This window comes from Chaetura pelagica, unplaced genomic scaffold, assembly GCF_000747805.2.
Source record: "Chaetura pelagica isolate M959 unplaced genomic scaffold, ChaPel_1.0 scaffold420, whole genome shotgun sequence".
In the NCBI taxonomy this organism is placed as follows: domain Eukaryota; kingdom Metazoa; phylum Chordata; class Aves; order Apodiformes; family Apodidae; genus Chaetura; species Chaetura pelagica.
The window spans coordinates 2,125,273-2,179,598 of NW_009951919.1; the positions used below are offsets into that span (position 1 = coordinate 2,125,273).

The 54,326-nt window shown below is 44.0% G+C and overlaps 3 protein-coding genes across 4 annotated transcripts; 2 read left to right on the forward strand and 1 right to left on the reverse strand.

Moving 5' to 3' along the window:
* The first annotated feature begins 29,164 nt into the window (after window positions 1-29,164).
* Window positions 29,165-32,047, forward strand: LOC104387016 (leukocyte cell-derived chemotaxin-2-like). Its single transcript, XM_009995703.1, has 4 exons — window positions 29,165-29,216; window positions 30,992-31,088; window positions 31,229-31,374; window positions 31,881-32,047. Exons 1-4 carry the CDS (start codon window positions 29,165-29,167, stop codon window positions 32,045-32,047), a joined length of 462 nt encoding a protein of 153 aa, XP_009994005.1.
* Window positions 32,048-38,540: 6,493 nt separating this feature from the next.
* Window positions 38,541-42,917, forward strand: LOC104386710 (myeloid protein 1-like). The gene is made up of 7 exons (XM_009995353.1): window positions 38,541-38,586; window positions 39,117-39,249; window positions 39,796-39,947; window positions 40,478-40,648; window positions 41,370-41,484; window positions 42,037-42,188; window positions 42,727-42,917. The coding sequence occupies exons 1-7, from the start codon at window positions 38,541-38,543 to the stop codon at window positions 42,915-42,917; spliced, it is 960 nt and encodes a 319-aa protein (XP_009993655.1).
* A 2,084-nt stretch (window positions 42,918-45,001) lies between these two features.
* FBXL21 (F-box and leucine-rich repeat protein 21) lies at window positions 45,002-53,076 on the reverse strand. Of its 2 annotated transcripts, XM_009995364.1 has the most exons (5): window positions 53,015-53,076; window positions 49,106-49,478; window positions 48,076-48,198; window positions 47,253-47,424; window positions 45,002-45,944 (listed from the first exon to the last, which is right to left on the reverse strand). In XM_009995364.1, the coding sequence occupies exons 1-5, from the start codon at window positions 53,074-53,076 to the stop codon at window positions 45,301-45,303; spliced, it is 1,374 nt and encodes a 457-aa protein (XP_009993666.1). In that variant the 3' UTR covers window positions 45,002-45,300. The 2 variants fall into 2 exon arrangements, with proteins under 2 accessions (XP_009993666.1, XP_009993674.1); XM_009995372.1 differs by lacking the exon at window positions 53,015-53,076 and having other exon boundaries at window positions 49,106-49,480.
* Between the last annotated feature and the right edge of the window lie 1,250 nt (window positions 53,077-54,326).

Consider the following 54,326-nt stretch of genomic DNA (forward strand, 5'->3'; position numbering starts at 1 on the left):
CCCCCTGCCCCAGGGACCCTCCAGCACCGTCTGTTCCTGTTAAACCAGCCCAGCTGCACCAAGGCTGCCCCGGCCCTGCCCCCTTGGCTGGGTTGCCTGTGATCCGTGCAGCCCAGGGGGGAATTTGGCAGGGAGACACATGACACCCCATTGCTCTGAAGGACCATGGACACCAGGGTGGTGACCCACCTTGGTTGGTGGGACGGGGTCTCAGGAGCCAACCCAGTCCTGGAGCCAGCCCGGGCATCCCAGCAGCTCACATGGGAAACCCCCATTCCAGCCAAGGGCAGAGATGGATGCTCAGTGTTTGTTAAGGTAACAGCAACAGAGAAGTCAAACCCTCACTTGAGGCTGTCCCTGTGCTAATCACCACGGGATTCCTGGGAAAGAGGCTGTGCAGAAGTCCTAAAGAGGCCAAAACATGGGCAAGTGACAGCTGAGGCTCCTCGTGCAAGGCCACGCACAAAGGGGCAGGAAAGACTCAAACTAGTCCCCAACCTGACTCTCCACAACATCCCAATGTTTGTCAGGAATTTGCTTAGATTGGACTGACACCAAAGGTGAAGAAGGGTTCTTTCCTCCCTAAGTCCTCCTGGGAAGCAGGAGGGGTCCTTTGTGGCAACTTACCTTTGATGACAGACCTCTGCAGGACCCTCAAGGGCATTTGCAGCCTGGGCAGTGGCCGGGGAGGGGCCAGGAGCTGCTCAACAAGGGCTGGGAACTGAATTGTATCCAGTGAGGAGACACTGAGCCAAACAGAAGAAGTCTTCAGTAATAATAAACACTTTGTGTTTACAAATATCTTTTCCCCACGGTGAATAAATCTGATTACTGTAAACAGCATTGATGCTTCTCAGATCAAATACACAAAACGATTCCTTGGTTGGGTTTCCTCTCCTTGGGGAGTGTCTCTCATTGCTGCCTCAAAGGAGGGAAAACATGAAGTCTTACCTGCAAAGGCTCGTGACTCCAGCCTAAAAGATAAGAAACAGAGGTTTCAGGTCTTTCTGGGAAAAAGGAACCCTCTTGTGTATTGCAGAGCCCAAGTCTTTCCCAAGCACACCCCTGTAAAATGGAGGCATTTTATGAGTGTCTCCACTGCTCTGTGTAAAGGAGGGGAGTGATCTTCCCCAGAAAGGGGTGACTTGGTTCCTCAGCTCTGGGTAAAGATTTAGGGCTGTGAAGCCTGATCTGATGGATGTGCATTTTCCAGGCCAGAGTTGGACCCTGCAGCCCCAGAAGGGAAGGAGCCTCAAAATTCACTCCTCCTCTACCAGCTACAGTAATTTGTTGCCAGGGAAAGGCTTAAAGCTCTCAAAAAGTAAAACAAAAAACAGAGGGAGATTACAACAAAGGCATTGCCAACTGCTGAGCTCTCTGAAAAGAGCAGCTGGTTGCAGTTTCTCTGTTAAGAGCAGCAGTGAAGTTCCCATATGGGGCAGGACCAAGCACTGGATTGTAGGCTCCTGCCTTGTCTCCCCCTTGTTATGCCACTGTTTTGGGAATGACAAGGTCCCTCTCTCTCACACAGCTGCTTTATAGTCCTGTGAGCTTCTCCTCTGGACACCTCCAAAGAGCGCATTTTATGAGTGTCTCCACTGCTCTGTGTAAAGGAGGGGAGTGATCTTCCCCAGAAAGGGGTGACTTGGTTCCTCAGCTCTGGGTGAAGCCTGATCTGATGGATGTGCATTTTCCAGGCCAGAGTTGGACCCTGCAGCCCCAGAAGGGAAGGAGCCTCAAAATTCACTCCTCCTCTACCAGCTACAGTAATTTGTTGCCAGGGAAAGGCTTAAAGCTCTCAAAAAGTAAAACAAAAAACAGAGGGAGATTACAACAAAGGCATTGCCAACTGCTGAGCTCTCTGAAAAGAGCAGCTGGTTGCAGTTTCTCTGTTAAGAGCAGCAGTGAAGTTCCCATATGGGGCAGGACCAAGCACTGGATTGTAGGCTCCTGCCTTGTCTCCCCCTTGTTATACCACTGTTTTGGGAATGACAAGGTCCCTCTCTCTCACACAGCTGCTTTATAGTCCTGTGAGCTTCTCCTCTGGACACCTCCAAAGAGCAGGAACCCCAGATCCTCAGAAGAGCATCTTTCCCCAGGAGCACAGGGCTGCCTGTCCTAGGATGAGCTCACAGGATCACCATGTTCTTGGTGTGATCTTTCAAAACGAGGGTTAATGTCCTCAAGACACCAAAGCCTGCACCCTAGTCAGAAGTTTGTTGAACCCAAGATGCTGGAAATGAACTTGGCAAAGATTTTTTCCAGTGAAGTGTGTTCCTGGAGATTTAAGCAAACAGTGGACAAGGAGGGACAGGAGGTTTGAGGGGTCAGGGCTGGGAGCAGGGAGGGATGGGGCAGCCCCACTGCATTCCTGTGCCCAGTGCTGGCAGCATCCTGGGTCCCCCAAGTGACACACTTCTTTTCCTGCCCCAAGAAGTCTGGATTGATTGTGCTGAGATGCACAGAGCAAGGCAAAGGCAGGACAGGAAAACACTGGGTGTGCAGGCAGGTGGGCAGAGCTGGTATGTTTGTCATTTGGGCAGCAAAGAGCTCACGTGGAAAACCACATCCCACAAACCCCGTGGGCAAATTCACTCTTTTATCTACCACTGCTGGTTTCCTTCCTCCCCATCCCTCCCTCCTGCTCCTGCTGCCTCCTCGTTCTCCTCCAGTACATCCTTATTCATTATTCCTCTCTCCAGCAGGACTCTCTGTACTGACTAAGCCTTCAATTAGCTTCTGGGAACCCATCTGAGAGCTGTTCAACTGTTGTAAAGAAATATTCCCATACACCAGGCTATCAGACTGTGACCAACCCACTTGTAAATGGCCATTGCTTTGGTTTGCACTTGTTTTAACCTCTGCTTTCCAACGGATGTTTAGCTTGAAATAAAATCCATGGGCAGTGGACTCTCTGCACACTCACACAAATACTCTAAAATCAATCACGTAGAAAATGGCACTTACACAAATAGACCCTTCCATACACATTTCAGAGGAAGCAATGAGCAGAAATAACAGCTGCTCCTCCAAAAGGGAGCAATGGCAAGAAGGACCCCAAGCCAAAACAAAGAAATCTTCAGTAACAATAAACATCTATTATTTAAAAAGCTTTTCCTGTATAAACAAATCTGAAGGCTGAAATTACTGAATCATGAAGACCATAAATATTTTTGACTTTGTTCTGGGAGCTGCTCAGAAGGGCCAGAGAGAGAGCTTTCTAGAGAAAAAAACACCTTTCCATCTCTCTAGTAATAATTTCAGGAGTAGAATTAAAAGTTTTTTTGTATTTGCCTGCCATATCAAATTTCTACTGTCCTCATAATAGTATAAGCAAGAGTTCTCATAATAAAAAGCAGTGACATTTGGTAAAACCCACATTCCTGTGACAGGCTGAATCTCCATTTCATTTTGAGCTCTATTTAATGGTGTTTTCACATCTGATAATTTCCCCAGACTATCCTCTGCTCTCATTTTCACAGACTCTGAGCAAAAGCAGTGGATACAGCTCTGAGCATCCTTGCTGTACTTGTTTTAAACTCAGCAGAATTTATCCAGAAGAACTAAACAGATGATCCTTCATTCCTTCTACTCTGTGGGAAGTGCCCAGCAGAAAGCTCCCTGCTGTGGCCAGAGGCACAGCCCTGCATGGGACGTGGCAGAACCCAAGTGGCTCTGGCACAAAAGGAGCTGAAACACACACAGAGTGATTCAGAGAGATGGAATCAGAATATCACAGAGAAATATTCCCTGGACACAGAAGTGCTAACAACCAGTGGTTTGTGCCTGGCTTGGGTAGGGAGCATGGAGGAGAAATGGGTTAATTGATGGGAAATCACCATAACCATGAGCCCATTCATATCTTGGTATAAAATATACCCCATCTCATCCCACACATCCACTTTATCTGTTTTCACTCTCAATACTAACATCGAGGGAAGTTATTTCCCTTCTGTGTCCTTTTAGGTCTTTTTGGAACAACTCCTTCCCCCCAAATGCTCCCACACTTGCCTCTTGGGTCACCTTTCCATGTCCCATGTGGTAACGACGTGGCAGATGTTCCTTCACACCACGCTCTTGCTTTCTCACATCACTCTTGTAAAAGGATGCCAAGAAAGATCACATAATCCTCTTCATTTCCCTTTGCAGACAGCTCCATCTGATGTGTCCAGAGCCTGCTGAAAAAGGAAGAGAACTAATCCCACTTGCCTCCACCACACAAGGCGGGGTATTAATGAGATTTATGTTCCAGCTCTGCTCAGAACTGTGTCCAAAAGGCCCTCAGTATATGTACAGTGTTATTATAATGTACAGTAACACCGAGGTCAGCAGTTGGAATAGTGGGGCAGGCAGCACCAGCTCTTTGGATCCTCAGAACTGCCTGTTGGGCTCATTAGAGATGGGACATGCAGTGGAAATTCAGAAATGAAATAAAACACAATATAAAATAAAATAAATAAATAAACAAATAAATAGGGAGAGAACAGAAAGAAGAAAAAAGGAAATATGCTTTGGGTATGTAAGGAACCAGAGCTTCATTAGAGCCTGAGGAATTGGAAGCCTCCTGCTCTCTGCTGCCCTGGCACAGCCAACTCCTCCCTGTCTGAGGCATGAAACTCCTCCAGTGTCCCAGTTCACAGCATCCCCCCAGGGCCTTCAGCATGAGCTACAGACAATTTGGGTCCCCAGCAGGTCACAGACCATGTGTTTGCCTGGGAGGAGCCACGATGCTCCACAGGGAAGGCAGCACGAGCCCAATTCTGGCACAGCCCCCAAAAGCTCCTTGAAGGAAATCAGGTCCAGTTACTGTTTATTTGCTCTCTCCTTTCTGATTAAGGGTGAAGGAGCTGAACATCTTGTTGGGTCTGGCCAAACAAATCTAGTCTGAGAGATGTTGAGCTGCCTCCCCACAAGCATGGGGGCAGGGCAGCCCTGGGTCAGCTCCTGAGCTCTGAAAGTCACCCCCTTGTCCTCAGGGGCCTCGGGCAGCTCAAGCCAAAAAGGCAATTACACACAATATTCTCCTTCCTCTTCATATATCATTGTGATGGAAGAAATATGTGCTTTATCTTCTCTGGTATAAACAAAACACTTCTCTTACCTCATCATGTAAGCTTGTAATTATCTTCCCACATTAGATACTTGGAGATAAATCTTTTTAAGAACTCCTCTCTGCTGCCCTTTCTCTCTCTTATGCCAACAGGCATACACACAAAATAAACCCCCTGAAGCTCATGAGTAGTGCTGTGGGGCCAAGCTGATATCCCCTCATCTGTTTTCTATTTTTCCCTCCTTCTCCCTGCCCCATATTGCAGATACATGATACAATAAAATTATAGAGCAGGAAGTCACCAGAAGTAGCAATTCAGGGAATAATTCAGTGTCACTTAGTCATATCATCCATATATGAAGAAAGAAGGAGAGAAAACAGCTCCCACGAGGCATTCCTAGCTCTCACATGCTCTCATTTTATTCCTTATCCTGCAGTTTATCTTCTTGTTTTCATCAAGCCAGCAATAATGTAGAAAAACCCTAAGAACTCTTAGTCTGACATATCTTTCTGGGGAGTATTAATTTCCATGCATAGCTGCATAAGCCATGGAAAAGTCTGTGCCATCACTGGAGAGCAAACCACTTGATGAGAAGAGTCTACAGACCTTAAAATGGATAAAAGCAAGTTTTTTCTGGCCTGTTTCAACTGATTTCAAGGCCTGATAGACACCCAATGGCAGTGCAGTATCTGCTGAGCTTGGCTGGGGGCCACTTTGTAGTGCAGGAAGGGAGCAAACGTTTGAGCATCCTGAGCCAAATTACAACAGACTGTTACTCTGGGCTGCTAAGCTTTGAAATCTGAATTAATTTTGTTTTTTAGGATATATTGGAACTTCCTAAAAAAAAAAATAATTAAAAAAATGCTTATTAACTTCAGTTAAATAGAACAGACAGAAGAAACCATTGCCTGCCAAAAAGATACACAGACTGCATTATGTCAATAGACCAGTTTGTAACTGGAGATGTGTAGCCAGAAGGCTGCTTCTGTTGGCCTACATAGACTTTGGATGGAATTCAGCTCCCTGAAAGCATGACAAAACTGACTTCAAGAGCAACCTCAAAACATTCCTCTGTAGCTCAGCACAGGAATCTCTTCAGTGAGGAGGAGACATCTTCTCCATCTCTCTGTCATAACAATATGTTAAGCCCACCATGACAAGGGGGTCATTGCCCACTGATCAGGGGGCCTCTGCACAAGCATCTCTCAATGTATTTCACATGGCGTTAACAAAGCAAAGAGAAACTGGAGCATGAAAGTGCAAATGTGTTCCCTCCTGTACATTTCCCACACACTATCCGTGTTTCTGAAATAAATCTGAAGGTTTATACAAACCCTGTGGGGTCTGGCAGTTAGAAGCATATTAAAAGTGTTTAGAAAAAGTATTTAGAATCACAAAGTGCTGGGAAGTCAAGAAACTGTTTGGACAGCAGCAGAGTAGTTGTCAACACTCAAGAAGAAGAAGATTGGTAGCTCTTTCATGTGGCATTTGCACATCAGTGACATCCCAGTTCTGCAGTTACACAAGTCCTGGGTGGTTTTTTTTCTGGTTACTCCATTCTTCAGACAATGGCCTCCTCAAGCACCAAGGTTAAGCAGGTTCTTAACAAAGTGCAGGATGGAAGACAAAAGGAACAGTAATAAACTTTAGGAAGTCCCAAGAAAGGAAAGTCTCCCATTTAACGAGAAGACAACAAACATTAACGACAGTAGAGAAACTGCACCCAGACATCTCTCATGCCAGGCCACCACCAAGGAGACACAGCCCTCTCTCACCTTGGAACAACTACTTGGACCCAGCTACCACCCTCCTTCTGACCCCATCACTTTTCTCTCAGCTCTGGGAAGAGATCCAACCCACTGTATGGTCTTGTCATCCCTGAGCTGACATGGGAAAGGGTCTGTGCAGCTGGGAGGGAAGAAGCTGAGCAACCTCCCCTCTTGCTTCCAGTATCAGACATCTGCCAGGTGGGGAGAGCTTGCTTGAGCCAGCCCTGGGATGTGGAGATGGACTAGATGACCCAAGTTGTCAGTGCAGATTAGATCCACTTACACACTCCCAGACCAATTTCTGCTGGATGACCTCAGACATTAAGGGGAAGAAGAAGAACCATCTCCCATACTTGCTTCAAAGAGGATGCTCCTCCTTCTCCCAGGCACCAGCAATTCTGCCTCTATCAGCCCAGCACAGGGGTCACAGGCAGTTCCTTTTTCTTCCATCACAGTGAGACCCACTTTGCACGTTCAGTTTCCTGCTGGATTCATGGACTGAAGCAGTTCCCTCTCAGCAAGACCATTTCTGGAGGCAACAGGTGAAAGACCTTCACAGGCTTCCTTGGCTTCCCTTCAGCTTTGAGGCACTGCCCCACTGAAGGTGCTTACATACTTCTTCAGCTCCCTCCTGCCTGGATTTTACCTTTTTCTTTTAATTCGTCATGGTTAGAAAACTCAGATGGGGACATCCCACATTCACCACTGTCTGCTCAGGGGGGGCTGTGTGCCAAGCAGAGCTTCACACCAACCCTGGAGCACTTCTATCTGCACACACATGGATGTACAAACACAATCCCCCACGGACACCTACATCTCCATGAGGTGTTGCAAGTTCACCATTGCTGTGAGGAATCATAAGGGACATATGGCTTAACTTAGTTGCAGTGGTTTTGTAGCTACAGCTGAGTAGATAACATGACAAGGCTGGTAATCGTTTCTGAGAGGGAATGATTTAGTAATATAATCTGCAGCACTTGTAAAAGCTCCTTGATAAAGGGCCAGGCAGAGCTGGAACAGTTTGGATCCATTTCCTTCACCGCTGCTGAGAACCAATGTTGCAATATGTGTTAGGAGGGTTGAATGGAAAAGAATTGCCTTCATTATGAAAGTTCAAGGAACAGACACATGTTCCTGGATAAACTCCTGTGCAGCTAGCCAGGCCCACGTAGCTCATTTTCCATAAAATAGAAAGAGCAGCATTTTCTGCAGGTTTCCAGCAAGCACTTGAAGCAGGCATGTGCTGCTCTCTGCAGCAAGGCTTGCACACCTTTCTGGGGTTCACATCCATGCTGGTTTCTTGCTTTTTACAAGAGCTGCAGGTGTGGGAATGGGTCTCCTAGAGGATGGCTGAACATGCACCAGGACCCCAGCACACCCAAAGCAGGGAGAAACTGGGGACATGGATTTCCATAGGGGACAGGACTCTGTAAAGCAAGACACCTTGGGCCAAATCCAGTTTCTCTTGTTGAGGAAAACTGACCTCTTGTTTCTGTGGTGCTTCTCACTCAGGCAAACAGAAACACAGCTTTGGGCTGTTTTGGGAAGAATCAAAGAAGTGATTTCTTCAGTGTGAGACAATAGGGCTTTATGTTAACATTAGCCCCAAGTGCTTGGAGAGCTGGAATTGAAAGGAAACAAAAACTCACTACAAATAAAGGGCTGCTACTTTTAAAAAGCAGAGTGGCCAGCTACTGAGAAAGTGAATCAGTGATGCTCTGGCCTGGGATAATTCCAGCAGGATTAGTCTGGCAGTTGTAGCACAATAAGACAGACTAATTTCTTCATTATTAGTTTTTAATTCTTCTCAGTCTGCTTTTCAAAAGGGTTTGGCACCGTCTGCTCTCATCACTCTCCAGCTCCAAATCTGGCAAGAGGACACGTTGGCTTTCCCCTTTTCCCATAGCAGAAGGATGGGCTCATTTACTCCAGGAGTCCACTGTGTCTGCAAAGCTCCTCTGGAGCCGGGAGAGCAGGAAGGCAGCTCTGCCTCCTTCCAGCTGCTGCAGGAGGGATGGTTCATCCATGAGCAGGAACAAATATTTATCAGACAGACGTTCCAGTCTCATGGTCCTAATCCTCACAGCAATGTGAAACTCCCAGGATGAGATCATGGTTGTTTCATTCTGAGCTGCACTTTTTCTTCTAGAAGCCAGATCAGGTAGATCAGAGACAGAGCACCTTTCTTCTCACCCAGAGCAAACCAAGAGCAAAGCACAGGGTTTTAGGGACCCCATGTGCACACACTGACTTTTCCCAGAGCACAACTGGGCTGCCAGGGTGCAGCATCACCTTTCCAGCACCACCAACAGGAACCTGTTGCTCTGAGTCTTCAGAACGTCTCAAAAATCCAATTGTCAAGCTCCCTGAGAGCTCCTTTAAGCAAAAGCTGTTCTCAAAAGTGAAAACAGGGTAATATATTTTGTTACAGGTCATGAGAAGATCCTCTGAGCTGACTACTGCTGGGGATTGTTTTTAGGTGGCTGAGGTATCTTTGGTTTGCTCGTTAGCCTTTCACTGGCCTTTGGTGATCTACACTTTAAACTGAAGGACCAGAGAACTCCCCAGCTCTATTTCTCCAGGAACTGCTTAGATCAGGAATTGTCCAAATTAGGAACTGTGTCTGAATCCTCCTGAGGTCTGAGCTAACAGACTAACTCATGGCTCCTGGACAGATCCTTATTATTTTAGCCTAGTGGGTACTAAAAAAAGACCATCTCAAAAACATGAGACATCCAATGGCATATTTTAGGACTGCATATTAAACACCCAGACCAGATTTATTCCTTCAGTTTCCTCCTTCTATAAAGAGAGATGTGCCATGGATGTGATAATATTCCAAATATTGTATGATATTCTGCAAAACAACTTAAAATATGTTGCCTATAAGTACACAATGTATAGCACACCATGGCTAGGGATGAGATCATCTCAAGCAGGACTGGACCAAGGGAAAAAGCAGAAACAATGTATTGTGTTTCATGTTTTCAGCTGGAAGATTTTCCAAACCTCTGACAAGATGAAATTTGGGTCACCCCCAGAGAACCTGACAGCCAAGTAATCAAGGAGGTTGGAAAGTCAGGTTATGGTTCTTACTCTGAACCTTTGGCTCTGCAATTTTAGGTAAGACTGAGTCATTTCTAACCTGGAGCAGTCCACTTACCTACTGCCAAGCTCTTCCCCAGAGGAGCTTGGGTCTCCCAGAGCCACAGTGAGCCCCAACCACCAGATTTGGCTTTGGAAATTCTTTCTCTTTGCACAGATTTTACCAGAAGCCTTGTTTTTTGTGTCATACCAAAATGAAACCGGCAATTAAAGCCTCTGGGTTTCCCTCTTTCTCCCCAAGATGTGCAGCAGTGGGAGAACTCCCATGTTGGTCTCAGGTCAGTGATGCTATTGAGCAGATGCTCCAGGTTGCTGGGCCAAAGGCAGGGGCAGAGCCTGAGCCTCTGTGTCCTCCTAAAATCTGGAGGACAGTTTGTAGCAGGTGGTGGTTTGGGGTGTAGTTCCAAATCTGCTCACCACTTCCCCAGGATGAGCTTTGCTGAGCCTAAAATGCTTGAGGGGAAGGTGGCCAGGCCAGAGAGTCCCTGAGCCCCCCACCAGCCTGCAGGAACCCTGTGGGGCTGAACACATTGACTTTCAGCACATTCTGGTCACCTCAAATAAACCAAAGAAGGAGGAAAAGCAAAAGAAAACAGTTGATGCTGCAGAGCTGGGTTATTTACCCTCTTGCCTGAGCAAGTCCTTTATTTATTTCACATGTGGCAAGAATCAGCCCTTGAATCTTCAGTTTTGTTTTCTCCTTCTACCTCATCCCCTTTGAATCCACCAGCCAGGGAGATTAGTGCTGTCACAGGAACCAGCCCTCTCTGCCTAATCCCTTCCAGATGTCCAGAGCCACAAACATATCAGTCACTGACAAGAGCCTAATGACAAGTTGCTCCCTGTTCATTACTGATGGCTACTGTTTCCTGGCAGAAAAGCTTCTTCTTCCCTCCCCAGAAAGGTCAGAAAGCTGTTTTTGCAGGGAGGGTTTCTTTTTCCTTCCCCAGGAGCAGGGCTGCTCCTTTCTGATGGTTCACAAGGAGCTCCCCATCCTGATTGTCACTGGAAGCTGCTCCCAGCTCCCCCAGTACTGCCACTGGAAAACAAGGCACAAGACACCCCATCATGAAGGCATTTTAGGATCTGCAGACAAGAAACAAGTGCCAGACCTGGATGCAGCCAGTGGGATTTGACAAAACCCAGGCTATGAGGATCTCCAAAAGCTTGGTGGCTAAAAGCATCCTCAGAAAAAAATCAATACCATCCATTGTGGAGATTTCTGATGCTTGTATTTTCCCCTCCTTTCATCTCAGGTAATGGATAGATGTAAAGAAGTGCAGCTGGCCAGGAAAGGCTGTTTCTTCCATGGAAAGTGCTGGTCTCCTCACTGGGGTGGGCAGGCAGGATGGACTGATGCAACATCCTTTGCCACACTCCCAACCACAGCACCACAGGAAAATGATATTCAGCAGCTTGACCCACCTTGGCACAGAGGCTTCAGTGAGCTGCCAAAACTTGAAGTGTCTGAGAGCTTCTCTTTTTACTCAACTGCTTATGAACATGACCCTACTTGAGGAGATTTCTTCCTTTATCCTTTGAATTATAAAAATCTTTTCCAAACTTGATCCTCATGAAGACTGGGAATTGTGTCAGCTTTAAGAAACTCAGAATAGTGATGGGTTCTTTGCAATGAGCAGGAAAACCCACTCAGAGTCTGTCATTTGGATTTATGAATGTAAAGTCTGCTCTTTTGACATAATCTTCTTGATTTAAGCTTGTGGTTTCCACACACAGTTTCCATGAAGATTAATGGAAGTCATCTGGGCAAATATCTCCCAGGTTGACAGGATTAAACATTCAAGTCTTGGACATTTATTCCTCATTTTTGGGTTTAATGCTGACCTGTGCACAATCTAGCCCACAGGTCTGGAGCCTCCCATCCCTACCCAGCTGGATCTTCAGTGACTGGGTACAAGATCTGGACAACCAAATGCCTCTGGAAACTGTTCCTGAGCCCAGCCTCAGAACAAGTACCAAAGACTTGCTGGATAAACCAGAAAGTCAGACCTTGCTCACCTCACCTCTTGATGCTGCAGAGCTGCTGGGAGCAGAGATGTTCTCCAGGGTGTGAAACCAGTTTCAGCATCTACGTGGCTTCCACAGCAGTGTGCCATAAAGGAGTGAAGCAGAAAATAGGGCAACCCAGCTCAAAAACCCAGTCAAGGAGGATTGGCTACAAGGCACCATTGAGGTGTGTGTAAGAGAACACACAGGTATCTCCTCCAAGACTTGGGCACATCATTGTATGTCAAACCCAAACATTTTGCAGAAGATTCCTCACATCACACCCGTTTGAAAAGCAGCTGGAGGCTGAATCCTTCCCAGATTCAGGTCTTCCATGTGAGCCCACCACAGCCAGCCCAGGGGAGCATGGTTTGAGAACCAGGCCTCCCCAGATAAAACCACTACGAGATACAGCTCTGTTGAACAATGAGCCCACACGTGCTGATTCAGCTCATTCCCTCTCACACAGTTCCCAGGATGATTTCTTCTCTCTTTCTTCACTACAATCACATCCCTGACCCCAGGGAAGGACCAGTAGCTCTCTCCAAAACAAGACCTGTCTCTCCTTCCCAGACATTCACTGGGCACTCAGAGATAGGCTGTTTCATGTTTTCCTCAAGAAAACTTGAAGAAACCCATTTCTTCCTCCTCTCCCCACATGGGAGGTGAGTTTAGTTCTCCATCCCACAGCCCCATCCTCCCCAATGCCCTGGGGAGGGAGACCTCTCCCAGAAATTGTTCCTTAGAGCAAATAGGGATAAAGAAAATCTCACCCAAACCCCACAAATCTGCAGTACTGGGATCCCCCTGTGCTGATAACAGCACTTCTCCTTCCCCTTGAGCCCTGAGCATCCCCAAGCCTGGACCCACCCAGACCTACCATTCAGTCAGTTCCTCCTGTACACCTCAGGCTGCCTCCTCCTCCTCTTCCTCCCACAGCTTGTCCCACTGATGGAGAGCAAATCTCTGAGCTGGACTACAACTCCATTTTCTCCTGAGGTGCAGACAAGAATAAAGGAGAACATCAATGGAACCTTATTCCTCCCCACAAGGACAGAACCATGCCATTTTTTCCAGTAAGTGATACAGCTGGTCCAGGCACTGGCTCCACTTTGGGGATTGAGGTGGGATAGGAGGACAGAAAACCCAAGTGAAAGCTGAGATGGGTGAAACCAGGGAGCAGAACTCTCTGCAACTGTTTTGCTTTGACACTTGTCACAGTGGTTATTCATTTTCCAGTAACTTTATCCTGCTCTTAATCATAACAGTCAGTGCAAGGAAAATGACTCTGTGAGCACTTGAGGATTTCCATGAAGTGTTTCTATCAGGGCCCCCCTGTGTGGGGAGTCCTGTGGTGGCTGCATCCCTACCCAGCTGGATCTTCAGTGACTGGGTACAAGATCTGGACAACCAAATGCCTCTGGAAACTGTTCCTGAGCCCAGCCTCAGAACAAGTACCAAAGACTTGCTGGATAAACCAGAAAGTCAGACCTTGCTCACCTCACCTCTTGATGCTGCAGAGCTGCTGGGAGCAGAGATGTTCTCCAGGGTGTGAAACCAGTTTCAGCATCTACGTGGCTTCCACAGCAGTGTGCCATAAAGGAGTGAAGCAGAAAATAGGGCAACCCAGCTCAAAAACCCAGTCAAGGAGGATTGGCTACAAGGCACCATTGAGGTGTGTGTAAGAGAACACACAGGTATCTCCTCCAAGACTTGGGCACATCATTGTATGTCAAACCCAAACATTTTGCAGAAGATTCCTCACATCACACCCATTTGAAAAGCAGCTGGAGGCTGAATCCTTCCCAGATTCAGGTCTTCCATGTGAGCCCACCACAGCCAGCCCAGGGGAGCATGGTTTGAGAACCAGGCCTCCCCAGATAAAACCACTACGAGATACAGCTCTGTTGAACAATGAGCTGATTCACACGTGCTGATTCAGCTCATTCCCTCTCACACAGTTCCCAGGATGATTTCTTCTCTCTTTCTTCACTACAATCACATCCCTGACCCCAGGGAAGGACCAGTAGCTCTCTCCAAAACAAGACCTGTCTCTCCTTCCCAGACATTCACTGGGCACTCAGAGATAGGCTGTTTCATGTTTTCCTCAAGAAAACTTGAAGAAACCCATTTCTTCCTCCTCTCCCCACATGGGAGGTGAGTTTAGTTCTCCATCCCACAGCCCCATCCTCCCCAATGCCCTGGGGAGGGAGACCTCTCCCAGAAATTGTTCCTTAGAGCAAATAGGGATAAAGAAAATCTCACCCAAACCCCACAAATCTGCAGTACTGGGATCCCCCTGTGCTGATAACAGCACTTCTCCTTCCCCTTGAGCCCTGAGCATCCCCAAGCCTGGACCCACCCAGACCTACCATTCAGTCAGTTCCTCCTGTACACCTCAGGCTGCCTCCTCCTCCTCTTCCTCCCACAGCTTGTCCCACTGATGGAGAGCAAATCTCTGAGCTGGACTACAACTCCATTTTCTCCTGAGGTGCAGACAAGAATAAAGGAGAACATCAATGGAACCTTATTCCTCTCCACAAGGACAGAACCATGCCATTTTTTCCAGTAAGTGATACAGCTGGTCCAGGCACTGGCTCCACTTTGGGGATTGAGGTGGGATAGGAGGACAGAAAACCCAAGTGAAAGCTGAGATGGGTGAAACCAGGGAGCAGAACTCTCTGCAACTGTTTTGCTTTGACACTTGTCACAGTGGTTATTCATTTTCCAGTAACTTTATCCTGCTCTTAATCATAACAGTCAGTGCAAGGAAAATGACTCTGTGAGCACTTGAGGATTTCCATGAAGTGTTTCTATCAGGGCCCCCCTGTGTGGGGAGTCCTGTGGTGGCTGTGATTGCTCCATGGCCTGGGGACAGCCTGCAAATGGGGACCACTTGTCACCAGGAGCAGCTGCTCTGGGAGAAGTCCAGACCATGGCATCATCCCTCAGCATGAGCCCAGGACTGAAAACAAGGCTAATGAACCCCCCCAAAGTAGATGTTTTTAATTCCTTAGTTGTAGCAGCAAGAGCCTGATATGCCCATATTTTCTAATTAATAACTCCATAATTGCCAATCATAATTTTTAAATATTAATTAAAATAGCAGGGATATTTTTTTCTTTTAAATATTGGAAGGCTCTAAATAGAGTAAAGGAGGAAAGGTGTGTGGCAACACTGGCTTTACTAGGATGTCTGATGCCATCTAAGTAACTGAATTTAAATTAGAAATTAGAAAAGGAAGCAGAATCCATACCTACCCAGGGCTATTAATTTCTTGTTGCTCTGGCTTCCCCACCACCCTTCAGCTCTCCTGCCTCTCGTGCAGCACACACTGAACTATTGTCTCCTAAAAACCTGACTTCAGCAAATGAGAAACATATTGTGGAGCCTGACTTAACTGCAGGCCATGATTCATCTCCATCCCTGTGCCTCCAGCAGGCTCCTCCAGGGCTGCTTCTCATTCCCAGCCAGAGGTGTGGGGGGCACCCGAGGCTGCAGCTCTGGATATTCCATGTGGGAGGATGAAATCATCCACATCAGCATGAACAGCAAGAGGAGAGAGAGGGGAAATTATCACCACTGCTTATTGCCCTGCAATGTCTGGAATTAACCTATTACATCAAAATGTCACCTGCAGGCAGAGGCTGAGCCTGTGCTCCCCACTCTGAGCAGGTTCACCAGCCTGTAAATCACAGTGTTTCACCACCCCTACCAAACCAGCAGCACCATGACATGGAGATGCCTCCCCAGTGCCCACCACTCCACACGCACTGATGGCAGCTGAGCACCTGGCCCAAGGGCTGCCTTAGACCCCTGGGCATCTTCACTGAGGATTTTCCCTTTTGTGCAGTTAGAATTTGACTTTCCCATTTTGCCTGCCTGCTGGGAGAAGTCTGGTACTGACATTGGTCCCTGGTGCTATTGCCTCATGTTCTGCTTAGGCTGTAAAAAGCAGAAAAGGAGGAAGAAAAAGCCCTTCCCATTTAAGAAGGGGGGTGGAAGAAAAGTAGAATGAGAAGTAAACTCAAAACTGTAGAAATTGTGAAATTTAGTTGTAACACACTTGCATTAAGAAAATCTCCTGCTAAGTCACAGGTCAGACTTCTCTCTATACAGAAAAAAACCCCAAACATTCCCCATCTTCCAAGGGCTACCACATTTTTCAGAATAAAAAGCAAATGAAGAACCTAATAGGAGGAACCTGAGCTAACACTGTGAATCCTGTAAGCTCTTAAATAATAGAGATCCTCATTGGTATTACATGAAGATAAATGATTCCACACAGGCCAAAGATAGTCTGTACTCCTGCTAAGTGCCTTAGTCTTGGGTAACTGTGGGAATGAAGAAATATTTTATATCAATTTCTCCATCTTCATAAAGAAAAATAACATGCAGTTGATTTGGAAGGAGATCAATAGAGTTGTTTTCTTCTTATTTCATTATATGAGTACACCATGCAGGAAACTGAGCAACAAATGCTTTGTCAGATGTAAGAAATATAACTGCTGATATTAAAATAATAAGCAGGATTTTTGATCAGTGTTAATGAATTTTTCTTCCATATATATACACGGATATATGTTTACAACATGTGACCATAAATCAGGGGCAAACCTCAAGCAGATGTCCTGTAGGAGCTGGAATGATCATGCCTTGGTTGTGCCACCATGGGAACCAACCCAGGGTGGGCTCAGCAGAACATGCCTCAGGGATATAGTCATGGGGCTACTTGAAAAGGATATTTATATGTGGGGCTAACCTAGGTTTTCTTCAACAAGAGAGGTGACTAATCTTCTGAGCCTGCTTTTAGATGAGTCAGACTGGATTCAGACAGTTTCATTAGAAGCATATTTTCCAGCAATTGGTCATTTGTAATTGGCTGCACATCCACAGGACAGGTTTTCTCAGCCCTTTCCCCAGCCTGTGCACTGAGTCCAACCTCAGCTGTGCTTGAAATTCTGCTGGACCCAGGAGATAAAAAGCTAGAACAGACTCAGCTAAAAATGACAGGCCAGAAAGAGGTTCACGCCTTTGTTTCTGGTGGGGAGCTGCACACAGGGTGGAAAGCAGTCCTGTTTATCTCCACTGGTCCTAGTTATCCCCACTTGTCCCAAGTGAAAGGATTTGTGTATCTGCATCCCAAAAAGCAGCCTGAGGGAAGATCAAAATAATTCTTCTTCTGAATAAACTCCTCAAGTTATGCTTGGTTGGCTGCCCATATTTCCAGGAACAACACAGTGGCTGCTGCAGAGATGTATTGTTTTACCATCAGTATTTCTCTACAATAGAGGTTATGGGGACTAATATCATAATATCATAATTCTCTCCATATATATAGCAATTTTAAAGAAACTCTGAATGAATGAAACAAAATCCTCAGCAGTATCAAATAAAATATAGAAACAAATGCACCTTCAAGCAGCACCAGAGAGAATGTGGCACAGAACTATTTCCAAAACACCAATATATCTTATAATCCACATTTCTTAGATTTTTCCTGTCTACAGTTAATCTGCCATCATAGCTCCCACGTTTGAAAAAATGATCCAAATACCAGAGCTGGATGTTTGTGAGGAACTGGGCACAGAGAGGTCACATACAAAGGTGTATGTATAGAAAAAAGTCCCAGGTATGATGGGCAAACAAAAGGGTCACATCCCTCAACTTCTCTGCATGCTGGTTTGGCCCTTGGCAGCATTTCCATCAGCTTTTTCCCCATATTTGGGGATCTGCCCTGAGAACATGGGAACTCGGGGCTACCAAGGGCACATTGCTGTGAGATGGAGGTGACGAGGCACACCCTGCCACAGCAGTGCCTGTGGTGCAAGGAGCAGCCATCTCAGGGCTGCAAACAAGATGTGGGAGACATTGCAATGCCCTGCAAATATTTTTCCACATCTCAGAACAGTCAGCGATGAAAAATTATACATTCCACATGTGCATATTGTTTTTTTTAAAAAAGAGAAGAAAAACTCCACCAGTTTCTCTGCCGTGCTTGCCAAGGGGCAGCTCTAGCTCATCCTCTTGGCCATCTCTGTTGAATTTTCCTCTCTACAATTTGTTAAACAGCCTGGTTTCCATGGTGACCAGAGCTCCCTACTGATCCGCCCCAAACATAATGTACATTTTTGGTGGGGAGATGCAGCCACAGTGGTTCCTGCATGAGTGCCCAGAGGAGCAGGCTGCCACCCAGCCCTGCCCCAGCACTGCCAGGCTCTGCTGAGAGCACAGAGGGGCTGGCAGGGACTAACCCAGGTGAGGGGCAATGGGAGATGGTGCTTCAGCTTTGCTTCTCCTTGCTCTGGGCAAGAGGCACCATGTAGCCACCTCATCTGGTTTTAAACATTCAACAAGAGCCACAGGAACATCCACAGGAGCCCCTAGATCTTCTGGCCTTGCTACTTATTCACACACCAGCATCTATAGCTAAGGAGTCACCATGGTTTGGTGTGGCCAAATCTCAGCATCCAAATCATTCTCCCTGTTTCATTTTTGGCACACATGTACACACACTGGTGGGTTCACAGGAGGGAATTGCTACATTCAATACAACCTTTTTTTTTAAAAAAAAACACCCATGCAACAATTAATTTCCACCAAGAGTTAATATATTTTCCTACTTTTGGTGTCTAATAAGCTCATTCCAATCAAAAGGTTGCCTAATTCCCTGCTTCTGAAGTCTAATGAGAAAATTGCATGGAAACCTCCATAAAGCACAGAACTCATTAATAAATGTATAGTCCCTTTGTCCAAGACTTCCCAACTTTAAATCAAACTCACAACAAGCAGATGTTTTTCCCATTACTGCATTTCAGGCTTTTACTGGAAGTGATCTCATCATACATACTTAATGTAGGTGTCCAACTGTGAGTGTTATTTGTATCACAAATCAGACCTTGCAGCTTTAGGACACTGTGTGGCAAACACAACTGTTGCTTAAAGGGGATAAAATTGATGCTAAACTTGCCATGGGGAGATGAGGGAGCCCCAGTTGGATGCAACGTCCTCATTTCGTCGAGTGTCAGAAGTGAGGAAATTATATCATTCAAACATTTGAACTTATTGTTAGGAAACACTGAGCCACTGTTTCTGGGAAAGGTATTGAATTTAGCCAATCTAGTAAATCAAAGACTTTGCTGGTTTTCTTTGAAGTAGGGAATTAACTGCAAATGCAAAAGTCTGAATGTGGGATGGAGACGGAGCTGAAGCAAGATGTACAGTTCTCAAAGGGAAGGAAAATGAAGGCTCCTTTGCAGGGAGGGGTGGAATAACATTTCAGTAGGAAAACATTGCTTCATCAGTTTTTGAAGAAAATATATACCATTAGGTTAGGGTTTGAAGTTATTTCTAGGAAACATGGCAAGGCAGAGCAAGGCTTCCTTCCCTGGAGGGACAGAGAGCACAGGATGCAGCCCTGTCAGCACGCTCACGTGCCACAGCTTTGGCTTGCTTTGGTCCTTAGGGAAACACCTGCTAGGGACTCCAACCTGCCCCTGCTAATGACTCATCTATTAATTACCAGCAAGAGCTGGCTGAAGGCTTTTCAAGGCTGTTTTTTTCCCAGGGCAAACTCACACCTCCAGCAGAAGAGCCCCAGCAACCCCCCTCCTCTTCCCCCTGTGTCTGAATAAGATGGAGTTTCCTCAAGGCTGTAAGAGATCTCACAGGAAGGTCTCTCAGGGTTCTTCATGTTCTTTTTGGTTCATTCTCCCACTTGAAACACCATCAGAGCCCAAATCATGAGGAGCATCCCAGGGATTTTTGTTGAAAAAGAGTTGCTGAGACCTCCACCCACCACAGGTCCACTCTGAACCAAGGGGCTGTGGGAGGTAAGGAAGGAGGAAGACAAGTATTTCAGTTGAGAAATGGGTTAAATAATCTCATCTTGCTCTCCCCATCAAGTCATCCCAACAAGCTTTGACACCATCTTCCTACAGGGATCAGGTTCCCCCATACTGCTCTGCCACAGCTTGCTGGGACCTCCTCAACAGGAAAAGGGAAGGTTCAGAGCCTTCCTACAGAGAAATACCTACTAAACATGAAAATACTGCCTATTGGGTCAACTTTGACTCATAGCACAAGTAATGGGGAAGCAGGAATAGTGACCAGCATCTGGCTGGTTTCCTCTTTCAGAGATGTGGGAAGTTCACCCAATTTCTCAGCCTATTCATTGGGAAAGAAAGAAGGAAACAGAAATGACTCATTTTCTCTTTCTACCAGGACAGCAACGTCAAGGAGCTGCTGAATTGGTGTTTCTTGCAGCCAGACTGTCTGAGCTCAACACATCTGAGCAGGTTCAGTGGAAGTTGTCCAAGTCCTGGTATAACAGCAAGGATCATGTTGGCACACAAAACCACAAAGTGTCTCATTTAAGTGAGAGAACAGAGAAATTCAGATAAATAAGTCTTTTCAATCCCATTTAGCAAGCCCTTTAGTGGTGTCTAGAGACAGCTCAAAATAGATAAATAAACCAAATAACCATGAGCAGAAGAGCACATGGTCCCAGGCCAGACCCAGACCTGAGCTGATGTTCTTGGCTTGGCCCTAAGATGTCAGTGGGAGCAGCAGGTCTGCACACAGGAGCTGGATTGCTCAGTGCAGATCCTGCAGGAATTAGATCACTTTTTGGCCCTCATTAGATTAATGCACAGGCTGTTGGAGGAGCCAAGGTGACGAGGGTGCTCTGCCTGGGTGCTGGCAATATTATCCAGGTCTTGGCTCTCTCCTCCTTCACAAGAAGAATAAATTTGGCTCCAGCCATACTCACTGATATCCCACCAATAATATTTGTAAGATCTGTAGCTCATTATGAAGAGAAGAGAACACAGACTTGCATTAAGAGGCTGAATCCAATTAAGCTGCAGTCAGTTGCAATGTTCCAGGTCTTAAAGAGACCACGAAAGCTCAGTCCCATTTAAGATGTACAGTTTACATGTTGGATGTTTGCAAAGAGCAGATTTTGCAAACCCTCAGCTCGTTTTTGCAGCAGCCCTCATTACCTCCATGCCAATTGCTGTCAATCAGAACTGGCACCATAAAATAAATAAACCCCCATACAAAGGGGTTGGGAACCTTCTGAAGACTTGGCACTCAAGCCTCCCAGCTCACCAGTGGGTGAACTCAGCACAACAGTTATGAGAATAACAAGGCCTTGAGCAGCTCAGCCTTCAGCATCAAGCTCTGGTCTGTCAGCTAGTGACATTATCTGCTGGCACTGGGCACCAGGGTTCAAGGGCAGCAATGTGCCTGGACAAGCACACAGCAAGGCTGCCCTGCACCCACCAGCACTGTTCTTCCACAAAGAGGGCAAAATACCCACAGTTGTTGCTTTTTTTGCAAGACCAGTGTTTGAGTCTCTTCAGGTTTGTTCTTTGTTTTGTTTTTTAAAGCATCAAACCAGACTTTTCTGGGCAAAGCAGCTGCTTGATCCCTGGCAATTCTCTGGTTCTGCTTGGCTGAGCCTTGGTGGCAGAGAAATGATTCACAACTGGTTGATATAAGGATCATAACCAAGTGATTTCTGAGCCCTGTCCTACAAAGGAGGGCTTCATAATTGTGGTACCAAGTTCCTCCTTCCCAACTGTGCATATTGTGTGGCCAGTTTTTAAAGCCTGGTATTCCAGGGGAAAAAGCTCATGTCAGTTCATACAGACACTGGAAGGAGCAGCCATTGAGTGCTGGGAGAAGTTCTGTACTTGGTTTAAGGGTGAGCTGATTTTGGCCAGGATTTACATTTTGAAAGCAGGAGTATAAAGATTCCAATTATCTGCCAGGTAACCTCTCCTGGGGCCTCTGACACTGGAGACTTGTAACACAGGGGAAAAAAATGTCCTGGCCTTGCTAAAAACACCAAGAGCAACAAGCCCCGTTGCAAAACTGTAACACATTTTGATAACAAAGAAGTTTCACAAAAGCACGTCAAATTAACCATTAAAGGACACTTGTAAACCTGTTGCTACCAACAAATATTTCACACAGTTGGACACAAGGAGTGTTTTCCTGAATGAGCAGTGATACTGGGACAAGTTTGCTCCAAAATTCAGTAGAGATGGTTTTTGATATGGGCATTAAATAACCTGAATTTTCAGATAGCAAAAGAAGAAGAATGACGAGTAAGGGATGAAGGCATCTTTTCCCAGAAAACCAGCTGTGCAGACCCGAAAAGCCATTGCTCCATCTGCTGGGCACCCGAGAAGGTCCTTCAGATGAGACACATCACATTGTGTCCTGTACACACAGCACATTGTGTCCTGTACAAGAGAAATGAACTATTCCCAAAGACGTGTCTCCAGTTGGACAGCACAGATGAAACCACAGCGTGGCTGAAAGCAACTCTGGTCCCAGCTGGAGACGACCAGTGGTGCAAACTGTGCTCTGGGTACCAGGAATGATAAATCCAGCATCAGCCACAGCTGGGCATGGATGGCACCTGACAAGTTTGCTTCCAGCAGTAATTAGCTTGGGCAGAGGAAGGCAAAGGGGCTTCATCCTAACAAACATTTAAGCAAATGGTTAATTTTCCATAGACTTGGGGAGGGATTACTTGACCTAGAGTCAGCAACTTTTTCCACCAACACTAAAAATACCCTTGAATGAGCTGTGGAAACACGATAGCTTAACCACTTAGCAGTTCTTCAGGCTAGACAGTGGGTTATAATTATATGGTTTCTGTCCAGAGAGCTGCCAAGGGGCCATTCTCACACAGAATTTATTTTAGAGCAGGCAGGGCTCTGCCAGCCCCAAGGTAAGGGGACAGGCAGCATCTGCCTTTGCCTATCAGCAAGCCCAGCCCCAATTCCTGCACCAGTTTCTGACCACAGCTTTGTTCAATCCAGCAGCAGTTCCTCTTAAAGTGTAAAAGAAAATCTGCTGGACACAGAAGACTCAAACTCAACACAACAGCTGTATCATTTTTATAGTAATCTCCATGTGCTTTCATATTTAAATACTCAGAGTATCACAGTTCTCAGTGCTGCTCATGGCAAAGTACTGAGATGGTGTTTGGGGCTGATCCCAAAGGCTGGGATACCCTGGCAGGGAAATTTGGGATCCTAGGCACCATGAGACTTGGTTGGGGATTTGAATTGTGCTGAAATAAATGTCTCTTCCTTCTCACAAGTCTGGGGCCTCTGACACTGGAGACTTGTAACACAGGGGAAAAAAAAATGTCCTGGCCTTGCAAAAAACACAAAGAGCAACAAGCCCCATTGCAAAATTGTAACACATTTTGATACAAAGAAGTTTCACAAAAGCACATCAAATTAACCATTAAAGGACACTTGTAAACCTGTCCTGGCCTTGCTAAAAACACCAAGAGCAACAAGCCCCGTTGCAAAACTGTAACACATTTTGATAACAAAGAAGTTTCACAAAAGCACGTCAAATTAACCATTAAAGGACACTTGTAAACCTGTTGCTACCAACAAATATTTCACACAGTTGGACACAAGGAGTGTTTTCCTGAATGAGCAGTGATACTGGGACAAGTTTGCTCCAAAATTCAGTAGAGATGGTTTTTGATATGGGCATTAAATAACCTGAATTTTCAGATAGCAAAAGAAGAAGAATGACGAGTAAGGGATGAAGGCATCTTTTCCCAGAAAACCAGCTGTGCAGACCCGAAAAGCCATTGCTCCATCTGCTGGGCACCCGAGAAGGTCCTTCAGATGAGACACATCACATTGTGTCCTGTACACACAGCACATTGTGTCCTGTACAAGAGAAATGAACTATTCCCAAAGACGTGTCTCCAGTTGGACAGCACAGATGAAACCACAGCGTGGCTGAAAGCAACTCTGGTCCCAGCTGGAGACGACCAGTGGTGCAAACTGTGCTCTGGGTACCAGGAATGATAAATCCAGCATCAGCCACAGCTGGGCATGGATGGCACCTGACAAGTTTGCTTCCAGCAGTAATTAGCTTGGGCAGAGGAAGGCAAAGGGGCTTCACCCTAACAAACATTTAAGCAAATGGTTAATTTTCCATAGACTTGGGGAGGGATTACTTGACCTAGAGTCAGCAACTTTTTCCACCAACACTAAAAATACCCTTGAATGAGCTGTGGAAACACGATAGCTTAACCACTTAGCAGTTCTTCAGGCTAGACAGTGGGTTATAATTATATGGTTTCTGTCCAGAGAGCTGCCAAGGGGCCATTCTCACACAGAATTTATTTTAGAGCAGGCAGGGCTCTGCCAGCCCCAAGGTAAGGGGACAGGCAGCATCTGCCTTTGCCTATCAGCAAGCCCAGCCCCAATTCCTGCACCAGTTTCTGACCACAGCTTTGTTCAATCCAGCAGCAGTTCCTCTTAAAGTGTAAAAGAAAATCTGCTGGACACAGAAGACTCAAACTCAACACAACAGCTGTATCATTTTTATAGTAATCTCCATGTGCTTTCATATTTAAATACTCAGAGTATCACAGTTCTCAGTGCTGCTCATGGCAAAGTACTGAGATGGTGTTTGGGGCTGATCCCAAAGGCTGGGATACCCTGGCAGGGAAATTTGGGATCCTAGGCACCATGAGACTTGGTTGGGGATTTGAATTGTGCTGAAATAAATGTCTCTTCCTTCTCACAAGTGAAAGCAAAGGTGCTGGAGCACAGCCCTGGGTGACAGGAGGTGTGAGAGGATGTAGATGTGCAGTGAAGGAGAAGGAAAACTCTCTTACTAGCAGCCACTGGGTCAGCATTTAGTGTCAGATAAGGAGCCCATCCCCAGGAGGGCAGGGGATTAATTCTGCCCTGTGCACCCCTCCCTCAGCACCAGAACTTGGGAGGGACTGCACACAAAGCAGAACAAAAGAATAAAAGGATCCCAGGGCACCTGAGCAGCCTCCAGCTGCACACACCAGTTCATCCCAGTGGGCAGATGCAGCCGCATAAATCCCAGCACTAGAACTGGGCTTCCTTTAATCATAAAATCATTTTGGTTAGAAAAGACCCCAAAGATGACCAAGTCCCACCATTGCCCCAGCCCTGCCAGGGCCACCACTTCTACGTGGCTTTGAAATCCCCCCAGGGACGGTGACTCCACCCCTGCCTGCTCCCACCCTGGCAGCCCAAGGAGCAGTACAGGTGACAATATGTGTGCACAGAACGTCTGGCTGTACTGGCTATCTCTTCACACAGAGAGGAAGATGCAGGAGGCTGAGGAGAGGCTGCTCAGCAGGACTGTGTTCTCCTGCCTTCCATCAGAGGGCAGTGGCAGCCCGGCCACCGCCGCCACCCCCTGCACAGTCCTGCTCATCTCATGGACCCTTTTTCTGCTCCAAAAGATGAATGCTGCTCTTCCCTGGTTCCCAGGTGTCCACAGCCAAGATCTGGCTGGGACCAGGTATCCATAGGCTTCTCCTGGATGAGCTCAGATCTGCCAACATGAGCTCTTGCTCAACAGGGTTTTTTTGAAAGAAAATAAAAACCAAAACCAACCCAAAATGCTCCCCAAAGCAGCAACAGGACAAGAAAGGAGACAAGGCCACTGACTGAGAATTAACAGAGGGTGACCATTGCCCAAGAACATGAGGAACATCTCAGGGCTGGTGCACTACAGAAGGGACACAGGGCTGTGCAGCTTCTCCTGTCTCACCCCCCACACTGAGGGGCCTGGGACCCTGATGAATTTTCTTCCTGCAAGAGTCACCAGGCAGCTGTGCTCAGGAAACTGGGGTTTAAAGCCAAAAGGGACTAGCTGAAATACTGGCTGCAAAGTCTCCCAGGCTGCTCTTGGCCAGGGCTCAGTGGGATCTCATGGGGCCTGGAGACAGCTCTGCACCCCTGGGGCAGCACCCAAGGGACAATCCTGTCCCCATGGCTGCACACAGCCCCTTCAGCTGCTCACAGGCACCAATAAAAAACCACTGTCTGTTTCTACAGATTGAAGCAAGGCTTTCTGAGGAACCACAAACCCCTTCTTTGCCACAGTTCCTGAACCATTTTCCACGAAACTCTGCAATAAAGTCTTTCTCTAAATGACTCTCATTAGTTAAATTGGGTTTCATTGCCACCCTTTCCCTCAGTGCCTTTACACCAGCTGGATGCTGCATTTCAGGAATCCATTACACACCAACAACAAGGTTTCCTCTTAAAAAATAAAAAAAATAAAAATCACACCATTTCTGGGGGTGATAAACTAGTTTCTACCTCTTTAAAGGTCCAAAAGATTATTAGAGAAGGGGAGGCAGAAGAAACAGCTGCTTTTGGACACTAAAGTGCTCTCCAGAATGCCTTGTTCTTCTAATTTCCTTTTTTAATATAAGTATCATTAACAGAAGCAATAAGTTGTTATCAACATAGACAGATTTTTTACTAATTCAGAGCCTCTTTTATGCACTGTCAGTCGCCAGGAAACACAGCCCAGTGCAGCAAGTGGGGAAGTCTGCTGGCACATGGGATTGCAGCTTGTCACCTCCTCCAGGGGCTCATATGTGGCATTTGACAACATAAAAAAAATTTTAAAAAGCCCAGCAAATCAAGACGTTGATAACAGGCAGCTGCAGCACCATCTTACAGCTTCCTTCCCTTCATTTAATGGGAGAAATTCAACTAGAATATTGCAAAACCTGGATATTTCCCAAACCTGACATTTAGGTAACCCAACTGCCCTCTCTCCATTACTGCAACCCACCTGCACCAAGGGATTTCACTCCATTTTAATCTAAAGGTCTTCTAAGGACACTTCGGTGCCTTGGGTTGTATTGAGGGATAAAGACAAAAAACTGAGAAGACTCCTGTTTGTTGGGTTTATATGTTGGGGAACCCCAGAGCAGGCTGTGAGCTTCAGCACATCTGAGGTGTCCAAAGCTCAAAATTGAAAGGGTGGGAGGAAGGGAAAAAAGAGCCTTTTTATTTGGGCTGAGAATTCACAACCTTTACAGCTTTGCCAACAAACTCAGTCCTGCCTTGGTACCTGATAAAACAGCAAGGAAACCCTCTCATGCTGCTCAGTGGCAGGCTGAGGAAAATGCTTCCTCTTTATTGAAATCATTAGATGTCAGCCTGGTTACAGTTTTAGAACTTGCTTTTAATGAGTTTGATGTATATTGGAGATAGGATTTAATGTCATTGTATTTTAAAGTTGATCTTTTTTTGAACTACATTTAATTTGATGGTGCCATGATGCTTGGCTGCAAATGAGTATTTTACCATTTTGCTACTTATTCACCCCTTTCCAAGCAAGACACCCACCTCCCCTGGTGTTACCCCAAACACAGCACAGGGGGTCCAGCAAAAATGCAGCTTTTTAGGGTTTTTTTGTGGTTGGTTTTTTTCCCCCCCTCTCAGACATACATGCCACCCAGGCTCTGCAGCTCCTACTAACAAAGGTACTTCCCCCCCACATACACACATTTAATTTCCATTTCTCAGTGGCTACTAACACAGCCACATCCTGCTGCACTTACCTCCCCCAGGAGCTCCCCTCTCCTCCCCAAGGAGACCTTCATCACCTGCATCCCACAAGCTCTACCCTGGATTGATTCCCCCTGTCCTTTTAATGCTTTCACACACCTGCCTTCAAGGCACAATCAAGTAATTGCCAATTGCTGACACTTTTCTGCAACTGATTGTTCTGAAAAATAAAAATAAAAAATAAAATAAAATAAAATATTTTCTCATAGGCTTCAACCCCAAATGTTGGCTTCAGCTGGCAACAAACAAAATGTGAAGGCATTGATAGGTCATGTGCATTGCTTCAGTTCTTGCAGGTTTGTTCAGATGCAGAATAAGGCTGTAATCCCCCAGAAAGGCAGCATGGTGGGTGCAGTGAAGGTGAGCAGAAGATCTGCTGCTCTTGCACAGCTTACAACAAATCTATCTTAATCTCTCTTCACCTCCCTGATCTTCATGTCAAGGTATAACAAAATATCAGCAAATAATTTAGTCTGCATTTAATGAATTAATGAATGAGTAAAATACTCATATGCAGCCAAGCATCACGTTGTGTTCAGATGTTGGCTCTGTCCAAGCCAAGCTCCTGCTCTGTTGCTGGATGACAGACAGAAGTGACATGGTTGGATGGCACTTCTCTGGGAGAAGGGGAAAGGAGAAGGCAGGGTGTGTGTCTTAAAGACATCCTGATGGGATCACCCTCCTCTCCATTAGATACAGCTTCTGCTTTGTAGCATCCATCAGCACCTGATGTCTCCATCACTGACAGAGCTGGGTTTGAAGGCCATGCAGAAGAACTTCTCTTGGCTCAGCTTGGGGATGTAAGGCCAGTCTTGAGGCATCTGGTGCCACAAAAGAGACAGGGAGGGCACAGCATCCCAGCTGTGAGCCCTGACCCAGAGCTGTGTCTAGCCTGGGCTCTTGGGTTTTACTGCACAGGGAAACAAAAAAGTCAGTGACCCCCAGTGGTGCAGACTGGGTGGCTGAAGAGCCAAGAAGACAAACATCTCCAGCTCCTGCCCGTAAACAAGGGCATCGTGTTCCCTCCCTTCCCAGAAACAACTCCCAAGGTGGCCTTGTTCATGCTCCACTGTTCTCATCTTCCACTTCCCGTACTTTTGCTCAGCCACAGTATTCTAGGGTTTAGAACATTTTCCATTTAGGCACAGTGAAGGTTGTAAACACATCCCAAAATTCAGCAGCAGCAACGTGGTTATATCTGGGATGCATCAGTGAAACTGGATAAATAAATGTGGAGGGCAAGGTTCTCATTTCACAGGTCACCTCATCAGGTTTTTCCAGCACGAGGGTGATGGGTGAGATGTGGGGCACAGGGCTGTGCCCACCTGCCTGAACTTCTCCCCACAAAGTGGTGGGAGGGCAAAGTCTCCACATGCCCAGATATTTTTTTTACATTCATTTGAACTCTTTTTCCCCTTCGTCCACCCAAGTTATTTTGTTAAACTTCAGGGTTGTGCAACAAGCAGGAATGGAGAAACAGTTACAAATCATCCTTGAAATTTGGGTTCAATGTTTATAATTTCCTTGTAAAGAAAAAAAACCAGAACAACAAAAAACAAAAAACAAAACCATAAAACAAACAAACCCACGTAGCTGCTAAAGAAGTTGGAGCCTCTACCCCCCACCAAGTAGCCAGGCTGGTGGGACACCTCAGTGCTGCCCTCAGCTCCTGCCATTGGCCTGAGCCTGCCAGCAAAAGAGCTGAAGCCACATGGATTCTCTGATTGGCTGGGAAAATGTGGATACAGCCTCTCTTGGGATGTATAAATAGAAAGCAAAATATTTTTGACCTTGCACTTTGAAAGCAGAGCTCTCAAGACACATGAAAATGCACCGAGTCACAGCCATCATCCTGGCCATTGCCATCTCCAGTGGTGAGTTACCTGAGTTTGGGCAAACATTTCTCATCATAATCTACCTGCTTGCTCTTTTTTTTTTTCCTCCTCTTTTTTCTTTCTTTCTTTCTTTTTTTTTTTTTAAATTTCTTTTTTATATGGAGTATCTCTGTAAGGATTTATCAACTCACTTGCTCTCTGCCATGTTTTGCTTTTGCAAATATCCCCTCTGGCAGTGCATAGAAACCTCAGCAGTAAAATATCCTATGCATATAATAAAGAGTTGTGGCAAAATTTTGTTGGAGTAATAATCATAGAACCATGGTTTGGGTTGGAAGGGGCTTTAAAGATCATCCAGTTCCAACCCCCCTGCATGGGCACTAGACCAGGTTGCTCAAAGTGCTGTCCAGCCTGGCCTTGAACATTTCCAGGTTAAATTAAAAGCATTCAATTTGGATTATTCGTGTTTCCAGAACCTAAAATCTATTATAATTTTAATTTCAATATTTATTTATTTTTCTGCAAGTCCACAGAACTGTAGTTAAAAGCACAGGGAATCTGACTATTAAAATGCTTTCTTAAACCACTTGATGAAGCTTTACATGAAGGAAGTCAGTAGCAGTTACATTTCTGAACTACTAACCTGAACTCTCAACTTTTTATGTTTCATGTTGATTAAACAAAAAAGACTCAGTGAGGCACATCAGCAGCTGACAGCATGCATGTTTTTTTAAAAGCCTTTAACCTAAATATTAGCTCTCTGAGCACCAGCTGTTCCCAGAGACTTTTCTGTGTTTATTGTCATTACCTTTGATTTTACAAAGAATACACAATTCATTAAAATAAATGAAGACTATCTAGAACAAAGGGCTGCTTTGCTTGAGGAAGCATCAGAGATTTCCTGCACCCTTTTAGCACCAGACCTTCAGCACCAGCAAATCGTTTCCCCTTTTTTTTCTGTATTCCCAGATCCCAACAGGGTTGGTCCCTCTCAAGATGTTCACACACACAAATAAACCTCAACTCATTCCTCTTGCTCATCCCATTCTTGCTAGAGCATCCCATGGGAAACCCTGCTAGTTTTGCTGGGGCTACCAGGGGTATTAGAAGCTCATAAAAGGTACCGAGTCAGGGGATGAATTTCCTCCCTTACTCTCTATAAATGCCTTCTCTTTCTCAGACCTCACTGGGGCCATCAGCTCAGCGTGGGTTTGACCAAGAGTGATGACAGCTGGAGTCTGGAATAAAAAATAGGAGGATATGACCCTACTGGCTGCTACTTTGAAACAGTGCAATTAGCAAAAGGGAGATGACAGCTTCTAATTCTGACTAACTTTCCACATTAGGGAATAGGAATGGACTTGGTGGGTCTCTCTCAGCCCCATTTTTTACAGTTACAGTTCAGTATCCCAAGATTCTGAATGGCTCAGGTCACCTTCAGGGCAGAGACATCCCTTAGCTCCAACCTCATGTGAGTGCAGCCCACCTGCCCAGGGAATGGGAGAGCAGTAGGTCACTTCATGGTGTTCTTTCCAGAGAGGGAGACATTCTGCACTTTTGCTTTGAAGTCACTGCTCTAAGTACCATAAAACATCCTTGGGCAAAGCATAAACCAAAAAAAAAAATGCTGCTCCATCACATCCCTAAAATCAACTTGCATCAGGAGACAAACAACTTTCTAGTTCCCTGGAGCCTGTTCCACGGTTACAGCAAAGTCCAAGAGACCTTGCAACTGATTAAAAAACATGGGCTGGGAAATTCCCTTTCTAGATCATGGGTTTCATCTTCTGTTTTTCTCTTTTCTTCTTTTCCAGTTGCTGCAGCAAAATGGGGGAAAGTCTGCTCAAGCCAATCTGCCAACAAGCTCAGAGGCTGCGACTCGTGGGGCTGCGGTGGATACAACAGCCCCAGGTCCCGGGCTGGGGGAGGGAGGTGGCGGAGCTTGAAACTTCCCTAAAATCAAAATGAGCATGAAAAGTTGGGTGAGAGGAGGGTTTCTAGCTGGCAAGGTGCTCTGACATGGGCTAACCCACCTTGCTCTTCTTCTTCAGAGGTGCGAGGAAGCACAAGGGAGTGGACCTGGTGTGCAAGGATGGCTCAGATGTGCTGGCACCCTTCTCGGGGAAGATTGACAAGCAAGCCAAGCCCTACGGGAACGGCAACAGCATCGACAACGGGCTGCAGCTCTCAGGATCAGGTACCCCAGCTGGAACATGTGTCTTGCAAATCCTGACTGCAAAATGCTTCAATTCACATATAGAGCTTTTAACTGAGCCAAAAATCATGAACCCAACCCAACCTGCAGTGTGATTGCATGTCCATCCAAGTGAAAACTGTAACTTTGAAATCTGGCTTCTGTTAATGCAGGACACTTGACTGGAAGGGTTACAGCATTTGTCTCTGCTAAAAGAGCCAAAGGATGAGGCTGGTCCTTTTGCACATTTTGGATGTTTAAAGGAACAACTTCTGACCTGCTCAGGGAGCTTTACCCATTTAATCCCCTTCCCCAGCCCTTAATTTCTTTCTTTTCCTCCTCTCTCCTATTGATGCTGTAGGAGCATCGCAGCATTTTCTGCAACTTTTTCTGCTGCTCAATCTCTCACCCTTCAATTGTCATTTTTATTTTGCTACTGAACGTTCTTTGCCTTTACACCATCTGACAGAAGCAACACTTTCTCCCTCTTCTCTCTCCCCTGTTAACAGGATTCTGTGTCAAGATATTCTACATCAAACCCATCAAGTTCAGTGGCCCCATCAAGAAGGGAGAGAAGATCGGCGTCCTGCTGCCCATGCAGAAGGTCTACCGAGGGATTATATCCCATGTCCACATCCAGAACTGTGACTTATCAGATCCTACTCCCTATGTGTAAACAGGCAGCTGCACCTCAGGGGCAAAGCCTTCAGCCCCCACTTGTGTATTCATTAAATTGCTTGGGCATTAGTAGTCACTCTAGTCGGTGCCTCCAACAGTTGTTCTACTTAAAATGTATCCAGGAAGAAAGTGCTGGTAGTTATCTGAACACAACCAGAGTCAGAGTAAAATATAACACATGCTTCAAGCTGTTCCTGTATCCTGCACATCACTGCTTGTGGATGAAGGCTGAAGCAGCAGGGGAGGATGAGTGGATGGGAGGGGGTGGATCCTTGTGCTGCTTTCAACTGGGATAGAGTTAATTTTCTTCACAGCAGGTAGAATGGGGCTGTGCTTTGGGGACTGGCTGGGCACTGGTTGGCTGGTGATGAGCAACTGTTTTCATTTGCATCACTTGTCTTCCTGGGGTTTTATTTCTCTCTCTTTATTATTTTCCTTTTCATTACAATGTAATCAGTATTATTCTATTTTCTTGCATTTTACTTCAATTAATAAACTGTTCTTATCTCAACCCACGAGTTCCCTCATTTTTACCCTTCCAGTTCTCTTCCCCCCATCCCACAGGGTACGGTCTGAGCCAGTGGCTGCCTGGTGCTCAGTTGTGGTTGAGGTTAAACCTGCTGCAGCTCCCTCCTCTTGGACTTCTCTGCTCTCTTTGCAGCCAAACACAAAGATTTCTTCAATAAGCCAGGAATTTCACTTGTGCTTACATCTGGAAAACCACATGATTAAAGGGCTGCTTCACTACAAATTGTTTTGAAATTCTTTGGTGCTGTCACAGAGTTTGGGCTGGGTTCTGCTTTTTTAATGCAGCTGGGGAGAGAAAAAAACCCCCAATGTATAAAGCTGAAATCCAAATCTTTCCTGGGGCCCATGACCAAAACCATACAGCAATATTAATGAAGTAACTCATTCCTTTTCCCCAGACCCCTGCTTCAGGATTGCCTTGTTTGCCAGGTTTCTTTTTGTCCAAGTGAGGCATTTCTTTCCATTAGTAAATCACCTGAAGACTTTCCTGGGACAACAAGCTCTTGTTAACAGGACAGGGCTTTTCTGGGCACGACCACAAACATGCTCCTGGGATCCTCAAGGACTCAGGTGCTACAAACACAAGTCACAATTCTGTGATTCTGTGGTTTTCTAATGCAGCTGCAGCATCAGATAAGCAGGGAAGCTGCTTCAGTGGGAGCTGTTGATGTTCTGACAGCAGATTCATTTCTTCTGAGAAACTGCTGAAAGATTTTTGCTACATCTGTGAAAAATGCTTAACCTGCTGTGTCCCATTCACTTTCCCCAGGAAACAGTTTAATTTTGCTCTGAATGATGCATCAGCACATCCATACAAATAGCCCCAAGCTACGGGGGCAGACAGTAACCAGACAATGAAGGTGACTCAGATATGATGGAGTTTGCTGTGAGAAAAACCCTTTTCCTTACACTAAAAGCAGAAACACTTCAACAAAAGGCTCCAGAGTTCTCCAGTTTTGATCAATTTTTGAACTGTTTGTCATGAAGTTGGTTGCCAGCAGAAAAGAAGCACTCCCACCTGAGTTTCATTTGGTTAAAATCCCAGGTTTTAACCCAGTTATCACCCTCTTACCCTGGAAAAGGGAAGGTCCCCATCAAAACTCCACAGCTCCATGCAAAGCATCATGTCAGACTGAACTGGCCCTGCAGACTGAGCAGGGTTCTGAGCCTCCCAGCCAGCAGCCTGACTTTGCTCCTCTACAAAGATAATTTCCACCACTAAATTAGTGACAACAGCTCAGTGTTTTTCTGGCCTGTCCCCACAGATTGGTTTCACAAACCCTCTCCGGGGGGTGTTATTTCATCTGGGTTTTTCCAGCAGCACAGGGAGGAGGAGCAGTGCTGTGGAGCAGGGATGCCGAATGCTAAAAATTCCCGGTTTAGCTGGATCTCTTTTAGCTTCTTCCCAGCAGCAGGGAAGAAAAAGTAAACACCACTTTCTGTTTGAGGTTACAGTGCAGTTGGGGCAAACAGTGTCAGTAAACCCAGCTTTATCTCTTCAGTCTAGTAAAAAAATAACTGGGTGTAGAGGAAGGGAAAGTACAGTTTGTAGGAGATGCTGGGAAGGAAATAAAGGGCTGGGAAAGCACACAGTGCTAGAAATATCCAAGGTGAGGGGAAAGGGGCTGGGGAAGTAACAGAGGCAACTAGGATTTCTAGGGAAGAGCTGGTAAACTCAGGCCATGCAGAATGGCTTTGGTTTTGCTCCAGTTCTGCAGGGATCCCTTTCCTTACTATCCCTTTCATTTTACATTTGTACCACAAGGTCCACTAACTGCCTAAGGCTGCAACCCAAATCTGTGCTGTACCCTTCTATTTCCCCAAACAGCAAAGGATTTCTGGAGGATTCAGCCAGAGTTTTGTCCTCCCCATGGGATAGGGCACAGGCAGCAAAAAGATGTTGTGTTCCTCAATCTTCCTCATCTTAACCTGTCTAACTCATGTTCATCAGATATATTTAAAAGGGGAGATAAATTTGAGATGGAGTCTTCAGATCAGCACAACTTCATCTTCATCCTCAGCAAAGAAAGGCAGCACACTCAGATCTCCCACAGCTTGCTATCTGCTTAAAATGCCATGCCCAGCTGTGCCTTTGGCTGAGCAGCTAGCACAACCTGCTGATCTTCCTGCAATACTACAAGAAGCTGCATAGACAAAGCTTAATTCATCATTATGGCAAAATTCCTCAAGTCTCAGTCTCCTCAAGTGATCAGCAGCCTGAATAAACAAAGAATGCAATTTGTTTTACTTTGTGCCAGCTTGATTTTCACCAAGCAAGCCTGAGCTGCCCATTGCAGAAGTAAAGTCTTCTGCAGTTCATTTTAAAATCACAATTCATTTCTGATGATTAGCACAAAGAATAGTATTTATTTTCCAGACAAACAGCTTTTAAGTTTCTTTGGTAACATGTTGTACACAGATCAGCAAGGAAGCAAGTGCTCAACACTGACTTGTTCCCACACCAAACACACTGGGCTAGCCAAGAGGGACAAAGCCAATTGTTCTGTAGAATATAGCTAGGAAGGGGATTTACCTTTTCACTTCCCTGCTAACAAGCCTGGCAAACATACAGTGAGGATGCTGCATCACCAAGAAATAAGAAGTGCAGCTCTCATTTATCCAATTCACTGGGACTGCAGCCCCACAGAGGTTGCAAAGAGGAAGGACTTTATGAAGCGAATAACCAGGTTCAGGACACTGGTTGAATCCCAGAGCTGAAACTTGTGGCAAGGAAAAGATGCAGAAACCAGCCCTCATTTGTGGGCAACAAACAGAGGATGACAGCACAGCTGGAAGGAAACCACAGGCCTTGGCTGGTGGGTTGGATTTTCTCTGCCTCAGGGCTTGGCTTTTGCTGATGTTCTGCTCACAGGGTCCACTACCACTGCCCAGGTGTGTGTTGCTGTTTTCTGGCTTTTTTCCTCTGAAAACCTTATTCCATCCCTTTGCCATCTGACTTTTCTCATTAAGAGATAATATTCAGATAACTAATAGTTAAGGACTAGTCTAATGTTTGCAAGTTTTATGGACCTGTCCATGGCAGGTGGCATCTGTTCAAAGCTCTGGTAATTGGCAGAGGACCCTCCTGAAACACAACATCATTTACACAGCAGAGTCACAGCATCTTTGGGAAGGCTGAATAGCAAAGTAGGGATTTCTCCAGGACTGCATCAGGCTTTGATACCAGCCCAAACACTCACTTGCCCCCTGCACTCTTGCTCAGTCCACGAGGAGACCTCAAAGGGACTTGCACAGCCAGGGAAGTTGCTGCTGACATGCAAGGGGGAAAATGGGGAACTCACCCTGTTTGGGCAAGAAAAAGAAGCCCGCGTTTCCCAAGTCAGCCCACCTGCTCTCGCCGGCTCTTCTCCAGCTCCTTGCCCACTCCTGGCCACGGGGAAGGAAATGGTGCAACTGCAGCTCCCAGGGCTGTGCAACACTGCCTGGTGGTTCCATATCCTTCTGTTAGTGTGTGCTAAGCAGCCAGGTTGGGGTTTTCACAACTGGACCCACCAACCGTTACACTAACGTCTCTGTTGCCCAACACAGCAATCCCACCACCTTCAGCCCAGAGCTTCCCCAGAGCCAAGATGAAAGGTCTGAACCTTCCAGCTCACCCAGGAAAGATGGTGAACACACCAAGAAATCTCAACTGCGGTATCATACACTTGAAAACTCTCTTAAGAATGTTTTCCTAGAAATGCTTTAGATACATTATTGTAGCAAATGACATTTTGACATGTTTTTGAAAGAACAGAGCAAGGCAAAATGCTGTTAAAATGTCTTCTGGAGAAAACAGAAAAGATGTACATACCTACAAGCAATTTGGAGGCAGCTCTGTAACACTAATGAGATGGCAAAAATAGCAAAGGAAAAGTAGCTTAGAGTCATTTTACAAAATACAAGACTGCAAAACAGGGCTCAGAGAAAAAGCTTCTTCTCTTCAGTGTCTGTGCCCTTAGAACAGTTGTACTTCTCTCCTTGTGCCTACCAGCTCACGGGCCTTATACCCAGCCTGTCCTTTGCAAGACTCTACAGAGTGGATTGAGGTGCTGCAATTCCTGCCATGGCAAAATGATGAGCATGCAAATTCACAAAAATCTATACAAATTGTTAGGTTTTTTTCAAGGTAGGTCTGCCCCAATTAAAACGTACATAATGGGATATTTAAAACACTACCAGTGCAAACTGGCAGTCAGGAGTTAACCAGGAATAAAATCTGGTAAAGATCATTATTGTAGGTCCCCCCCACTGGAGACCCCATGGCTGAGAATGGCCAGACACAAATAAAAAAGCTAGTATCAAGCTAGCCAAGCTCAGAAGAACTTTGCTACCTCTATGCTATGAAATCTTCATTGAGAGAGGCCACCCATCCCACCTCTCCAGGTGACTGCCTGTGCCAAGGAGAGACAAGGGGGGTTACAGAAAGGTACTGCCAGATGAAGGTGAGTCAGCCTGGAAAGCTGCAGGGATTATTACACAAGCTCTCCCAGCTTGTAGCAACAAAGGCTGTTTCTGGCCAGGGTCACACAAATCCACACACCCCACCTTTCACTTCAGGAGTGAGCAGCATCCCCAGACCCCAAACACCTGCCTAGAGCTCCACCCAGGACCTTGTATCATTTGTAAGCCTGGTACATTGAGAAAATTACAGCCAAGAGCCCCATCAGAACTAGTCTGAGTGGACAAAGCATGTCTATAAATCTTTGGTGGCTGTAAGTGTGAAAAACAGCAGATCTTTCTGGCAGGACGGGGAAGCAGCAGGGGAAAAATCAGCAAAGTCACTGGTAATAACCCAGAGGGGGCTAAAAGGTTGCTGGGGGGCTAAATATTTGCTCCAGAAAAGCTTGGAACTGCAAGTGAAAAATTTGTCTCCAGCTGCCTGTTCCATGGAGAGTTTCAGAAAACACAATGTACAGACAGTCTTTGCTAACTACAAGTCTGACAGAGAGATAGAGGAGAAAGAGTGATCTGCTTCTCTGAATAAACCCTGCAGGTCTTCCAGAGGTTTCTGTAACTTGGACTATCAGATGGTTGATGTGGTAGCTCCACAACTCATTTAAGTTTGATATTAAATAAGGCATACCCATAAAGAAAATCTAATGCTTTTCTTACATAGTGCAGAAAAACTGAATAGAAGGAACAATGAAAAGAACCACTAATGAGCCTGCTTAATAGTACAATAACTGAAAACAAGCAGATACTAAATAATTTTAAACCCCAGAATGTTTAAACTCTGCATCAGTTATGTAAGACAACTCAGGTTTGCAGCTCTTCATTTGAGAACTTGAAGGTATTTTAGTTGTCAAAAACTAGGGTTTCAGTGAAAACACTTCATGGATTTAACTCTAGAGTAGGTGACAATTTCAGCTGAACAGCACAAAACCCACGTGTTCCCATTCAAAAGCATCTGCATTTCTTAGCCTAAGTAAATATTCCTGCCACACCAAACATCACATTTTTACATGTTCTCTGTCACTCTGCTAAAAATCTCTAATGGGCACACACACTGGACTGAGCAGGGAAAGACAAACTGGTTATGTCCACTGGGTAGTTTTGCTCATCTTTTCCCCCCAACTCAATCCTCTGGACCACATTCTTGGTTGCCGCCACTTTTGGCCTAAGTGTGCCCTTGCTTCAGGAGAGGGAAGAAAAGGTGTTAAGAAATGTTTCAACCAGAGCTTCCTGAAATATAGGATGGTTCGTTTCCATCTGTTACTGTGTGCTAAGAGACCAATTATTTTATCCTTCTTTCCCAACCAGCTCTACCAACTGTTAAGAATTGGCAAGACATCCTCAGTGCCTAATATGGCAACACACTCTGCCCGGAGCTGTAACACTTTGCTCAAGCTTGATTGGCCAAGACAACAGACTTGGGCTTTCAAAAACACATAAATACCCCAGGGCAGCTACTGCTCAATGTCTTTGATTCACTCAAAGAACAGGGGTGAAACAGCCACAAGATGCCAGCTCTCAGTCTGGTCACCCTGGTCAGCTTGGTGTCCACTGGTGAGTTGGGTTTGCTACCTCGCGGCTCTAGGCAGACACTGATCAATTTTTGACATGTGCTCCAACAGAAAGAATGCTGAGCTTTTCCAGTCTGGTTTTAGGAAGAGTTATGGCAATCTGCACAATTATGACTACTATAAAAGAGGAATTGGGTGTGCTTTTGGAGTCATATATTGCTGTGTTTAGAGGTTGAAGATGTGAAGAAAAGGAAAATCATTTGACTTATTTCACAAAGTGATACTAAAACCAGCAATAGGTTTGTTTTTAGTGTGCTTATCTTAAAATAAGGCCTCTAGAAAAAGGGATCAAGTCTATATAACAGGTTATAAAATGTTACTTTACCTCTAGGTTCTCAAATTATAGACACCCATGAGTCATTCTCCAAACTACTTATGGAAGAAATCTCTCTTCTGTGGTAGAAGAGTCACATCTTCCATTTCAGACACACTATTTTGCAGCTTGACACCTTCTGTTGTACCATATGAATAATGTGATTGCATTTTCCCTGTTTTCCTCTTTCTCCTGTGCAGTTTTTGCCAAGCATCTGGATGCTCACCCACCCCAACAGCACCACAGGCACTGGGCACCGATCTGCAGGGGGAATCCCAGCAACCAAATCCGAGGCTGTGATAAATATGGTTGTGGCCGTTTCGGTGCTGACAGGTAAGGGAGGCTGGAGCAGTGATGTTTGCTCTTGTTCTCCTAAATCAAATGGGAACAAGAGTAGAGTTTAACCAGAGATAACATTTCAAACGAGGGAAGGCTGCTCCCTGCAGGGTCTCTTACCCATTTTTAGGATGTTAACTGGCAGTCTCACTGGAGTGCAGTCCTAGCAGCACCACTAACTGATGCATGGGTAGAGCTAACACAGATAATACAGCAACCAGAGTAGTGAAGGAAATGGGAAGTATTCCAAGGATTTGTGTAATTTACTCTTGTTTCTTATAAACCAGGTATTTAACATTCAGAAACAGCTTACTGGAAGTTGAGCAGATTAATTGATACAAGCTAAAGTTTAAAACCATTCCCCCTTGTCTAATCACTGCCCTCTGGTGAAAAGCCCCTCCCCAGCTTTTCTGGAGCCCCTTCAGGTTCTGGATTTAATCGCAGGTGCAAAGTTTTTGTTAGACAAGTTTCAGACACTGTGCTAACTGCTCTATCTACCCATGATGTTCAGCCTGACAGACAATTCCTTGATTATGTTTCCAGGCACAGTGGGAAAGGGAAGCACGTGGGTGTGGATGTCATCTGTGCCGACGGAGCAACCGTCTACGCTCCTTTCAGCGGCCAGCTCTCCGGACCCATCCGGTTCTTTCATAATGGAAATGCTATTGATGATGGAGTCCAGATCACAGGATCAGGCAAGTAGTAACAGCAGAAACATTGTGAGGAACGCACCAGGAATTGTTTGATTTACTTCAGGAAGGTTTCTGTGGCTCTTGAAGCCAAGAATTGATTCACTTTACAGCCTCTCTAGTTCCAACACTGGTGCACAACTAGACTGCTGCTAAGAAATATCAGAAATCCTAGCAGGATGTAGTCCTTTTCCTATGCTTTTCTTGGAGAAAAGGGAAGAAGGGAGGTAAAAATCAGGTAGCAGAAAATCGAACCCAAATCAGGAAACAAACAAACAAAAAAATGAATTGTAGTAATAAAGTCTCAGAAATATGCCTTTGATTTTGCTGAGATATTTTCCAGTCTCCCTTTTCCAACTCCCTCTTTCCATAGCAATCCAAGTAATTTGGATTTCAGGATTGTTGGTACCTTACCTACATCTCTCCTTCAGCATTACAGCCTCCAGTAAGAACGTAGCAGGGCTGGGGTCTTGCTCACCCCAAAAGCAGAGGCAGCTGATGTTTCCTGACCTTGCTTCCTCTCCTGTCTCTCCCAGATTTCTGTGTCAAGCTCGTCTGTATCCACCCCATCAGATACCACGGCCACATCCGCCGAGGGCAACACCTTGGGAGAATGCTGCCCATGCAGAAAGTGTTTCCTGGCATTATCTCCCACATCCACGTTGAAAACTGTGACCACTCTGATCCTACTCATCTACTTACACCTGGTAAAAAAAAAAACCAACAACAATAAACTCCAGAATAAGTAGTATAATTAGTGAAAATTAAGTTATTAATTTCAAATAAGGACAATATCAAGTAGCAGTGGTGCCCTCTGTCTTCAGTTCTCCCTGACAGCAACCTTCAAAAGAAAGAAAATATGTATTTTAAACACAGCATAACAGGACTGTAGACAGAGTTAATAGAATGCAGAAAGTATCAGCTTACCAAGTTGTACTTGTTGCCCCCCCATGACAGAAGCATCAAGTCTCAGCAATAAACTGAGCAGAAAACTCTTCTGTTTGTGCCCTGTCAACTACTAGCAATGTTGTCAGTACTGCAGCTTGCCAGACTTTAGGGTGATTCTTTGCAATCACATATTTAAAGATTTGGTAGTCATGTAGAAGACTTGAGGTGTCCCATTAGTCTGGGTGTAGAACAAGAAACCATGTCTCTTTTCATCCCTCAAATTACACTCTAGGAACCATGATGCTCTTCTGAATGTTTCTCTTTAAAGCATGGTCCTCACAGGAGCCAGCCCTGATGTAAAAACATTAGAATCCAACCTTAGGCATTTGTTCTATTTGTAGTTCCTAAAAGGGTGATACATTTTGTGGAGGAAACATCCAACTCCATGTGTGGATGCAATTCCAGTATGTTCCTATCTGACTAAAATCAAAATAGACCCTCAATGCTAACTTCGATGTGCTGTGTTTCTGTATTCCAAAGATGTCCCACCATTCCCACAGCAAGACAGACACTGGGCAACACTGTGCTCAGGGAATCCTACCAACGAGATAAGAGGCTGTGACAGATACGGCTGCGGATACTACGGAGCTCCAAGGTACTCCATAACTGGAACGGGGGGTTTTATTGCTCCTCCACTGACACAGAGTTGAATTCTGTTTTGAGTCATTAAGAAATTGAGGTTTTGAAGGCTTAGGTTGGACACAGGGAAACATTTTCACTACAGGGGTAGTGCAGCACCAGAACAGGCTGCTCGCTTTGTTCATAAAATCTCTCTGCTTGGAGGTTTTTATGACTCAGACTAAGCTGTGCCTGACCTGGTGTTGGGAACTGTCTTGTGGAAGGTTGGCCTTGAGGTGCTCCACAGGTACCTGTCAAACAACATTGCTGTGACTTTACAGTTCTATCTACAGGCTTGGAAAAAAGGCATGTTCTCCAACTTGCAAGCCTCCAGCTCTATCAGATCAAGCCAACATGGCTTTATATCATCTACACCAAAAACCTTTTTCTAGATCCTTCAGCCAACCAACTTTGTCAACACTGTCTCAGTACAAACAACCCATTTCCAGATCTTACAGTGAGTTAACTGATCTCTCTCTACAAAGTCAGGCCTGACAAGAGACTTCTCTAACAAGGGCTTTGTTTTCAGACGCAACGGGAAGGGGAAGCACAAGGCTGTGGACGTCATCTGTGCCGATGGAGCAACCGTCTATGCTCCCTTTTCTGGGGAGCTCTCTGGGCCTGTTAAATTCTTTCACAACGGAAACGCCATTGATGATGGAGTCCAAATCAGGGGAGCAGGTAAATAACTATTTTTCATTTAATATTTCTTTGTCTTGAGTTCATTATTACCTGCCGCTCAGCCAAGTAGTTAAACAAAGTATATGCTTGGAAACACTGCATCTATCCATCTGTAGGCAGGACTTCTTGTTCCTGTTAGAGTGCAAGTGCATCCAGTCTCCAATATGAGATGAGATCTCACCTTCAGGACTTGTTAGTTTTATCTTTTCAAGTATTGAGGTTGGAGCCTAAATTACAATGGAAGGAAAGTTATAAAAAACGGAGTTTTGAGTTCTGTAGAACACTCTTCTCTTTACTAAGATAGGAATTCCCAGGAATTCCCATCTTCTTCTTGCACCCACCTTCCCTCCACCACCAAGCCAACAACTCCAACCACTATCTAGGTTTTGCAACCACAGTATCTTTGCTATTTTGGCATTTACACTTTTGCTGTCAGTGGAAAAGACAGAAAATGTTAGTATTTCTGAAATACATTTAGCACAGGAGAACAAAAGCTTCATCAGCCACCTGATGTTTTCCCTCCTCTTGTTTTCACCAGGTTTCTGTGTAAAACTGCTCTGCATCCATCCTACCAGATACAACGGTAGAATTTCCAAGGGCCAAGTCCTTGGAAGAATGTTGCCCATGCAAAGAGTATTTCCTGGGATCATATCTCATATTCACGTTGAGAACTGTGATCACTCAGATCCTACCAGCAACCTTGAAAGGGGGAAAGGGCGAAGAGAGTGAAATGGAAATGTAGTGAATTCCAAATAAATTCATCTCAGCATCCAAAAGGTGTTTTTACTTATCATGTGGGCAGCCTGTGGTGAAGGGCAGCCTTCAGGGAAGGAAGGAAGGAAGAGATGTATTTCCCAGAATTAAAACAGTTGTCCAGTATGTACATCAACAATTTATATGACTACTCATTCAATACTCTGGGTCTTACATATTACAAGTTGCTAACATTTATACATGTTCCAGGTACCAGTTAGTTAAGCACCTGTAATTGTTGTGGACATTGTATCTGAGGCTCGTTTATGAACTTTACTACACCTTGGCAAACAAGATCACTTTTGAAGGCACCTGAACCAAGGAAAACCAGAAGGAGACTCATTGAAACACTCCAAAAAGCACAAAAAATACTGCTTGGGAGTTTTCATGCCAGAACAACCAGTGCCTCCACTGGATGGCAAAAAGAAAACAAGGAAACACAAGGAAAAATAAGATTCAAGTTTCTTTTGGAATTTACAAGAGAATCAAGAAGTTAGCAATGCCTAATTATTACTAGCTTTCTCAAGGAGTGTGGAAAGTCAGCAAGCATCAAAACTAGCTCAGACCCCCTCATGTGGCAGAAAAGGTGCATGACTGGTGCCTTTGAACCCTCTCTAACAGGAGGATGCGGTGCAACAGATGGGTCAGAGTCTAGTATCAGTGCAGGTGTTAGATCACTTTATTATGTTTACATTTAAAGCAAACCACACATCTCAAACCAAATACTGTTTAGAGACATTTCAGTCTTTTGCTTAAAAGTAATTATAGTCCTGCTGATTAAGGAAGCAAGTGCTTGGGTAAGAGGTGCTAACAGAGGCAGATGCTTCTTAACTGTGCAACAGGCAAGAATGCACCACTGACTCAGACATGCATTCTCTGTTATCTTAAATTCTTTAGCTCCCAACTGGGAACAAGTCTGTCCAAGACAATGGTGGTTTAACCCTTTAGCTGTTATTCTTCCAGTAAAGAAGTAAATAAGTGTAAGTGTGGAAGAAACTGACACTTTATCTGATGTGACAAATACTACCAGCAAATCAAATGCAGACTTCTCACTGTAAGTAGAAAGATAGAATAACTACAGCATGAAAATAATTACAGCAAAATTTGTATACAATTCATTTCAGTTTACAATGTGCAAAATTCAACACAAAAATACATATTCTAATTCAAGTCAACTCACCATTCCTTTTCCTTTTAAAGAAAACAAAGAAATAATAATAATTAAAAAAAAACTTCCTCAAAAAATAATTAATAGTAATAAGTATTAAACAGTCCTGAAGTAAAATTTTGGGATCATGTCAAGCAATTCCTAGCCCAGAAATCAGGGCTTATAGCACAGACAAGATTATAACAGGTCATTTTGGCCTCTAATCTGCAAGTTGTTTGGGGTTTTTGTTATTGCTTTGATTTTCCTAAGTGCTCCAAACACTTGATTCCAGATACAAAGTGATTGAAGACAACTGTATGCCATTTGATCTTTCTCACTAGCCACACTTCTGAGATTCTTCTTATCTCTTACTAATGAAACCATGGAACAGCATTCACAGATCAACCTCTGTAATCAAGGACTTGAACTCTCTCAAGCTCAGAAACTCCTCCTCATACTCTCACAGTTTCCAAAGTGCTTTGTCATTCACCCAAGCAACCAATCTAGGTCAAAACTTACAAATTATTTTAACAAGGTCTTCTTTCCATCCATTTAATTCATATGACTGGAAAACAACATACTGTACAATGCAGTCCTACAGTTTAGATAATCTGACAAAATTATTTAAAGTGCAATTTAAAAGTCCAAAGTTTTTTGTAAGCATAGCTTATTTACCACAACATTTTAATAGACTGGCATGAGTAATCTGGGCCAGTGCAAGTATTTTTTATGTACAAGCTTTTACACTTACAACAGAAATATTTTGAAAAATAGCTGCATAAAACATGGCAAATCATACCTTTCCTGAACTCCAAGTTGTATCCAGCTTCCCATAAAGCTAAATTTGCTAAAGGAAAAACCTTTCTTTAATCCTCTTCCGAATACATCAGAAAGACTAAACAAAGAAACACACACAAAGAAAAATATCTTTGTGTATGGAATTTTTAAACTACAGCTTAGAGAAGCTCAAGTTCACTGAAGTCTGAAGCATCTGTAAACCACAGACATACTTTCCAAAGTGTTAAGAATGCTTAATCTATTTTCTATTTCAGTATACCATTAGCATTCTAGAATGTTTTCCTGTTACACTACAAGGTTCTCAAAGTAGAAAATTCTAATCCTGAAATGTTTTCACATTTCATTTTTAAAATTCTTTATTTGCATAGAAAGCAACACCCTGACTCTTACAGCTTACCCACAAATACAGAGAATTTACCACGTTGGCATCATATCAGGAAACCACATTCTTCCAAGGTGTTTGGAGACTTCCAGATGAAGTCGATCTAAGCTATAATCATTATCTGGAATCAGGACCTCCTCCATTATAGAAAGCTGGGTCAGCCTGCCTCCACACATCTTCACAAATTCAATAAAACCTCTGCAAGTTACCTCACATTCACCAAGTCCCATTGCTGTCAAGTTCTTACAGCGCTCTGCGATCCGGATGAGCTCCTCATCCAAAGGCTGCAGCCCATTAGCACACACCACCAACTCAATTAACCTGGGGCAATTCAGGCCAATACGACCCAACATCGCTTTGCTTACTGCACGACCAAAGTAAAGGTGGGTAACTGGGGTTTCCTCTCTGAAGAAAGCATCAAACTCTTCTTCATACAAGAAGAAATACATCACAATGTTGACCTTGGGGGAGTGTTTGACAAGAGCGTCCCAGCTCTGCTTTTTAATGGTGTGAAATTCAACTTGTCCAGGATTTTCACTCACGACGTCTATGCGAAGGTGCTCCAGATCAACATGTTTTTCACTTGAAAGAGCCAGCAATAGTTCATCACTTAGTATGTAGTAGTTCAAAGCCAGCTCCTTAAGTCCATGGCACTGGTCAGCCACACAAAGAATTCCTGAGGAACAAAAAAAATTACTCTGTCAAGTGAAAAGTGAATATAAGCACAGTTGTTGGCTGTAAAGCTCAAACAAGTACTAATGCTATTGATTATTCCTGCCATTATCCAAACCCCATGAAATATGATAAAGTGCTAGAGAGCAACACCCTTTTATGGGGTTTTGGCCATTAACACTTATCAGTAAAAGAAGCAAGTCTAACTAATGGTACTTATCTTGGATCTGCGTATTTTTCTTCCTCTTAGCCCTTCCCTGTGCAGAATTTCCTCACCTTTGAAAGGGCAACTGAAACCAGGCAAGATTCAGCTGAAGTTGCCACTGTTCCCTTCCCTAATGTTCCTTCCTTCAGCATTCAACTCAGGATTCTATTCAAATGACCACCAGCAGCCTAGCTTAAGAATTATGCTAAAACACACCCTTCCCTGAATTAAGACAGACAAAAGAACTGCTTCCAATCTGTTGGAATACAAAGTACACAGACCGAGTCACCTTTTGTGGACTCTAGATAAGAGCATAGAAGAGAGACCAAACCAGGATTCCCTTTCCCCAGCACCAAGGTTTCAGAAGAAAGGTGAGAGGGATTCCAAACCACTGCACTTTCTGGTAAGCCTGTATTTTCTAGTACCCTTCAAGAGAGTGAGCCCTTCACCACCCAATGCTAAAATGAGCAAGTTCACACTACCAGATCTGACCACACGAGGGCACCACAGAAACTGGAAGACAAACTCATACTTTTTAAAATTGTATACACTATGAATTGCTAAGACTTTTGCTCAGCAAGCTAAACTCACAGCAACTTGTGAAACCTTTCCTGACAACTGCTTGCACCTCCATTATCCCACCAAGCAGTAGTTGGTTCCCCAGGCTGGTGATACTGCATGTGTGTCCCCACACAATGCCAGTGAAGTTTAAAAAGTTGCACACGACAAGAGGCACCCATCTGGTCACCCTTACCCAGAACTGGCAACAAACATAAAACCCTGGGAACGTGTTAAAGGCTTGCACTAATTTTGGAGGCTCTTCCTCTTCAAGGCTTATCACCACACAACGAAGAAGAATTAAAAAAAAATATATCCCCAGTATTACAGAAGATGTAGCAAAGCAAGGAGCACTTACACCTTCATTAATCCAACAAAGACATTATTCTTCTTCCCCTCCAAGTCTCCAAAGCCAAATCTAGGTCAATAAAAGACCTCTAAGAGACTCAGAACACCACTAGAAATCTTACTAATAACTTGTTTCAAACTAAGCCTTGACTATTATTTTATGACACTTTAGTACATCTTTCATATATATTCACTACTCACCAGCAGGTGACACATGAGGACAGCTGCTCATTTTGAGCAGTTTTAGAGTGTCACTATTGTTAGCAACAAGAACTTTCAAAGAAGGATCATCAAGTGGTGTGTCATCCATCTTGATTGATGACAATGACTTGGAGTTGACAAAAACTACTGTCAGTGCTGAAGCAAAGTGGGCCTGTTCAGAAAAATTGAGGGAGGGAAAAAAATTAATTACAACTAGGCAGAACTTCAGCATCTAAGCCTCATGCCTGTATGCACAGGAAGCACAAAAATAATCAGTTCTTAGGCATCCCCTTTCTTCTTATTTGAACATGAACATAGGAAACCTTTGCTTAAGAATAAGCTGCTGCATGCAATAAAAATTAACTTTACACTCAGTAGCTAACTCATCCACTCTGATTTATCTTTTCACTGTAATGGAAGAGAGATAAGTGGATGCAGTGAGGAGCCTGCAGTTTCTAGAATTTATCTACAGAAAAAAGGAAATGGCATTTATTTTATTTTCCAGAAAGTAAATTTTTTCTTTGACTATAGGTCACAGCAAAGAAGTCTCAAATATCTTAACAATATGTTGCAGCACATGATGACTCTATATTCTTGTCTAGAAACAAGGAAACTCAAGCCCTGAATGATTCCCCATCTCTACAAACTATTGACACTACTACATTTAATGAATGGAATCAACATTTAAGTATTTTCCTGATACTAATGGATGACATGAATTAAAAATATGCCAATAAATACAGCCTGTTCCATAAAAATTACCAAAAAGTGAGAGTGTAAGAGAGTTAAAGTGGCTTCAGAGTTACAGTTTGTAGGACGTTACCTTAGAGACATTCATGAAGCTTGGTTTTGCTGTAGAAATCAAACCCAGAGTCTTGATAGAACAGTTCACCAACTGAGACAAGATGTTACAGGCAGCTTCTGCTGACTCAGTGCTACTATCAACCTATAAAAGCAATTTAAAAATGAAGTCATTCTTTATTACTATTTAGAAAACAACATCAAGGATATCTAAGACTGCAAGTTCCACACCCACTCAGTTGTACTGCACCAGATCTCATTTTCCTCAAGGACAACATGGAACATCAATTAGAAATGTCAAGACAATAAAGAGTTCAGGAAAGTTACTAATAGAAAATTTTCCTGAGTTTGAACAGCTTGTCTCTAAGCCTTCCCTTCAAATAACCTTGTGCCTTCTTAAACAACTGTAATTAGCATTACTGTTATGATAGACAGTGGTATGTATGCACCTTTTAAAAATGCCAATTCTAAACACTTAAAGCAGAAAAAAGAGATTATAAAGCCTAGATCCACTCCAGCAAACCAATCCAATTTCCTCGCAGGGACACTACCCTTGCATCTTGAATAATGAACTCATTCTCAATTCATCTATTAGCCTGATTTATCTTTGGACAAATCACTATTTCATCTCATCCTCCTCCTCTGTAGAAGCTGAGATGAGAGAAGACTAGTTGAAAAAGGATAAAAATTGCTTTAAGCAATGTTAATGCCAATTTATCATAGTCAGTTTTATGAAGTGCAGAAGTTACAGGTATTTAATAACTTGTGATCCACAAACTGCTGTGAATACTATGTATTCTATACATTCTGAAAACACATAATTTCAAATTCAGCACTGTATAGCATGGCATTAGCTCTTCCTTTACTCTGCAGAGATTAGAGTGCAGAAAAGGGAAGGAAACAGTGTGCACACATGGGAATAAACTGTTGCAGTAGCTGCATTTTTTAACCTAAGGCTCCTCAGGTACAACACCTGAGCCAGCTGCCATAGAGAAGCTGCACACATTGTGCACAGTTAGATGACAAAAGATGCCTGTTCCTCCCAGACCTACCTTGAAGCTGACATACTGCAGATGATCAGCATGTCTCTTGATAATCTGCTGAATGAGATCAGGATGCGTAGACTTTAAGTAAGAAGTAGCTGGCTGGCTAAGTTCAAATTCAAATCTCCTCCAGAGATCTGGGATGTGAAAAATTTCATTCCACCTTCGACAGACAGAAGCGGCCCTGGCACGATCTACTAAAGGTAGAAACTGGAAAACACGCAGGATAACGTGGTGGGGAAGGCTTCCCCAGTCCATGGAGGTGTGCAAGTCAGATTCACCAAACACTGACCCATATGAGTAAGTTTTCTGTTTTTTGCTTTTCTGTGATGTTTCAGGAGCCTCATTTTCAGCCACAACCTTCTGCCTAGCTCTCTTCATCATGAAAGCTTCAAGCACTGGAAGAATCTGATGAAGTCAAATTGCAATGTTTCCTGAAAGATCTCATGTAGAGCAGGTCTCTAGAAATATCCAGAAGATTAGGGGAGGAAGGGAAATAAGGCAGTGAATATAAGAGATAATAAGTTGGTAAAAATTAAAGATAGCACATTACTATGCAAAAAGGTACATCGATAAACCAGTGCACAGACATTAGCAAGGACCCTCTTTCTCGGTACTTTTTATTTTGTACAACTTGATTTGAATCTGAAGAGGGTGGGATTGTTAACTTATCAAGTCAGGTTTCATGCCTTAGTACCTGATAGCACATAAAGCACTTTGGAGGGAAAAAAAAGCATTTAACAGCAATTTAGTTTAGCAGTATCAAATTGTGCATGTTTAAGTTCAAACTCAGCAGACAAACTACAGAATCTACTCACAACTTCTAGAAGAACTTTATCAGCTACAAAACCCAATTCATAAACTCCTTGTTTAAACACTGATGAACTTGGAACAGACATGTTCAGAAGATTCAGATTCAACAGTTTTGCCCAACTCCCCCACTGCTTTGTTTTGTTGGGTTTTTCAGTTTGGTTTGTCGTTTTCTTTTTTTAAATCATGCCAGGAGAGGAAAAAATGTTGTTGAACTAACAACGAAAAACTTCAGAGACCGCTTATCAAAACAGGGCAAAGTGAGAGAGGTTCAAAAGACAGTGACCTTGGAATACTGCAAACTGTGAATCTGCTCCACTGGGGAACGTTTGCCACATGAGCCAGAGTTCAGAAAAGAGCAGCGTGAGGACGAGTTCTGCTTTCTACTCAAGTCCATTCTAGACTGAACTCTGTTATTCAGTCAGTTCTCAACCGGATTCATTACTGATTGTTCTCCTGACAAATCACCTCAACCACCAAGGAATTTATTCTAGTAAGCTTCAGGAATCCTCCCTTAGCCTCTTTGAAGTTCCCTTTATGATGGTGCTAAGTGATACATGTGGAAGGATAAGCTAGTAACACTCTTTAAATTATCTTTAATAACTTCAGTTTTTGCTTCCCTGAATAAACACTTGCCTTGCATTAAGAAGCAACGGCAGCAAGGAAAGAGAATGAAGGACAATACACCCCAAACCAAAGCAGTATTTCTAAACAATTCATTAGTGTTACTAATGCAATGGAGATGAAAGCTCAGCATGAGTAAATGTTTTGCTACTAGACCATTTTATCAAATTATCATCTACATGACCACATTATATGACTTTTGAGTGCTGTAAGTCACACAATGAATGAACATTGCAAAGCATTATGTATGGATGTAGCAATTAACCATGACATAACCCTCTCTTTCAGTTGCTCATGCCTTTGCTAAATTTAGCTTGAGTCAAATACATGTTTTTGTTTGGGTTTTTTTTTCTCCTCCCTCCTCAGAAGGAACTACAAATTTAGCTGTTGCCCAAAACTAAAGTGCAGGAAAAAAAAGGAAATTAAGCAAATGCTGTTGGTTGAGAAGATTCCCTATGCTTTTGTTGTTTTCCATGCAAATCTGCAACACCTCAGTAAAATACGTTTCTGAAAGAAATGGAAATTTTCACTTTCTTATTTGAAACTTACCTAAGCTTCAAGGGTGTTGTTTTGGCTCCCACAAAGAAGTTCTGACATGTGAGAACCACCAGAAAGGACAACACTTCCCTAAACCACAGGCCAGGCTAGAGACCAGATGCAGCATGGTCAGTCCAGATGTATGAGGAGATATGACTGGATCTACATGGCATACAATGGATCTATGCTCTCCATGATGGAACGTGGCCATAACTTTTTCTGGTTGCTACATCTCTTTAAAACTAATAACTCTACAATGTCTATTTTTAGTATTTTATTTTGCAGTACTCTAAATATAGCAAAAATACATTATATTATTCACTGTGGAATGCTGAAACAAAGGTTCCATTGTTTTTCACCAAACATAAAGCCCCAATATTAACTGTAAAAATGTGAATGCTTATTCCATTATGAATGCTTAAGCTATGAAGAGTATATTTTAAAACACAACCATAGTTCCATGTGAGTTCCATACAATCCAGGTAGTATTCAAGGAGAGGTTTACATACACACATACCTCCAAAGAATGTGGTAGTTCCTGTCAAGTTACCAGCACCTTTCTGGTATCTGAACATCCATCCCACTGTTGAGTCATCCTGTCTGTGTGGATGGATTCCTTAACCAGAAGGCAGGGACTGGTCCCAGATGATGAACTGACCTATGAAGCCACCAACCAAAGAAGAATTGTTCTGCAATGTCTGGGAGACCCATGGGAGGGACTAAACTCAATTTTGGAACAAAAACCTAACAGACAGTACACTCTACAGTGCAGGGCAGATGTGGAAGTAGAACAATGGAATGTGGCAAACAAATTAGTTCTACCAAACACCATCTCAAAACCATCATTTAACTAATGGAAGCTGTAATTGTTGGCACAAATCTAGTTTTTGCGTGATCTGCAATATTAGTCACATCAGTTATCTTATGCAACACAAACACACCTCTGGATTCTTGAAGATTATTTTAAGAAACTACATACCTGGATAAGAAATGTTAATATTTTTTTTTTAGCTTACTGTATCCCAAAACCACATGAATCAAAACAGTCATATTTAAATATATGACTTACTCTATTTTAAAAAGCAAGGACTCTTGGCTTTAAATGTTACAAACTTTTACTCCAAAAGTATGCTTGCTGCATTGTGACAATCCTGACAGTAAACAAACTGCTTAGGCTAATCAATCAAACTCTATCTGGAAAAAAAGATGCAGGTGATGTATGAATATACTCCCATATGTGAACACCAAAATACCCTGCATGTTGGTATGAAAGACTATCTTGGTCTGCTATAAGAAAACATACCCAAAACCTCAAAATTCACTTAGGTATTTTACATTGTTTGAAGATGGTTGAATGGAAAGCTATAGGAACAGCAACATACATCTCTCTAAATCATGACAGGTTTGAAATGAAAAAGTAGTTTTATAAACTGAAGGTGTTTACAAAGTACTGTGTCCAACCAGTAGTAACATCTTTAGAAACCTTCTAACACTTTTTTATTTTTCTTTAAAAGATGGGAGACATGAGACTTTAGATTCTTCCAGGTAGTAACACCATCTTTTGAAAAAATACCCAGTTCATACCAATTCTAGAGTTGTAGAGTTTAACACAGGTGCAGTAAAGATGTTAATTATGAATACAAGAGAAGCTATCTCCAAAGAAAAATCAAATGTCTGTGCTGTATCAGGGGCTTGTGGTGCACACAGCCTGCACGTATTACATGTTCTTCTGTCCAGTGAGCACACTGTCCCTTTCCTAACTCTGCCTGGCACATAAAATCCACTTGCAAAAGTGTTACCAGTTTCTAACATATGGAAGCTAGGTTTATAATTTCACATGTAAGCCAAACACATAAATATCTTTACAACTGAGAGCACAAAACAATTTAAAGATGCAACATAGAAGTGTATTATGATAGACAATGTATTTTGAAGTTGTTCTCTTACCTAAAGAATGCTTCCAAGTTATAACAGGCAATAAATGAATGAACTGAGGCAGCTGCAGCCATGGGGCACTCATAAGCATCTGTCTGCTTTCCCCTCCTGTCCAGATAAAATTTCATAAAAACCTTTATTAGTTTAAACAAACAAACAACATAAACCAAACCAACCAACAAAAAAAAACCCACAAAACCAACAAAAAACCCACAACCAAACAAAAACCAACAACAAACATTAATCCTTGTATTGCACCCCATACAAAAATATTGTAGGAATATATTTATACTAATTCGCACATTTTTTGGCGTTTGTGAAGGAGCTCGAGGGTAACATCTTAACACAAAGTAGCTTAACCTACATTGCAAATACTGTGTCAGTGACAGAAACATGAGGTCATATTAAACATAAAACTGATGGGAAACAAGTGTTGCAACTGCACTTACATTGTAACAGACAATGTAAACAGTAAGTTACTCTATATTTGTATTATCATCACCGGTGCAGTTTGGTAAACACTATCTGCTAACTGGTTGAACTACTAACATAATCTAAAGAGTCATGGAAAGCAGGAAAAAACATGTTTGTGAGCTCCCAGAAAGCATGAGAAGTTTGACAGCCTGGGTGTAGCACAAACTGCCCAGCTGGGGGAGGTTTAGATTCAAAGTCCCCTCCCCCACTGCCATTTCTGTTAAGATTACATTACAGAAAAGTAACAGAGAATTGCCAGTCTAAGGTAGAGTTAACTACATTATTATCCAAGATAAACAGCAGCAGCGTGGCTGTTGAAATGAAACACTTAGATAAATGATGAGGTTTAGAATATCTGCATTCCTTTTTGTCTAGAGCAAAGTATCAAATACCAGTGGCACCACCCTACATTGTTGTTTTCCTCCAGAAACACTGCTTACAACGTGCTGCGATCAAACGTTCTGCACAGCTGCATGTTTTCCTACTCAAACAAACTCAAATCCACAAAAATCTTGATGGACTTGATCTTAAAGGTCTTTTCCAGCCTCGATGATTCTATGAAAACCGACAGCAATGCAGAAAAATTCGAGCTAAATGAGCTGTCTCTGCAGCTTGTGCTGGCGACAGAACCGTGAACTTCTGCTAAAATTAAGATGTTAAAACCTCCACTGACATGGGGTCTCAGCAGGGGGTTCTGAGCAGTGGTCACCAGCTCCTCCACCAAGCTGCCAGCTGTTCACTACTTCCCATGCTACAATGTCAGTCGCAAGAAAGAGTTTTTACTACTGTATTGAAGCCACAAAGACATAATTGCTTCCCCCAATTTGTAGATTCCACTTTCCATTCTCAT

Excerpts from the sequence above, each read along its gene's own strand:
- LOC104387016 (XM_009995703.1), top strand. The coding sequence starts at position 29,165 with ATGAAAATGCACCGAGTCACAGCCATCATCCTGGCCATTGCCATCTCC. Across the intron at positions 29,217-30,991 it reads GGCCATTGCCATCTCCAGTG|TTGCTGCAGCAAAATGGGGG; the intron begins GTGAGTTACCTG and ends CTTCTTTTCCAG. Across the intron at positions 31,089-31,228 it reads GGTGGATACAACAGCCCCAG|AGGTGCGAGGAAGCACAAGG; the intron begins GTCCCGGGCTGG and ends CTTCTTCTTCAG.
- LOC104386710 (XM_009995353.1), top strand. The coding sequence starts at position 38,541 with ATGCCAGCTCTCAGTCTGGTCACCCTGGTCAGCTTGGTGTCCACTG. Across the intron at positions 40,649-41,369 it reads TACTCATCTACTTACACCTG|ATGTCCCACCATTCCCACAG; the intron begins GTAAAAAAAAAA and ends TGTATTCCAAAG. Across the intron at positions 42,189-42,726 it reads AGTCCAAATCAGGGGAGCAG|GTTTCTGTGTAAAACTGCTC; the intron begins GTAAATAACTAT and ends TGTTTTCACCAG.
- FBXL21 (XM_009995364.1), bottom strand. The coding sequence starts at position 53,076 with ATGGCTGCAGCTGCCTCAGTTCATTCATTTATTGCCTGTTATAACTTG. Across the intron at positions 48,199-49,105 it reads TGCAGTATGTCAGCTTCAAG|GTTGATAGTAGCACTGAGTC; the intron begins GTAGGTCTGGGA and ends TTGCTTTTATAG. Across the intron at positions 47,425-48,075 it reads GCTTCATGAATGTCTCTAAG|GCCCACTTTGCTTCAGCACT; the intron begins GTAACGTCCTAC and ends TTTTCTGAACAG.